This window comes from Aegilops tauschii, chromosome 5, assembly GCF_002575655.3.
Source record: "Aegilops tauschii subsp. strangulata cultivar AL8/78 chromosome 5, Aet v6.0, whole genome shotgun sequence".
Taxonomy (NCBI): domain Eukaryota; kingdom Viridiplantae; phylum Streptophyta; class Magnoliopsida; order Poales; family Poaceae; genus Aegilops; species Aegilops tauschii.
The window spans coordinates 390,761,430-390,833,518 of record NC_053039.3 but is presented as its reverse complement, the minus strand read 5'-3'; the positions used below and the strand labels follow the sequence as shown (position 1 = coordinate 390,833,518).

The 72,089-nt window shown below is 45.1% G+C and overlaps 1 protein-coding gene and 1 pseudogene across 2 annotated transcripts; one reads left to right on the top strand and one right to left on the bottom strand.

Annotated features, from left to right (window-relative positions):
- The first annotated feature begins 29,785 nt into the window (after positions 1 to 29,785).
- LOC109773715 (protein PIN-LIKES 3) lies at positions 29,786 to 34,764 on the top strand. 2 transcript variants are annotated; one of them, XM_020332425.4, is made up of 11 exons: positions 29,786 to 29,984; positions 30,638 to 30,776; positions 30,945 to 31,024; positions 31,267 to 31,391; positions 32,683 to 32,804; positions 32,918 to 33,130; positions 33,389 to 33,481; positions 33,586 to 33,686; positions 33,834 to 33,886; positions 33,985 to 34,173; positions 34,268 to 34,764. In XM_020332425.4, the coding sequence occupies exons 2-11, from the start codon at positions 30,642 to 30,644 to the stop codon at positions 34,390 to 34,392; spliced, it is 1,236 nt and encodes a 411-aa protein (XP_020188014.1). In that variant the 5' UTR covers positions 29,786 to 29,984; positions 30,638 to 30,641; the 3' UTR covers positions 34,393 to 34,764. The 2 variants fall into 2 exon arrangements, with proteins under 2 accessions (XP_020188014.1, XP_045084936.1); XM_045229001.2 differs by lacking the exons at positions 29,786 to 29,984; positions 30,638 to 30,776 and having other exon boundaries at positions 30,959 to 31,073.
- Positions 34,765 to 39,499: 4,735 nt separating this feature from the next.
- On the bottom strand, positions 39,500 to 59,767 carry LOC109773724 (protein neprosin-like; annotated as a pseudogene).
- Positions 59,768 to 72,089: the final 12,322 nt, after the last annotated feature.

Here is a 72,089-nt window from a genome sequence, read left to right as displayed (position 1 = left end):
ACGATGATTTTCCACTTCACTCTGAAATTCTTTGAACTTTTCAAATGTTTCAGACTATGTTTCATTAAGTAGATATACCCATATTTGCTTAAATCATCTGTGAAGGTGAGAAAATAACGATACCCGCCGCGAGCCTCAACATTCATCGGACCACATACATCTGTATGTATGATTTCCAACAAATCTGTTGCTCGCTCCATAGTTCCGGAGAACGGCGTTTTAGTCATCTTGCCCATGAGGCACGGTTCGCAAGTACCAAGTGATTCATAATCAAGTGGTTCCAAAAGTCCATCAGTATGGAGTTTCTTCATGAGCTTTACACCAATATGACCTAAACGGAAGTGCCACAAATAAGTTGCACTATCATTATCAACTCTGCATCTTTTGGCTTCAATATTATGAATATGTGTATCACTACTATCGAGATTCAACAAAAATAGACCACTCTTCAAGGGTGCATGACCATAAAACATATTACTCATATAAATAGAACAACCATTATTCTCTGATTTAAATGAATAACCGTCTCGCATCAAACAAGATCCAGATATAATGCTCATGCTTAACGCTGGCACCAAATAACAATTATTCAGGTCTAAAACTAATCCCGAAGGTAGATGTAGAGGTAGTGTGCCGACCGCGATCACATCGACTTTGGAACCATTTCTCACGCGCATCGTCGCCTCGTCCTTAGCCAATCTTCGCTCAATCCGTAGTCCCTGTTTCGAGTTGCAAATATTAGCAACAGAACCAGTATCAAATACCCAGGTGCTACTGCGAGCATTAGTAAGGTACACATCAATAACATGTATATCACATATACCTTTGTTCACCTTGCCATCCTTCTTATCCGCCAAATACTTGGGGTAGTTCCGCTTCCAGTGACCAGTTTGTTTGCAGTAGAAGCACTCAGTCTCAGGCTTAGGTCCCGACTTGGGTTTCTTCTCCTGAGCAGCAACTTGCTTGCTGTTCTTCTTGAAGTTCCCCTTCTTCTTCCCTTTGCCTTTTTCTTGAAACTGGTGGTCTTGTTGACCATCAACACTTGATGCTCCTTTTTGATTTCTACCTCCGCAGCCTTTAGCATTGCGAAGAGCTCAGGAATCGTCGTATCCATCCCTTGCATGTTATAGTTCATCACGAAGCTCTTGTAGCTTGGTGGCAGTGATTGAAGAATTCTGTCAGTGACGCTATCATCCGGAAGATTAACTCCCAGTTGAATCAAGTGATTGTTATACCCAGACATTCTGAGTATATGCTCACTGACAGAACTATTCTCCTCCATCTTGCAGCTATAGAACTTATTGGAGACTTCATATCTCTCAATCCGGATATTTGCTTAAAATATTAACTTCAACTCCTGGAACATCTCATATGCTCCATGACGTTCAAAATGTCGTTGAAGTCCCGGTTCTAAGCCGTAAATCATGGCACACTGAACTATCGAGTAGTCATCATCTTTGCTCTGCCAGACGTTCATAACATCTGGTGTTGCTCCTGCAGCAGGTCTGGCACCTAGCGGTGCTTCCAGGACATAATTCTTTCGTGTAGCAATGATGATAATCCTCAAGTTACGGACCCAGTCCGTGTAATTGCTACCATCATCTTTCAACTTTGCTTTCTCAAGGAACGCATTAAATTGAACGGAACAACAGCACGGGCCATCTATCTACAATCAACATAGACAAGCAAAATACTATCAGGTACTAAGTTCATGATAAATTTAAGTTCAATTAATCATATTACTTAAGAACTCCCACTTAGATAGACATCCCTCTAATCATATAAGTGATCACGTGATCCAAATCAACTAAACCATGTCCGATCATCACGTGAGATGGAGTAGTTTTAAATGGTGAACATCACTATGTTGATCATATCTACTATATGATTCACGCTTAACCTTTCGGTCTCAGTGTTCCGAGGCCATATCTGCATATGCTAGGCTCGTCAAGTTTAACCTGAGTATTCCGCTGTGCAACTGTTTTGCACCCGTTGTATTTGAACGTAGAGCCTATCACACCCGATCATCACGTGGTGTCTCAGCACGAAGAACTTTCGCAACGGTGCATACTCAGGGAGAACACTTATACCTTGAAATTTAGTGAGAGATCATCTTATAATGCTACCGTCAATCAAAGCAAGATAAGATGCATAAAAGATAAACATCACATGCAATCAATATAAGTGATATGATATGGCCATCATCATCTTGTGCTTGTGATCTCCATCTCCGAAGCACCGTCATGATCACCATCGTCACCGGCGCGACACCTTGATCTTCATCGTAGCATCGTTGTCGTCTTGCCAACTTATGCTTCTACGACTATCGCTACCGCTTAGTGATAAAGTAAAGCATTACAGGGCGGTTGCATTGCATACAATAAAGCGACAACCATATGGCTCCTGCCAGTTGCCGATAACTCCGTTACAAAACATGATCATCTCATACAATAAAATTTAGCATCATTCCTTGACCATATCACATCACAACATGCCCTGCAAAAACAAGTTAGACGTCCTCTACTTTGTTGTTGCAAATTTTACGTGGCTGCTATGGGCTGAGCAAGAACCGTTCATACCTACGCATCAAAACCACAACGATAGTTCGTCAAGTTAGTGCTGTTTTAACCTTCTCAAGGACCGGGCGTAGCCACACTCGGTTCAACTAAAGTTGGAGAAATTGACACCCGCCAGCCACCTGTGTGCAAAGCACGTCGGTAGAACCAGTCTCGCATAAGCGTACGCGTAATGTCGGTCCGGGCCGCTTCATCCAACAATACCACCGAACCAAAGTATGACATGCTGGTAAGCAGTATGACTTGTATCGCCCACAAGTCACTTGTGTTCTACTCGTGCATATAACATCTAGGCATAAAACCTGGCTCGGATGCCACTGTTGAGGAACGTAGTTATTTCAAAAAATTTCCTACGCACACACAGGATCATGGTGATGCATAGCAACGAGGGGGGAGAGTGTTGTCCACGTACCCTCGTAGACCAAAAGCGGAAGCGTTAGCACAATGCGGTTGATGTAGTCGTACGTCTTCACGATCCGACCGATCCAAGTACCGAACGTACGGCACCTCCGAGTTCAGCACACGTTCAGCTCGATGACGTCCCGCGAACTCCGATCCAGCAGAGCTTCACGAGAGAGTTTCGTCAGCACGACGGCGTGGTGACGGTGATGATGTTGCTACTGATGCAGGGCTTCGCCTAAGCACCACTACGATATGACCGAGGTGGAATATGGTGGAGGGGGCACCACACACGGCTGGAATAGATCAACAGATCAACTTGTGTGTCTAGAGGTGCCTCCCTGCCCCCGTATATAAAGGAGCAAGAGGAGGAGGCGGCTGGCCAGGAGGAGGGCGCGCCAGGGAGGAGTCCTACTCCCATCGGGAGTAGGACTCCCTGTTTTCCTAGTTGGAGTAGGAGGGGAAAAGGAAGGGAAGGAGAGAGGGGGAAGGAAAGGGGGCGCCGCCCCCCCTCCTTGTCCAATTCGGACTAGAGGGGGAGGGGGCGCGCGGCCAGCCCTAGCCGCCCCTCCTCTTCTCCACTAAGGTCCAATAGGCCCATTACTTTCCCGGGGGGGGGGGGGGGTCCGGTAACCCCCGGTACTCCGGTAAAATCCCGATTTCACCCGGAACACTTCCGACATCCAAATATAGGCTTCCAATATATCAATCTTTATGTCTCGACCATTTCGAGACTCCTCTTCATGTCCGTGATCATATCCGGGACTCCGAACTACCTTCGGTACATCAAAACACAAAACTCATAATACCGATCGTCATCTAACTTTAAGCGTGCAGTCCCTACGGGTTCGAGAACTATGTAGACATGACCGAGACACGTCTCCGGTCAATAACCAATAGCGGAACCTGGATGCTCATATTGGCTCCTACATATTCTACGAAGATCTTTATCGGACAAACCGCATAACAACATACGTTGTTCCCTTTGTCATCGGTATGTTACTTGCCCAAGATTCGATCGTCGGTATCTCAATACCTAGTTCAATCTCGTTACCGGCAAGTCTCTTTACTCGTTATGTAATACATCATCCCGCAACTAACTTATTAGTCACATTGCTTGCAAGGCTTATAGTGATGTGCATTACCGAGAGGGCCCAGAGACACCTCTCCGACAATCGGAGTGACAAATCCTAATCTCGAAATACGCCAACCCAACAAGTACCTTTGGAGACACCTGTAGAGCACCTTTATAATCACCCAGTTACGCTGTGACGTTTGGTAGCACACAAAGTGTTCCTCCAGTAAACGGGAGTTGCATAATCTCATAGTCATAGGAACATGTATAAGTCATGAAGAAAGCAATAGTAGAATACTAAATGATCAAGTGCTAAGCTAACGGAATGGGTCAAGTCAATCACATCATTCTCCTAATGATGTAGTCCCGTTAATCAAATGACAACTCATGTCTATGGCTAGGAAACATAATCATCTTTGATCAACGAGCTAGTCAAGTAGAGGCATACTAGTGACACTCTGTTTGTCTATGTATTCACACAAGTATTATGTTTCCGGTTAGTACAATTCTAGCATGAATAATAAACATTTATCATGATATAAGGAAATAAATAATAACTTTATTATTGCCTCTAGGGCATATTTCCTTCAGTATGCCGATCTCACAGAGAAAGTACCTGACCGGGTATAATTCCAACCGATGAAATCCTCGCCCATCTGAACATTTAGTGGTATTCTAAGAATTCTTTCAACATCCATAGGAGAGAACACATCACGTATAAGATTCTCATCCCATTGTCCAGTATGCGGATCAATTAAGTCTTCAACTTTTAACAACATGGTTCCTCCTCTCGGAGAGATAACTCGTCGTGATGGACTTGAAGGAATCCATGGATCTTGCCAAATGTTCACTTTGGAACCCGTTCCAATACGCCACATACACCCCCTCTAAAAGGTTTGTATGCCTGCAACAATACTTTGCCACGTATAGGACGAGCCCTTCTTAGGACCTGCTTTTAGAACATCACCATGAGGATAATATTTTGCACTCAGAACTTGCGCGCACAAAGAATCAGGGTTCTGGATTAGTCGCCAACATTGCTTTGCTAACATAGCAAGATTAAAGCTGTGAAGGTCCCTAAAGCCCAATTCCCCCTTTTTCTTTGGAATGCACAACTTCCACCATGCAAACTAATGCATTTTCCTTTTCTCCTCATTGTCTCCCCACCAAAAACTAGAAATTTCATCTGTGATAGCCTTGCAAACTCCCTTTGGCAATTTAAAAACAGACATAGCGTATGATGGAATTGCTTGTGCTACTGATTTCACTAGGATCTCTTTACCTTGCATGGATAGGGTTTTTTCTTTCCATCCTTTCAGCCTCTGGCAAACTCTATCAATCAAATGCTGGAAGCTATCACTTCTGTCCACACCCACCATTGTAGGGAGGCCCAGATAAGTATCTGATAGAGCCTCGATCACAATATTCAGCTCCCTGCAAATATGTTCCCTCACACCGACATCAGTATTCGGGCTGAAAAATATACTTGATTTTGCAGTACTTACTAACTGTCCAGAACTACCACAATAAACATCCAACACCTTCTTAAGAGTGCTTGCATTATGGGCATCTGCTTTCATCAGTACCAATGAGTCATCAGCAAATAATAGGTGTGAAATAGAAGGTGCACTGCAGCACACCTTAATCCCCTCCAGCCCTCTAGTTTCCTCCTCATTGGCTAACATGCTAGATAGGCCTTCCGAGCATAACAAAAATAAATAGGGAGACAAGGGGTCTCCCTGTCTCAGGCCCCTGGTGGATATAAATTCATCTGTCTCTGTATTATTAAAGCTCACTCTGTAGGTGACAGAAGACACACAGTCCATAATCAGTTGTACCCATTGCACATGAAATCCCATCTTAAGCATCATTTTCTCTAGGAAACGCCACTCAACACGATCATAGGCCTTATTCATACCAAGTTTAACAGCACAAAATCCAGTAGACCCATTGGTCCTTTTTTTTATTGCATGAAAGCACTCATACGCCACCAACACATTATCTGTGATCAACCTCCCAGGCACAAACGCGCTCTGTGTTGGGGAAATGACTTCTGGGAGTATTCTTTTCAATCTATTAGCAAGCATCTTTGATATAATCTTGTAAACAACATTACAAAGACTGATGGGACTGTATTGAGTGATTACCTCCGGGCTCTCAACCTTTGGGAGAAGCACAATATTTGTTGAATTCCAACCCGAGGGGATTTTTCGGTTGTTAATTGCATCAAGAACCTCATCAGTTAGCTCTCCCCCTAATATATGCCAGAATCGCTTGAAAAAAACAGCATGGAGGCCATCCGGGCCGGGTGCCTTCATATCGCCTATTTGGAATAGTGCTTTACGCACCTCCTCCCTGGTGTACTCTGCAATAAGCATATTATTCATGTCGTTGGTAACAAGGGTCTTTACAGAATTAAGCAAGGAGGGATCAATCTCCTCTACCTCGGAAGAAAATAGCTTACTAAAAGAGCCACCAATCAATGGTTTTAAATCTTCATTGCCTTCTACCCATCCATTCGCATGATTCTTTAGCTTCTTTATTAGATTCCGCCTTCTCCTAGTAGATGCAAACTGATGGAAATATGTTGTATTCGGTCACCACGTCTCAGCCAGCTAACTTTACCTCTTTGGGCCCAATAAATTTCATCTTGTTCAAGTAGGTTTTCAATGAATAATGCAAGCTCTTTCTGCTTCATCCGCACTTCAACAGTCAGCGGGCTTCGCATTAGATCATCTAGCTCACGCTGTGCCTTGCGAAGCCGGGCCCTAGGTTCTTTCAAAACATGTCTGTCCCAAGTATGCAGCTCTTGATGTACTGCAGCCAACTTCACGCTCGTCTGGGTAGGTAGACCGAGCAGCGAAGCTTTTTGCCATGCAGTTTTTACTATCTCTTCTACTGTCTCCTCAGACAACCAACGAGCTTCGAATTTTCTCCCATAAGTAGGTTTATTCTCTGCAACTCCTACTAGATAATTAGTATCTAGGCAGATCGGTCTATGATCAGACTTGCCCATCTCAAGGTTACTCAGACCAGCAAATGGATGAATAAGCATCCACCTCGCACATGTTACATCTCTGTCCAATCTCTCTCTAAGGCCACCATGGAACCAGGTATATTTGTCACCAACATATCCCATATCCTCAAGAGAGCAATCTGACAATGCATCCTGAAAAGCTTGCATGCGTGACTGTTGCCTTGGGGCACCCCCATCCTTTTCAGACGAGATAAGAATCTCGTTAAAGTCACCAATAACAGCCCAAGGCAGCCGAGACTGCTCATGTAGGTCCCTAAGGAGATGATAAGTGCGTGCCTTAAGGTCCCAATTAGGCTCTCCATAAAATCCGGTTAGTCTCCATTCCTCCCCGTTCTCTTCAACCACAGTATTTCTTGTGAACCTTTATAATATATTTGGATCATTTAAAATTTGTAAAAACAAAAAGGGTGTTCGACCGTTGTTTGTAGAAAGTCACATGTTTGGTTTGGAAAAATTAGTGATAGTGGATGTGAGGTTAAGGGGCATGAGGTCAGCTTTGAACCCGGTGATTACGTATACCTACGAGTATCTCCTATGCGAGGCCTACAACGGTTCAAAATTAAGGGGAAGCTAGCCCCAAGATTTATTGGACCATTCTGTGTGATTGCGCGAAGAGGCACAGTAGCCTACCAGCTAGACCTACCCAAGGAGCTGTCAGACGTCCACGACGTGTTCCACGTCTCACAGTTGAGGAAATGTGTGAGTAACCCGGAAAAGCATGTATCTCATGAGAGCATTGATGTGCAACCAGATCTCACGTACAGAGAAGGACCAGTAAAGATATTGGAAGAGTCTGAAAGGAGGACCCGACAGAAAACAACTAAAATTTTCAAGGTTCAGTGGAGCAACCACTCTGAGGATGAAGCTACATGGGAAAGGGAAGACTTTCTTCAGGCAGAATACCCACATCTATTTGAGGATCAGCATAAATCTCGGGGACGAGATTTTTCCTAAGGGGGTAGGTGTTGTGACACCCAAAATTTTATTTGGCTTTTTCAAACTTTTATTTGATTTGAGGGATGTTATTTAAAATTTTCTGAAGTACTCTCCCTCTCAAAATAATTTTCTTTTGTGACAAATATTTTGTTTGGATTCACCCAAGACTTGATTGATTGGTCTTGGAGGTTTTTTATCTCATGTTGGCTCAAGGGTTTTTCATTTGGAAAAATTTCTTTTAAAAATAGCCCTATGGCATTTGGAGTGTTTATCTCCTCCTTTCAAAAATCCCTCTTGCCATGACCCAAGTGGAAATCCCCTCCCAAAAGCCTTTCCCCATCTATGGATCATGATATACTTCAAATCCAGCAGTTTGAACCTCCCCATAATTTCTCTTTCATTTATTTCTCATCAAAAATATTTTCTGCCCTCTATTCTAGCTCTTGGAGATTTACAAAGGAGCTACCCTTTCTACTTTGAGTTCTGCCTCCAAACCATTTTCCCTAGCTAGTCCTTAGGGCCCTCAACCAAGATCCATGAAGATCCACCGGTCTCCAGTTCAAATATTTCAAATTGTACTTGCTGCAAGTTTGGACCTTATTTGCCAAATTTGATGAAATTCATTTGAATTCTCCTCCTAAAAATCTGAGAAAAATCAGGCAGCCTCTGGGTGCATTGAGAGGTCACCTCACCAAGTCCCAGCTCCAGAAAAAAAATTCTTCATGCCAAATCATTTCGTCGAACACCTTCAGAGCACTGTTCCTGTCAAGTTCAGTCTTCAGAGCAACAGTTTCAGTAAACTACTGTCATTTTCTTCAGAGCCCGATGTCGATCTCGCCAGTACCGTGGTGGCGCCTTGCTCCCTGTCCCCTCCTTCTCATCCCTGCGCCTCATGATCTCCTGGAGCTTAGCGGGCGTCGGCGACGAGCAGGCGGAGGTGCGCCACCCCGTGAGCGACGGCAGCGGCGGCTTTGCGGCTGCCAGAGAGAGGCGCAGCATGAACGGCGCCGCCCAGCGCCGCCCAAGCCACCCGAGGCCGCCGCGTGGCCCTCCACTCCCCCGTGCGCGCTGCCACCCTTCGTCGTGAACTGCTAGGCGCGGAGCGCGCTCTCTGCCGCCGCCGTGCCCGTACGGCCGCCCCGTCGAGGATCGGCGCATTACGCCAAGCCCGACCGAGGTTTAGCGGAGGAACGGCACCAGTGAACCTCCCTGATGTTGCCTGGCCACTTAAACTCCCTGCCCAACCACTGCCTCGCCGTAATCGCTCGCCGGAGCAATCCCGTTCACGGCCACCCCCTCGGATCGCCTATAAATAGAGGCCCCGAGCTCGAACTCGAACCCACACCACCTCTACACATCCCCAATACCACGCCAAGCCATTGGAAGAGCCCCGAGGGAGCCTTCTTCCCCAACTCCGGCCGCCTCGACCCGCCACGGGACCCAGCTCGATTCGCTCCCGTGCGTGCACCCCGAACCCCCATCTCTTGCCAGTAGCTTCCTTATGCATCCACTCTGCTGACCCGCGCTTCAATTTGGAGTTTGCAGCACCCACCGGAGTTCTCCACCATCGCCCGAACCACCGTCCGCCAGAGAAAGTGTCGCCGTCGACGTGGTGCTCTCCGACGGCCAAGTCCACCACCCACCGAGGCGGAAGAACACACTGAACCTCTTGGTACCCTCCGATCTCCCTGCCTCGCCGTGGTTCGACGCCGGCGACCACCGCAGCCTTCGGGCGCCGGCGAAGTTTAAACCTGACGGGTGGACCCCCCCCGTCAGCCTCTCTTCTTTCTCCCCCTCGAACCGTTTTCTGTTGGCGCCTTCGGGCAAATACGCTTTCTCCTTGGGCTGGCGCCTTTTATTCCGAACCGTTTTCTGTTTTCTCAGTTAAGTCCCTGGTTCTTTTCTGTTTCATCACAGATTAGTCCCTGGACTAAAACCCTTATAACTTTTTAATAAAAGATGATTTTTGATTGATTCTTTTTCTGACAATCTTGTATTTTTGTCTAGTTTTTTATAGTATTTATTTGGAAAAAATTTGGAACAATTTTTATGCACGCGATGATTTTTACGTTAGTGTACGTTTTCGCTATACCGTAGGTTCCGGAGGAGGTGACGGAGCCGCGAACTTCGCCGAGCTAGACTCCGACTTCTCCGAACCAGGCAAGCATGTTTGAACGTTCGATATGTAGGTGTTTTGCATGTTTGCTTGAATGGTTTTTGCATGGCATATGAGCATCGGTGAGTATCTCGTTGCATGTAAGGCAACTATCCGTGTGCTCCGAAGTTACTGTGATCTCTGATGAGAGATGACCTGATCATGTGGTGACATGAAAGGTAGTGAGGTGGTATTGTTGTAGCAAGCCAGCCTTACGTCATCCGTTAAACTCCGACGTTAACGTGGACTGAGTCACGTTACCGTTCTTCCCCTTTCGTGCTGCCACATGTTTTCTGCAAAGAATACGGTTTAGTAAGTTGGTAACCTCTTTCCGTGTACACACCAGATAGAGGGGCCGGGATGAGGGTTCCATGGCCCTGGATTAAAGCCAGTCATCCGGTCAGGGGGCATGGGTGTTTCCGGTTGGGACCGAGAGGGGGGCACCCCTTAGAGCGCGCGTATATAAATTTGATCCCATGCTACGCGAAGTTGTAGCCTCCCCGTCTCAAGGTTTTTCTTGAACGTTGCCGAGGGTGATTCCTGGCTTCGGAATGTTGAATGGGTGTGTACTGGTTAGATGTGTTTCTCCTAAAACACCGTAAACGGAACTAGTCCCTTATGACTACTGAAATCCGTTGGCTGTGGTTAAAGTACAAACTCTGCAGAGTCAAATCCTTCCGAGTCATCGTGTCCGTGATCAAGGACCATGGCCAGTATATCCATATCTATGTCAGTCCTCGTGGTAAATCCCCGGTGAACAAGCTGAAGTGGTATACCCGTTTGAATTGTTATTCCTGTGGATGGACTAACCTTTATTTTATCTCGTACTTGAATGTTCCCGTGAAATGAATTAAATTCATGAGCTACTGAATTAATAAGTTGTGAAATATAAGCCCTTTATGTGATGTCGCTCAGACGTCCGACTGTGGCACTCTTGTTATTTACTTTTGATATAAGCCCTTTATGTGATGTCGCTCAGACGTCCGACCGTGGCACTCTTGTTATTTATTTTTGATATAATCCCTTTATGTGATGTCGCTCAGACGTCCGACTGTGGCATGTCCGTTATTTACTTTTGATATAAGCCCTTTATGTGATGTCGCTCAGACGTCCGACTGTGGCATTCTTGTCATTTACTTTCATTATAAGCCCTTTATGTGATGTCGCTCAGACGTCCGACTGTGGCATGCACTGTCTTTTATATTCTATTATAAGCCCTTTATGAGGTGTCGCCTTGACGCCCAACTGTGGCATTGTTATTTCATTTGTACCCTTCCGAGGAGTCATTCAGACACTTGATTGGCCTTCAGTTTTACGTTGGGATTTCGGGAGGACTACCGCCCGACTTCCTTTTTATTTCTCATGCACAGTTATATTATTATCTGAGTGCGCATTATTAATCTGTTCATATGCATCATGTTTACATTTGTTATATCTTATGTCCGAACTGTCTTGCGAGTACTTTCATAGTACTCACCTGGCTTGTTGATTTGGCCAGATGTTGACGAAGGCGATCTCATGGATGAAGAGTTTGATAGTGAGTCCGACGCCTAGAGGAGTCCCAGTCAGTCCCGTGCGATCCTGGATATTGGTCACTTGTATTATATTTCGCTTCCGCCACCCACAATAAGTATCCTCGAGCCTCACTCCGACGCTCGAAGAGTTGTTAGATTCAGGAGTCATGTCACCCACTTCGCTGTGACATTTTCACCACCACTTTTATCGTGAGTTAGTAGTTATGCCACCCTATCCGCCTTTATGTATTATTGGCATGCTTGTAATAAATTGTTGAGCAGTCTCCGCTCAACCTTGTATTATATTCAGTACTCCTGGTTTTTCTTCTGTGATCAAGATTTTGTCTACCAGTGAGAAGAATTCTTCTCTACTGGTCCGTAAAAGGGATCGATTTCTCAATAAATATTTTTATTGGAAAACCGGTCGTGACATCATGCCATTAAATACCTACCTCTCAAGCTTAATGGGCCAGCTCGGTACTGGCTAAACAGTTTGCCAGAAAATTCTATTAGCAACTGGGAATATTTGGAAGACGCCTTTCGAGACAACTTCCAAGGAACATATGTCTGGCCACTAGATACCGATGACTTAAGTCATATTGTCCAGGAGCCCGGCGAGTCAGCCAGGGAGCTCTGGACTAGGTTCTTAGTCAAAAAGAACCAAATTGTCGACTGTCCGGATGCAGAAGCCCTCGCGGCCTTCAAACATAGCTTCCGGGATGAATGGCTAGCACGTCACCTCGGCCAGGAAGGACCCAAATCCATGACAGCCCTTACCGCTCTAATGACTCGCTTTTGTGCGGGAGAAGACAACTGGCTCACTCGTAAAATCAACAATGCCAACGACCCGGGCACTTCCAAAATCCGAGACGGCAACGGTAAGCCACAACGAACTGAACACAACAGTCACAATAATACTGAAAGATTACGCGAAACAGCGGTCAGCGTCGGATTTCACAATCCGAAACCCAGTCAACGGAAGAAGCCACTAAAGGCAAACCAAGATGGACCATCCACCCTCGACAGGATATTGGACCGACCTTGTCAGATTCACGGTCACCCTGATAAGCCAGCTAATCATACCAACAGAAACTGTTGGGTCCTCAAGCAGGCAGGCAAGCTTAACGCCGATCACAAGGGGAGGAGGCCACCAGGTGATAAAGACGACAGAGCGGCTCGCCAGCCAAATGATACGTCTCCGTCGTATCTAAAATTTTTGATTGTTCCATGCCAATATTATACAACTTTCATATACTTTTGGCAACTTTTTATACTATTTTTGGGACTAACATATTGATCTAGTGCCCAGTGCCAGTTCCTGTTTGTTGCATGTTTTGGTTTCGCAGAATATCCATATCAAATGGAATCCAAACGGGATAAAAATAGACAGAGCTTATTTTTGGAATATTTGGAAAATTCTGGAAGAAAAATCCACGCGAGGCGGTGCCCGAGGTGGCCACGAGGCAGGGGGCGCGCCCCTGACCCTCGTGGGCCACCCGTAAGGGGGTTGATGCCCTTCTTTGTCCGCAAGAAAGCTAATTTTTGGTAAAAAATCACGGCGAAGGTTTCAGTCCAATCGGAGTTACGGATCTCCATATATACATGAAACGGTGAAAGGGCAGCAGATGAGAACGCAGAAATAGAGAGAAACAGAGAGATAGATCCAATCTCGGAGGGGCTCTCGCCCCTCCCACGCCATGGAGGCCAAGGACCAGAGGGGAAACCCTTCTCCCATCTAGGGAGGAGGTCAAGGAAGAAGAAGACGAAGGGGCCCCCTCTCCCCTTCTCTCCCGGTGGCGCCGGAACTCTGCCGTGGCCATCATCATCACCGCAATCTTCACCAACAACTTCACCGCCATCATCACCAACTCTTCCCCCCTCTATGCAGCGGTGTAACCTCTCTCTTACTCGCTGTAATCTCTACTTAAACATGGTGCTCAACACTATATATTATTTCCCAATGATGTATGGCTATCCTATGATGTTTGAGGAGATTCGTTTTGTCCTATGGGCTATTTGATGATCAAGACTGGTTTGAGTTGCATGTTTTATTATTGGTGCTGTCCTATGGTGCTCTCCGTGTCGCGCAAGCGTGAGGGATTCCCGCTGTAGCGTTTGCAATATGTTCATGATTTGCTTATGGTGGGTGGCGTGAGTGACAGAAGCACATACCCGAGTAAGTAGGTTGTTTGCGTATGGGATAAAGGGGACTTGATACTTTAATGCTATGGTTGGGTTTTACCTTAATAATCTTTAGTAGTTGCGGATGCTTGCTAGAGTTCCAATCATAAGTGCATATGATCCAAGTAGAGAAAGTATGTTAGCTTATGCCTCTCCCTCAAATAAAATTGGAATAATGATTACCGGTCTAGTTATCGATTGCCTAGGGACAAATAACTTTCTCGTGACAAAAAGCTCTTTACTAAAACTAACTTAGTTGTGTCTTCATCTAAACAACCCCTAGCTTTTATTTACGTGCTCTTTATATTCTTGCAAACCTATCCAAAAACACCTACAAAGTACTTCTAGTTTCATACTTGTTCTAGGTAAAGCGAACGTCAAGCGTGCGTAGAGTTGTATCGGTGGTCGATAGAACTTGAGGGAATATTTGTTCTACCTTTAGCTCCTCGTTGGGTTCGACACTCTTACTTATAGAAAACTGTTGCGATCCCCTATACGCGTGGGTTATCAAGACCTTTTTCTGGCGCCGTTGCCGGGGAGCAATAGCGTGGGGTGAATATTCTCGTGTGTGCTTGTTTGTTTTATCACTAAGTAATTTTTATTTGATGTTCTTAGTTGTTCTCTATCTTTTGTTATGGATATGGAACACGAAATACCCAAAAAAAAGGTGTACTTGCTGCTCATGGAGATGGGGAACCTCCTAAAACCCTCAATGCTGGTTATGTGAAAGATATTATGTACTACTTTGATAATCCTGAGAAAACCCCATTCAACTATGTAATGGGAGTAACGTTGGATCAACGTGAATACTTTAGGGATTATCGCTTGACTCAAAAAGGGAAACTATTATGGGATCAAATTCATATATTGAAGTGGTATGCTAGGCAACTATGCTTGAGTTATGATTATACTTGTTGCTCTAGGATGAAGGCTCCACACCTTCCCTTTTCATGCAAATTTAATGATAATAAAACCTTTGCTTCTTATGCTAATGGTATATATATGATTACTATGATGTGGAACAAATAGAAGAATTTGTTGCTTTTATGGGTGCTTATGAAATTGAATCTATGTTTAAAGAGTTTGAAGATTTTGATGATGCTGGTTATAGACCTGAAAATTTAGCTATCCTCAAATATTGCTATGAGAATTATGAATACAATTCCGATATTAATGCACTTATTGAGAAAGTCTCCGCTGTCCAAGAAGAGACTAATATTTTGTAGGAATCTATGGAAGAAGAAGTTGATGAAACTGTGAGCTCATTGGATGAAAAAGATGAGGAGGAGAGCGAAGAACAAAAGGAGGAAGAGCGGATTAGCTACCCGTGCCCACCTTCTAATGAGAGTAACCCTCCAACTCATACATTGTTTAATTTCCTTCGTGCTTACCGAAGGATAATTGCTATGATCTCGTTGATTCTCTTGAAATATCCCTTTTTGATGATGCTTGCTATGCTTGTGGCCAAGATGTCAATATGAATTATGCTTATGGATATGAACTTGCTATAGTTCCTTATGTTAAACATGAAATTGTTGCTATTGCACCCACACATGATAGTCCTATTATCTTTTTGAATTCTCCAAACTACACTATATCGGAGAAGTTTGCACTTATTAAGGATTACATTGATGGGTTGCCTTTTACCGTTGCACATGATGATTTTGATAGGTATAATATGCATGTGATTGCTGCTCCTACTTGCAATTATTATGAGAGAGGAACTATATCTCCACCTCTCTATGTTTCCAACATGATAAAATTGCAAGAAACTGTTTATACTATGCATTGGCCTTTACTAGGTGTGCATGAATTGTTATTTTATGACATGCCGATGCATAGGAAGAGAGTTAGACTTCGTCATTGCGTGATATATGTTACTTTGTGCTCACTACTAAATTACAAATCAGTGTTAATTAAAATTGGCTTTGATATACCTTGGGATCTGGGTGGATCCATTATTTGAGCACTATATGCCTAGCTTAATGGCTTTAAAGAAAGCGCTGCCAGGGAGACAACCCGGAAGTTTTAGAGAGTCATTTATTTCTGTTGAGTGCTTTCATATAGTTTAAAAACAACAAAAATAAAGAGTGGAACCCAAAACTTTTTCAAAAAGGAAAGTGAAAGTGAGAAAGACAAGCATTGTTGAAGTGGGAGAGCTCCTTGAACTTTGTTCATGCTCACGGAAACTTTGTGAATCTTGATTACATAAAATTTTCAACAAAAATAATTATCCCCTTGTACAATTCCATTGTATTATAAAAATAATGTGCCAACCTTTAGGATGTTTACAATGCTTGTTGGTTTGTACGGTGCAGGACAGAAACTTTAGCTGTAGTGCGCGATTTTTAATTTTTTACTGGAACGTCAAATGGTTCTGATTCTTTTTGAACTGTCTTTCTATACAAATTATTTATTTTTCCTAATTTTGGAAGAATTTTTCAAGTATCATAAGTATGGTGAATGTTCAGATTATTACAGACTGTTCTGTTTTAGACAGATTCTGTTTTTGATGCATAGTTTGCTTGTTTTGATGAAACTATCAATTTATATCAGTGGATTAAGCCATGAAAAAGCTATATTACAGTAGACACAATGCAAAAATAAAATATGAATTTGTTTGCAACAGTACTTAGAGTGGTGATTTGCTTTATTATACTAACGGATCTTACTGAGTTTTCTGTTGAAGTTTTGTGTGGATGAAGTGTTCGATGATCGAGAAGGTTTCGATGTGAGAAGAAGGAAGAGAGGCAAGAGCTCAAGCTTGGGGATGCCCGAGGCACCCCAAGTAAATATTCAAGGAGACTCAAGTGTCTAAGCTTGGGGATGCCCCGGAAGGCATCCTCTCTTTCTTCAACAAGTATCGGTATGTTTTCGGATTCGTTTCGTTCATGCGATATGTGTAAATCTTGGAGCGTCTTTTGCATTTAGTTTTCTTTTTTCTTTTATGCACCATGCTGGTATGAGATATTCCTTGGTTGATTTATAGAATGCTCTTTGCACTTCACTTATATCTTTTGAGTATGGCTTTATAGAATGCTTCATGTGCTTCACTTATATCATTTGAAGTTTGGATTGCCTGTTTCTCTTCACTTAGACAACCGCCATTTGTAGAATGCTCTTTTGCTTCACTTATATTTGTTAGAGAGTGGGCATATCTTTTGTAGAAAGAATTAAAACTCTCTTGCTTCACTTATATCTATTTAGAGAGATGACAGGAACTGGTCATTCACATGGTTAGTCATAAAATCCTACATAAAACTTGTAGATCACTGAATATGATATGTTTGATTCCTTGCAATAGTTTTGCGATATAAAGATGGTGATATTAGAGTCATGCTAGTGGGTAGTTGTGGATTGTAGAAATACTTGTGTTGAGGTTTGTGATTCCCGTAGCATGCACGTATGGTGAACCGTTATGTAATGAAGTCGGAGCATGATTTATTTATTGATTGTCTTCCTTATGAGTGGCGGTCAGGGACGAGCGATGGTCTTTTCCTACCAATCTATCCCCCTAGGGGCATGCGTAGTAGTGCTTTGCTTAGAGGGCTAATAAACTTTTGCAATAAGTATATGAGTTCTTTATGACTAATGTGAGTCCATGGATTATACGCACTCTCACCCTTCCATCATTGCTAGCCTCTTCGGTACCGTGCATTGCCCTTTCTCACCTCGAGAGTTGGTGCAAACTTCGCCGGTGCATCCAAACCCCGTGATACGATACGCTCTGTCACACATAAACCTCATTATATCTTGCTCAAAACAGCCACCATACCTACCTATCCTGACATTTTCATAGCCATTCCGAGATATATTGCCATGCAACTTCCATCATCATCATATACATGACTTGAGCATTTATTGTCATATTGCTTTGCATGATCGTAAGATAGCTAGCATGATGTTTTCATGGCTTGTCCCTTTTTTGATGTCATTGCTACGCTACATCATTGCACATCCCGGTACACCGCCGGAGGCATTCATATAGAGTCATATCTTTGTTCTAGTATCGAGTTGTAATATTGAGTTGTAAGTAAATAATAGTGTGATGATCATCATTATTAGAGAATTGCCCCATTCAAAAAAAAAAGAGGCCAAAGAAGCCTAAATAAAAAAAGGGGGCCAAAGAAGCCCGCAAAAAAAGAAGAAAAAGGGGCAATGTTACTATCCTTTTACCACACTTGTGCTTCAAAGTAGCACCATGTTCTTCATATAGAGAGTTTCTTGAGTTATCACTTTCATATACTAGTGGGAATTTTCATTATAGAACTTGGCTTGTATATTCCAACGATGGGCTTCCTCAAATGCCCTAGGTCTTCATGAGCAAGCAAGTTGGATGCACACCCACTTAGTTTCAGTTTGAGCTTTCATATACTTATAGCTCTAGTGCATCTGTTGCGTGGCAATCCCTACTCTTCTCATTGACATCAATTGATGGGCATCTCCATAGCCTGTTGATTAACCGCATCGATGTGAGACTTTCTCCTTTTTGTCTTCTCCACATAACCCCCATCATCATATTCTATTCCACCTATAGTGCTATGTCCATGGCTTGTGCTTATGTATTGCGTGAGGGTTGAAAAAGCTGAAGCGCGTTAAAAAGTATGAACCAATTGCTCGGCTTGTCATCGGGGTTGTGCATGATGTGAATATTTTGTGTGGTGAAGATGGAACATAGCCAGACTATATGATTTTGTAGGGATAACTTTCTTTGGCCATGTTATTTTGAGAAGACATGATTGCTTTATTAGTAGGCTTGAAGTATTATTGTTTTTATGTCAAATGATAGACTATTGCTTTGAATCACTCGTGTCTTGATATTCATGCCATGATTAGACATATGATCAAGATTATGCTAGGTAGCATTCCACATCAAAAATTATTTTTTTATCATTTACCTACTCGAGGACGAGCATGAATTAAGCTTGGGGATGCTGATACGTCTCCGTCGTATCTATAATTTTTGATTGTTCCATGCCAATATTATACAACTTTCATATACTTTTGGCAACTTTTTATACTATTTTGGGGACTAACATATTGATCCAGTGCCCAGTGCCAGTTCCTGTTTGTTGCATGTTTTTGGTTTCGGAGAATATCCATATCAAACGGAATCCAAACGGGATAAAAACAGACGGAGCTTATTTTTGGAATATTTGGAAAATTCCGGAAGAAAAATCCACGCGAGACGGTGCCCGAGGTGGCCACGAGGCAGGGGGCGCCTGCCCCCCTGGGCGCGCCCCTGACCCTCGTGGGCCACCCGTAAGGCAGTTGATGCCCTTCTTCGGCCGCAAGAAAGCTAATTTTTGGTAAAAAAATCACGGCGAAGGTTTCAGTCCAATTGGAGTTACGGATCTCCATATATACACAAAACGGTGAAAGGGTAGCAGATGAGAATGCAGAAACAGAGAGATAGATCCAATCTCGGAGGGGTTCTCGCCCCTCCCACGCCATGGAGGCCAAGTACCAGAGGGGAAACCCTTCTCCCATCTAGGGAGGAGGTCAAGGAAGAAGAAGACGAAGGGGCCCCCTCTCCCCTTCTCTTCCGGTGGCGCCGGAACGCTGCCGTGGCCATCATCATCACCGCAATCTTCACCAACAACTTCACGGCCATCATCACCAACTCTTCCCTCCTCTATGCAGCGGTGTAACCTCTCTCTTACCCGCTGTAATCTCTACTTAAACATGGTGCTCAACACTATATATTATTTCCCAATGATGTATGGCTATCCTATGATGTTTGAGTAGATCCGTTTTGTCCTATGGGCTATTTGATGATCAAGATTGGTTTGAGTTGCATGTTTTATTATTGGTGCTGTCCTATGGTGCTCTCCGTGTCGCACAAGCATGAGGGATTCCCGCTGTAGGGTTTGCAATATGTTCATGATTTGCTTATGGTGGGTGGCGTGAGTGACAGAAGCACAAACCCGAGTAAGTAGGTTGTTTGCGTATGGGATAAAGGGGACTTGATACTTTAATGCTATGGTTGGGTTTTACCTTAATGATCTTTAGTAGTTGCGGATGCTTGCTAGAGTTCCAATCATATGTGCATATGATCCAAGTAGAGAAAGTATGTTAGCTTATGCCTCTCCCTCAAATAAAATTGCAATAATGATTACCGGTCTAGTTATCGATTGCCTAGGGACAAATAACTTTCTCGTGACAAAAAGCTCTTTACTAAAACTAACTTAGTTGTGTCTTCATCTAAACAGCCCCTAGCTTTTATTTACGTGATCTTTATATTCTTGCAAACCTATCCAAAAACACCTACAAAGTACTTCTAGTTTCATACTTGTTCTAGGTAAAGCAAACGTCAAGCGTGCGTAGAGTTGTATCGGTGGTCGATAGAACTTGAGGGAATATTTGTTCTACCTTTAGCTCCTCGTTGGGTTCGACACTCTTACTTATAGAAAACTGTTGCGATCCCCTATACTTGTGGGTTATCACCGAACACTAGGGGCCAGAAACAGTTTCCCTCGGAAGTTCGATCACTCCCGGAACGGAAATAGCAGTTCGGTTTCCGCCACCCACCTAACATACTGGCAAGATTTACACCACGCGTACATCACTACGCACTCAAGATACCATGGGCATTGGCGGAAGCACAATACGGACAACCCTGCAAGCATTCCCGTAACGTTTTAATCTGTTTTTCTTATTTTTCTGTATCATCTCTTAAGAACAGGTGACCAATAGGACAGCATCTACAACGGACTCTATCAGAGTTCGGATCCTTACACTCACCTAAGGGGCTACTTCCGTTAAGGATTCCCCTCCCCGAGGACGGGCGGCGCAGACGTGCGATAGGAGGTCCAAAATAACTTTTTGTAGACCGCACTCTTTATTCCGAGCCTGTACTATGCCCTTTTTCCTCTGTTCCCGACCCCGAGCATGTCAAATAGCCGGGTTTGTGGTTTCTTATATATATATATATATATATATACATAAAATTATCATTGGCATATTGCTCCGCTCCCGGTAAACCTCGTCCGAACTAATCTTTCATACTCTTTCAACAATGAGTACGGCCCCAACGGCTGCTTTACAGATGTACCTCGGCATACCCTGCCAGGGGCTCGGTATGGGAACGAATGAGTTGCCAACAAAAGTCCGAACAGCTCTATAGCGTACTTCAACGTTGCAAGTTTGGCCTTATATGCATCAGCTCCGAATCATTGTCTTGGGTCAATAGTTGGGTTGCCCAGCTCCTGTGCTTGCTACCCTACGTTCTGCTCTATTGGCTAGGGTAGTAAAGGGAGAACTACTGCGATTGTGCCCTGGTCTAAACCGGATGAGCACCTCAGTAGAGAAAGCCAAAAACTGACTGTCATGATGCGGCGAGAGCTGGTCAACCACTTGACGACTTCTTGGAATCCTTAACGATTCTCCGTGTCACACGAGGGACTATTTCAGATCAAATATGTAAGGCACTATACGCCGCATACATACCAGGGGCTATGTCGTAGTCGCACCATAAAACTCCTATGGCTAAGTGAAAGTGTTAACGCCTTATAGTCCGATTGCCTGGTTCGCTGCATTATCACCTCCTTCACGGACCAAGATGTTAGATAAAGAGTGATTAAATGCTTTTTCGAACACCCCCATACTTCCTACGAGGGGGCTGAAGCCAACGACTGGAAAACTTTCAGATTATATTAAAACGGCCGCACAGGAGGAATTCGAGCTTTGAGCAAAAATATAAAATAGATCAATTATAAAATTGTCTTTTACAATTCTAATACACCTCACTCGAACATTATGTTCTTCGAGCATTGACCCTCTATCAGGCGGGCGGATTCCAGGACGTCTTCAAAATAATGCTCCGGCTCACTACGGTCCTTGCCCTTGGGCGGACTCTTCGCCCCAACATCGACGGCCTTCATCTTACCCCAGAACGTCTTGACTCGAGCAAAGGCCATCCGTGCACCTTCAATGCACGCTGATCGCTTCGCATCATTGATATGCGGCACCGCATTAACAAGACGCCGCACCAGGCCAAAGTAGCTCTTTGGAACAGGCTCATTCGGCCACAACCGGATTATGACGTTCTTCATGGCGTCGCCGGATATCCTATGAAGCTCGGCCCATTGGGACATCTGTTCATTCAGCAACAGAGGGCGCTTTGATGCGCCAAATTATGACCATAAAAGCTTCTCCGTGGCATACCCCTCTCGTGCTTGGTAAAATTGCGCCGCATCGAAAGAACTCTTCGGCAAGTCCAAAAATTCAGCCGGAGAACTCCAGACCTGGTTCAGCTGAGCATAGTCCGGATCGCCAAACTTAGTCTGAAGCAAAAAGGGCTTACCGTCCGCTATATCCTTAGCCTGCCGAATCTCTTCACGAGCTACCCTAGATTCAGACCGAGCTTCACTCGCATCTCGTACGGCCTTATCAAGTTTAGCCATTTTGGCTTTATTCTCCTTCGCAAGGTATTCACAGCGGCTGGCAGTATTCTTTAATTCAAGCGCCAGTGCGGATATTTTCTCCTCATTTTGGCGCCGAGCTGCTTGTTCGGCTCTTATCTCAGTCGATGCCTTCTCGGCAGCCGCATCACTACACCGCGCCTGCTCCTTGGCCCGGGCTAGCTCCGCCCGAAGAGCTTCAACGGCGGCAGCACCATCTGCACTCATGCACATTTCATATAAAACTCTTTTCGGCGTCAGGCCTAAATAACAAACACATTGGTGTAAGGAATGCTCGAAATACATACCTTGCGAGTCGTCAAGACGCCTGTTGATCAATGCAATGTCATCTTCCGCAATATCCAGCTTTCGCTGCAGTTCAGCCACTTTCGTATTTCGGGTAGCCGCAGGAGGAGAGACCGCCTGTATTCCAAGTTAAATCAAGGTTAGTACCTGAGCACATCTTTTTGATCCTCCGATCGCTTCCTTCGGAAGGCAACCCGAGTCTCAGGGGCTACTGCATATACAACAGGTGCATTCTGTCAATATTATTCAATTGGCAAAACTACATCACAAACCTCAAAACCTCTTAGAAGGCTCGAGAAGGCCTCGTTCAATCCGCTCTTCGCGGATAGAACCCTTTCGACCACCGTAACCATCAAGGCACGATGCTCCTCTGAAATGGACGCTTGTCGCAGCATGTCCGTCAGCATTTCCGGCGCTCCGGGGTCTTCGGAAACCGCCACCGAAGTACGGCATTCCTTCGAAGGAATCTATTTACTCGCCTCTAGAATCGTCTCCGGCTGTAAACCGGACGGTTCGGGGCCGTCATTCTTGATTCCCGAACCCTGAGTGACAGAGGCACCACCTTCGGGTAACGCCTTCTTCGTTTCCTGCACTACTTGACGATCGGGAGGAGCCCTTCGGGACAACACCTCGGTATCATCCCCCCTGTTGGGCGAGGAGGCCAGAGAAGACGTGTCACTCTCCATCATCTTCGGAAGAAGGTCTCCCGAGGAGGAGGACGATTGAGAAACACCAGGCGTTAACCTGCGTGGATGTACATATGTCGCATGATTACTTCACTAATAGGAAAAGAATGAGGTACGTTTAAAAGTGCCCTAGCTTCACTTATGGTTTGGCCAGAGGTTCGTCCTCGTCACAAAGCCCTACGGCAGCATCGCTCGCCCGGCCCGAGCCCCCCGACGATGGCATTTTTCCTCTCTTGGAAGGCTTCCCCTCCTGATCTTCGGAAGCGGCCCTCTTTTTGCCATGGAGGGCTTCCTCTGCACCTTTGCCCTTAGACAAAGGGGTTTCGGTTTCCCCGAACACAGCGTCTAATTCATCCTCAGGGCGGGTATCACCTCTGGGCTCCCTGCTCTCGCCCCCCTCTGCGGACACCTGGTACGGTGTCGGAATCAGCATTCTCGTCAGCAGGGCGGTCGCAGAGTCTTCGGGAAGGGGCGCCGGACACCAGATTAACACCGCTTTCTTTATCCAGTCCTGTATAGGGACGGATTGTTCAGTATCTTGTCAAGAGATGCTTGAATGGAAGGTGTTCGGAGATATAATACTTACCGCAGTGTCCGGATGATTGTAGTCAAGGCCAACGTCTTCGGTGGTGTCCGGCCATTGCTCTCTTTCCCCGAAATACAATTTCCATATTCCTTCGTGCGTGGTGCCGAAGAAGTGTTGAAGAGTCCGCCGCCCTTCTGGACTAAACTCCCACATACGGAGAGGCCGCCGCTGACATGGCAGGGTCCGGCGGACTAGCATTACTTGGAAGAGGTTGACAAGATCGATGCCCTTCTCGGTAAGGCTTCGGATGCGACTTTGCAGCGTCTGCACTTCATTGACGGATCCCCAGCCCAATCCCTTATTGATCCATGAAGCAAGCTGAATTGGAGGGCCGGGTCGGAACGCAGGCGTAGCCGCTCACTTGGAGCCTCACGGCTCGTTGATGTAAAACCACCCCTGCTGCCATAGGTCGGAAGACTTGGCGAAAGATCCTTCAAACCAAACCGCGCTGGCAAGCCTGCCTATTATGACGCTGCCACACTCTGCCTGCTCCTCCTCTATCACCCGCGGCCTCACGTCAAAGGTCTTGAGCCACAAACCAAAGTGCGGAGGAGTCCGGAGGAAGGCCTCACACGTGATGATCAATGTCGAGATGAGGAGAATAGAGTCCGGGGCCAGATCGTGAAAATCTAGCCCATAGTAGAACATGAGCCCCCGGACGAAGGGGTTAAGCACGAGCCCTAACCCGTGGAGGAAGTGGGACACAAATATTACCCTCTCGCCGGATTTGGGGGTAGGAATAACTTGCCCCTTTGCAGGAAGCCGATGAAGGATTTCTGGGGTCAGATACCTCGCCGCGCGGAGCTTTGCGATATCCTCCTCTGTGACAGAAGAAGCCACCCATCGGCCTGGATGGCTGGATCCGGACATGATTGGGGCTGGTGGAGATTGGAACCCGAGGGTTAGAACTCGAGGTGGAAGGGGTTGAGGAAGAAACAAGCGCAAAAGAAAAAGACGAGACTGGGTCCCTATATAAAGACCCCAAATACTGAGCGTCTCCACCTGGGTCTCGAAACTTACCTATCCCCAAAGAGTTGTGCCCAGGGGACGGTTGGGCTACCCACGCCTGCATTAATGAAAATCCCGTGAATAAAGGGGACACAATCTCTGCCTTGACAAGACGTGCCAGTAAAACCGCGCCCCGAGACGTGGGGCGACGTGCTAGCCAACGGTTGCAAATAGTAACCGGGCAGGCGTGATACGATGTCATAAACAGTTATCAGCAAATTGGACTAATGGAATATTGTATTCTTTGCAATTATATGCACGGGTCCGGATATACTCACTACATCCGAAGACTATTCTGGAGTTCGGAAGGAGGGAACCCGCCTTGCAATGCCGAAGACAAATCTGCGCGCCGGACTCCTCGTCATTGAAGCCAGGTTTAGGGGCTACTGAGGGAGTCCTGGACTAAGGGGTCCTCGGGCGTCCGGCCTATTATCCTTTGGGCCGGACTGATGGGTTGTGAAGACATGAAAACTGAAGACTGTACCTGTTTCTGGATTGGACTCTACTTGGCGTGGAAGACAAGCTTGGCAACCGACTATGTAGATTCCCTCTGATGTAACCGACTCCATGTAAACCTAGATCTCTCCGGTGTCTATATAAACCGGAGAGCGTAGTCCGGATAGAGATATGGACATTACCATAGTCATACAGGCTAGACTTCTAGGGTTTAGCCATTACGATCTCGTGGTAGATCAACTCTTGTAACACTCATATTCATCAAGATCAATCAAGCAGGAAGTAGGGTATTACCTCCATAGAGAGGGCCCGAACCTGGGTAAACATCGTGTCCCCCGTCTCCTGTTACCATCGACCCTAGACGCACAGTTCGGGACCCCCTACCCAAGATCCGCCGGTTTTGACATCGACAAAAGGTTCCCTCAAATTCTCACTACTAGTTGCTAAACGCACAATCAATGGTGGGGGTTAGCGAATTTCATCTTCCTCGTTTTCAATAAGCATAGTATGAAATTCGTCGTGGTGGTTTCTGTAAAAAATAAAAGGCATGGTACTTATATTTGTCTTGAAGAAGCACAGTATGAAACCTGTTATGGTATGATAGGTCGAAGTTTCAAGAAATGCTAAATCAAATTCTACATGGTATTATGGATGTATACTAAACGTGTGCAAAGTTTGATGGTGAAATAGGTTAGCGTGTGAGCTACACAAAAAAAGACTGATGTGTGGATTTTTAGTGTGAACAGTGTGTGTACTGTTCATTCTTTAAAAATCATGAAAAGGTGTGATTTGATCAAACTTTACATTGTTTGACTCAATGCTTGGATGTTGCATGGATGACTTCAATCAATTTTAAATGGACTTGAGTCTTATTTTGTGATGATCCCTCTCGGATCATTGTGGGACATGACACACGATCAAAGCTAGTGTACTGCATTAGAGTTAATGTTGATCAAATATCTGCACCATGTGGATGTGATAATTAGATTTTATCAAGTGCAGTGTCGATATTTGCATCAGCTTATTGTATGAATTGGATTTCTATTACTTAATACAAGACTACTAGTTTTTAAAAATAGCCACTCGTGCCTACCAAATAGCATATTTGTAGACAGGGGTTTGGGGATGAGTGGGGCTGGGAAATGAAGGGGAATTGAGGGGATCAGAGATGTGAGGGGGGCTTCTTAGGGCTTGTTCGGTTGGAAGGAAGGGGTTTGGAGTAGATTAAATCCCGCAAAATAAATCCCCTACAGGTTAAAATCCCCCTCAATCCCCTCCAATCCTCTTCAAGAGAGGTTTAACTCAACAATGCCTTAGGCCCTGAAATCCCCTTGTATCAAACAAGGCCTTATGACAGTTTCATAATCCCCGTCACCCATAGGCTTTAGAGAGAAAGTAGTCCTTGAAGCGGCTAATGTCAAGGCCACAAGGGGATTGCTGGCAGTCGGCATGCCCCAATTATTGGTGCATTATTTTCTTGCTTGGGAATACATCACAACATGCAACAAGCAGCCCGCCTCTACATTTGTTTGTATTTTTTGTTGGACCAAGTCTCTCCACATGGAGATGTGTTGGCAACCTAACTCCAGCCCATAAGTCTATCACAATGTGAGTCGTTGATCTCAATTGCATCCAATGATCGTGATTGATTCCTGGTGAAGGAGGAAGAAGAAAACCCTAGCCACTTCACCTTTGTATGGTGGTGGTTGGTTGGCTGCACTATGAGATTGTGTGTAAGAGAGAGCACACAAAGAACAGCTCAACATGTGAGAAGAGAGGGAGAAAAGGAGAGGTGATTTTATCTAGAATTGCTACATGTGACTAGACAATGTTCAAGCTAGTGATTGAAAGCTTATACGTATTTGGATTGGCAGAAAAATTTGATGGGCTCGTTTACTTTGAGTATGTCGACGTGGATAGCTATTTTAAGAATTGAATCAGTGAAGCATCTGATTTGAGAGTGGTTCTTGTCAGTTCAGACTACTGCAGTTTCAACACAATAGTTTTGGGAGACGGACATATTGGGTAGGGGTCGCTCGGTGGTTGCCGACAGAACGACCACTACCGTCGTGCCGTTGCCGTCGCTCCTCTATCGGGGCTGGCTTAACCTTGTCAATGACAGCTCAGAAGTCTTCATGCATGTATCCTAAGGACCAACACCTAGAGTCGCAGTTGTCGTCGTTGAACCCTTGAATAGATCCGAAGCAACTGACACCAAACGCGCGTGCTTGATGAGTAGTAAAATTGAAAAAAAAAGTCAAAGCATGTGTGAAGTTTCTTTTATGTCACAAGTTTTAATTGTGTGTAAATTTTCATGATAAAATGACATTCAAGGTGCTGTAAAAAAGGTCGGATATCAAAAGTTACTCCCTCCGTTCTAAAATAAGTGTCTCAACTTTAGTATTATAACTTTATACTAAAGTTAGTATAAATTTAAAACACTTAGTTTAAGATAGAGAGTATTTTTTAAAGCTTTATAGAGCAGAACAGTTTCCTGACACACTACAGAAGCACAGAGGACATGCTGAAAGTTTAGAAAAACGTTGAAAACCCACGAGACCTAGCAAAAGTGTGTGCGGCGACATTCAGACCATGATCATCGTTTCTTCCAAGAAACATTCAGACTTTGGTGAACGTGTGAAGATGAGGGATATGCAGTTCGGATTCCCCAATGATTCGCCGATGGCCCCCATACTGCGATGCGAGGAGGGAGCACGTACGACCCGTCGACACATCACCTCTTTTTTTTTTCTTGCGGGGGATCGACACATCACCTCTGCATCCGGCAGCTTAGGACTGAGCCCAACTCCACCGCACGACCCTAAATCTATATCCATTTTGTCCGGATTCGGATTTTGTCCGTATGAGGTAGAAATAGGGAGAACAAACGCCCGATAGAGGCCGGACAAACTCGCTGCACCCAACATTGCTACCCCATTTTCACTCCATTTCACCAGCTGTCTGTCCTCGTCATTTCTTCGAACACCTACCAGGCATAGCGAACTTGACGCTGCCGCGGCCGCTCCTGCTCATGCACGCCCTCGCTCCCGTCGCGACCGCATGCCCGCCGTCGCGCCCGACGCCTCACCGTGCTTGTGCCCTCGCTCCCGCCGCGCCCGCGCGCACGCCTCGCCGCATCTGCCGTGTCCGACCGTGCCCTGCCGCGACCCGCCGCGTCTGTCCGGCAGCTCGTCGCTCCTGCGGCCGCCTCTCCTCACCGACTCCCGCCGAGCGCCCGCGTGGGGCGCCGCGGCCACGGATTGCTAGCGCAGGCGGCCATGTAGGATCTCCACACCGTGGGACACGGCTGACCCCCCGTCGACGCGCCAACAAACGCGGCACGCCCACGCGCCGGTCAGCTCCCACGCGAGGTGGGCAGAGCAGAGAGAGGGCATGCAGGGGGCGAGGAGCGCCTGCGCGGCGGGCCGGGCTCGGCGACGGAGGTGGCTCCATGGGGGGCTGCTACTCCGCCTACGCCTGCTCGCGGAAGCTGTGCGGCCGCCTCGGCAACCTCTCCTTCGTCCTCCCTCGCCTGCTCCCGCCGAGCGCCGCCGCTCCTGGTCCGGCGGAAGTGGGGCCGCGTGCTCGGCGCCGCCGCGCGCAGGGAGTGGGAGGCGGAACTGGCGGCCAGAGCGCCCGCAGCTCCGTGCTCTCGTGTCCGCGGCGCCATGCGTCGTGGTGGTGGGTGCGCGTGGTGGGCTGGTACAGAAAAGGAGAGAGTGACAGGTGGGGTCGAGGGCGGACACAGACGGACGACGAGGACACGAAGATGTCCGCTTTCGGTCCGCTTTGGCTCCAAACCGAGAGCAATTTTGGTCTGGAAATGGGGCAAAAGCGGACACAAACCGAACGAAACGTCCGTATGCTCCCATGCGTTGGATTGTCTATTTTATCCTAAATGGACACAAACAGACGATTTGGGTCACGCGCTGGAGTTGGCCTGAGGTGCGGCGATGGCGTTGGCGCGCGCGCTCGAAGTCTGAAAAGACACTCACCTCTGAAGTTTCTGATCGCTGCATCAACACGGCACGCAGTGCCCATCCGACGCGAGGTTTTGAAGATCGCCGCGCCAACACGGACCGACCCACGCCGCGCCGGCATGGCCGGTTACAGCGCACTTTGGCACGGCCACATCCCCATAAGGGCACGATTTTTTCTGTGCCAAACAGATGGTGACTGACTGCAATGGCCGTCGGTTGAAGCCGAGAGGAGCGTTGAAGGTAAGCTGGCCGATCCAACGGCCTTCGGCGAGGGAGCATGACTTGACTTCTAGGAGCAGTGGTGAGTGAGTGGGTGCGCGCGTGTGTGGTGTTACGTTTGCACGTGGTCCGTCTTTTTAGTGCAAAAAACAAATGGCATGCATGCATGCCATGCACCGGTCCGGTCCGGCCTCTACTGGTTTGGCCCGGCCCCCGTGTCCCAGACCGGCCGGCGCGGCGCACACCCCCACGCTCGGGCCACGGGACCAATCATCAAAAGATCGAGAGAAGCAAAAGGCGCCCACGGAACCAACCAAAGCCGCCCCGCCCGCCCGCCACGACCAAGCAGCAAGCAGAGAGGGAGAGAGATCGGCTCCGGCCGCGCGCGCTCTCCTCGGCTCGTCGTCGTCCCCCCTAATTCCTCTTCTTCCCGTCAGAGGCGGCGGCGGCACCGCCACCGCCGACAAGGTACGTCCACGGCACCGCATGCGCACCACGCCGCCTCATCCATCCGAATCTCGGCCCCGATACGCGCAAAAGAGCACCGCATCCGCATGGGCTACTCGTTTTGATCTCGCGCTTTTCGGGGACCTCGGATGCATGCATCCACGCACTGTAGTTGATGTTGATCCACACCGTGGGGTTGGGTTGGGGGCTACTCTGGTAGCAGTGGGCAGTGGCACCGTCCAAGCATCCCCAACTTCACCACAGAGTTTTGATGCATTTTCTTTCCATTTCATCTCATGTTTTTCCTGCGGTTTTTTTTGTTTTTTTATGGGAACCTGACTTGGTTTGTTGCAGCCTCCCATGATGAGGAAAATATTTATCCTTCTTAGAATTGTATATAAACTTTCTTATTCCTAGTTACTCTCTCTGTCCCATAATATAAGAACGTTTTTGACACTAGTGTAGTATCAAAAACGTTTCTTATATTATGGGACGGAGGGAGTATATCTTTTTTCATGAACTCTTCCGCTCCTGTCCGGTGCATATTTTCTTTTCTTTTCTTTTCTATCTATCCTCTGTTGTTTGTTCAGGCGCCATTTACCGCATTTCTGCTTGGTATGGCAAAAAAGGAAAAACCTCAACGGAGTGCTTATAATGGCATTTCTTGGTGCCAGAATAATGGGGCTCCTGGAGCTCTTCATCACGGCATGCATGCCCGTCCTCAACATGCTCCTGGTTACTGGTGTTGGATCATTCTTGGCAACGGACTCCGTTGGGATACTGGGGAAAGAAGCAAGGAAACACCTAAACTATGTGAGTGCTGCTAGTGATTCTCACCTAACAACGAATCGATTCAGAAAACTTTGTGTTTTCTATCATGTCCCTGTCATATTCGGTTTATTTTACTTTTTCTTGCGAAAGATATTCCGTTTATTTTACTAACCCGTCCACTTCTTTCCTGAACCAATTTTGTTCCTGCAGGTAGTATTTTATGTATTCAATCCAGCTCTTATCGCAACCTATCTGGCCAAAACGATCACCATGGAAAGCATGGCCAGATTGTGAGACACACGCTTCTTCATTTAACCTGTTGGGCAATCTTCATTGATTGTCAGTATCATGCATAATGAACTCTTTTTTCCTCAGTAAATAAATAAATAGATATTCCCTCCGATCCATACTGTGCTAAATCAGCGACAATTAATATGGATTGGAGGGAGTAACTCTTTTTAGAAAATAATTTTGATTGTGCTATTAGATGAGGAGAAGTAAACCTTTTGGCTATTTATGATCCATGATACAGGTGGTTCATGCCGGTGAATGTGTTCTTCACTTTCATCTTCGGGTTGATCTTCGGTTGGATCGTCATAAAAGTCACCGGGGCTCCCCTGAAGTTAAGGGGCCTCATTTTGGGTTGCTGTTCTGCTGGTACCTCTATCTTTTCATCTGAATCGTCAGAAAAACAGTAAATTCGCTCTCTATTTTAGACAAACTTCGTACAGTGCTTTCACACGTTTATTTCGCGGTACAGTGCACGTATTTATTTTACGGTAGGCTGGGCCTGGACAGATGCACTGCATTTACCTTGAATGAAAAGCTCACTGCTCCGTGAAGGAGTGCTGTTCCGATGCTTTTGGTTCAGACTAGTTCAGCATGCAAAAAAATCTTCTCAAAATCTTATGACTGAAATATGGAAAATAAACATCAGATTTTCGATCCACCTATTCTCTTAAATCCTAGTGTCAGAAGTCAGTCCAAATATGCTAGTAAAAATACACAAATACTAGACAGCAACAAGGTATAGTGTTGCTGTACAAAAAGCCATCAGCTACTGAATTTGTAACACCTGTAGAATCTCAAGTGGGCCAGTACTGATTCAGAAGATCTTGGAAGTGCAGCAAAAGCACAGCACGCAGTTAGTCCCTCTCAGTCCTTCTCATAATCTAACCTTATCTCCAGCTGGTACAGATAAGGTGTACTTCCCAGCATGCAAAAGGTGTAGCCATAGTACTGATTGACTGGCTGATAACCACATCTACCCACCTTTCACCATTCCATGAAGCAAAGATGGAGTGTTAGACAGTGATTCAAAGATCCTGGTAATATATATCGGAAAATCTACCGCACAACCATGATAAGGGTTAAGACCTGCTCTGTCCAGTTTTTTCTCCTATAAATCCTAGTATTAGAAGCCAATCACCAGATTATCAGTTATCACTAGGGTATCACTATTAAGCACATTGTTCATCACCAAGGCAGTAACCATTGGCAAGCAAAAATCTCAAGTGGTCCGGTACTGATTCCGAAGATCTTCAAAATGCAACAGAACCACCCACGTGCCTCTGTGCATTGATCGATGCAGGGGCCGGGCCGGGGTACACCCCCTTTCCGAAGAAAAGAAAAGCACCCACGCAGTTAGCGTCTAAGTCAGACTAAGGGTTTTTCTCATAATGTTCCAGCTACCACTGATAAGGTGTACTTCCCAGCAGGGAAGGGGGTGTAGCCATAGTACTGAGTGAATGACTGATAACCACATCTACAAACCTGCTAAGAAATTTCAATTATTGGTTAGATAGATATTTGGAGTTACCTTGGTGAACTGATCGAAGTTGGGCAGCTCCACCTTGAGTAGAAGTGTACAATTCCTCCTCGTTTTGTTTCTTTTTTCTACGCCAATAGTTCGTCGAAAATCTTTGTTTGACTTGGTTGGTGGATACAGGCAATCTGGGCAACATTTTCCTCATCATCATACCAGCTCTCTGCAAAGAGAAGGGGAGCCCGTTCGGCGCACCTGATGTTTGTCAGACTTATGGACTAGCGTATTCGTCACTCTCATTGGCTGTAAGACTATTACACACTCTGTTTTTTCAGTACATTTGTCCACATCAGGCAATCCTGTTTGCCAAGGAAAACAGAACACCATGTCACTTTCGGTTATGATTGATTTTCTGCAGATTGGTGCCGTCTTTCTGTGGACGGGCGCATATAACATCATTCGTGCAAATTCAAATGTCACTGAAGGAGATGGCAGCTCGCCTATAACTCAAACAAAAGTCTTGGTTTCAGGAGGAACCAGATGTGCAGATTCAGAAGATAATCATTCGATCTCGAGTGATCGTGTCGACGAATGTGCTCTCCCATTGATATCAAATCCAACCAAAACGAAGGTTTCCATCATTGCTGGAATTTTTTTCTTCTCTGCACAAGTTTTAATACCCCACCATAGCCTACTTCCTTCACCTGCAAATCACCATACGCCGACAAAGCACTCCAATAATTATCCCCCTATTTTGACAAAAAGGAATTTCACTAAGGAAACCCATGATCCAGCTAATCTAGGCGCCTACTACAGCTTAATGAATACACCGTAGGAGTTTTGCCGACTTTCTGCAATAAACAATTTGGATTTGTGTGTGTGTATATAGGTCCCATTGTTGGAGAGAGCAAAAGGAATTATATCGTCGGTTTCTGGAGCAATTGATCTGAGCAAGTTATTTGCCCCTTCAACTATTGGGGTGGTATGCTAGTTTCAGAAACTACCAATTGTGCTTCTATATGGGGCAATCTTACATTGCAATAGACTATTAAAATATAAGCATGACTGATTTGTATCCTTTCGTAGATTGTCGGGTTTATAATTGGAGGAACACCTCTTATTAGAAATGCTCTGATCGGCGACGATGCCCCTCTTCGTGTCCTTCGTGAGTCCGGTGAACTAATTGGGTAACACATCGGCCTTCTTTCTTTTATCTTGTATAAACATAATTCATGCTGCTGTAACTTGTAAACATTGATATTGTTGGTCATGCAGATGAGTTCTATTGTTTCATTCCACATATGTAACCATTTTTTGTCTGTTTTCCTTCACAGCGGAGCAGCCGTTCCATCCGTCACGTTGATCATGGGAGGGAACCTCATCACAGGTAACCTCACCCTGCCCACACTGAAACAACAGCATGCCAATGACCCCTCAAGAAACACTTGAACCTTAGACTGAAACACGGAGCACTAATTCCTGCAGGGTTACGCGGAACGGCGAGTGTCCCGCCGTCGGTGATCGCCGGCGTCGTGCTTGTCAGGTTTGTGCTGCTGCCTCTGGTGGGCACCGCGCTGGTGAAGGCCGCGGTCCGCTACGGCGTCATCCGGCCAGACCCGCTGTACCAGTTCGTCCTCCTGCTGCAGTACGCCGTCCCGCCCGCCATGAACATCGGTCAGACATCTGTTGGTGGCATAGCATGCAGTTCTCGTTTTCCCCGATTGCTTGACTGATGATTGGCGCGTGCGGCTGTCATCATCATCTGCAGGGACGATCACGCAGCTGTTCGGCGTGGGGGAGAGCGAGTGCTCGGTGATCTTCGTGTGGGTGTACGCGCTCGCCTCGGTGGCCGTCACCATGTGGTCCGCGTTTTTCATGTGGACGCTCTCGTGACCGAGTCTCTCCCGCGCCGCGTACGTACGACGGAGTACAATGGAAGGCCGGCGAGGCGAGCTAAGAGCTGTATCCGTTCCGTCATGTCTCAAGTGTTACGGTGAACGGTGGCCGCCAGGCATCGCCGGCGGGCTCGAGTGGGCGAGGCGACCGACGGCTTGGAGAGTGTCATTAGGTGGGGCAGAGATCGCCTGGCCCATGGAGAAGCATGTCCGGTACTATGTAGACATTAGGAGTGTGTTTGGTTTGAGAACGAAGTGGAACGAAATATCATGGTTCCATTCCACCAGAATGGGTCCGTTCCATCCTTTTGTTCGGTAGAAGCAAGTCCAAGGAGTGAAATGATTACATATTGGTGTTTGGTTTGAGAGATGGAGTGAAATGGAATTTGATTTCTCACCCTCCTAGGCTTGATTTGATATCTTGCTCGAGGAGTGTGGCTTCAGGGTTAGATCTTGCATTGATCTCGGTAAAAAAATCTCACGCTCGCCCTAGACCTGATCTGACATCGGGCCTGGGAAAGCGGCTCATGTTGCTCCTGAGCTTGGAGTGAGACCAAGCCCGAGAAGCTCAGCTCGGCGCGAAGATTCGTAGTGTACTCCATGTTGTCAAATCTTACGATCCGGCTTTCGAGCAAAGGACTCGACCTAGCCGAGGTGGCCAGTCGAGTTGGCAACAAGGGTGACACCGCCGAAAATGAACATCTGCCCAGGTGAGAAATCATCTGGTAGGACCTGCATGAATCACCACTGTCAAAGCTAAATCTAGCAGATCCCTCGATAGGGTATCCTAAGCTAGATGTCTTCGTACAATGGTAACAGGGACACAGGGTTTTACCCAGCTTCAGGCTCTCCCGAGGAGATAATACTCTACGTGTTGCTTGTGTTTTCTTGCATTGGGTGTGTATAAAGGACAAACCACCGAGAGATTGTAACATTGTCTATCTACGAGCCTAGACCCCTGTTTATATAGCGTACTGGGGACCCTAGGTTTACATGGATCCTAGTCGGTTAGGTATTAGGAGTCAGAATCCTCCATAAACCCAGCGTCTTGTCTTGTACTTCAAGCCTTCTCAATCTTTCTGTGATACGCCATGGGCCTCCCAAAGTGGCCCGGGACGAAACTGACAAGGGGTCCTCAACCTAGCCCACCAGGCCGGGAGTCGACGTGGTGAGAGACCCCATAGCCGGGACACCGTCATACCCCGAAAAAGGGACGAGTGTAAGAGAACGCAACATCAGCATTGTCATTGACATCATGTTTTGCAGATAATTTTGAGAAAACGTCTTCAAATGGTTCGTTGGCTTCTTGGTTGCAGTTGGGATAATATACTTTGTTTTGGTGGATGATCAACACCATCGACTGTTTATTCGGCGTATATTTCGAGCTGAGCCATTCAGCTACCCTTTGAGCTTGACGCTTCCCTGACGTTCGTACAAAGCTGGCGAATGCTTGGGCTGCCGAAGAACATTCGCACGACTCGAACAACCACCAGATGCTTGTTATGTGCATCGCCTTCTAATCAGCTCATGATCCGGGTATCGCCTGTGCGAACGAGCGCCTGTTGTATGTCTGTCTGGCCTTCTTCAATGCTGGTTGGTGGAGTTTGTGTGCGGTTGGGTTTACTTGGAGCACCTTCTTCGAGACTGGGTAGGGCAATTATCATTTCTCCATACAATCATATTCAATTGGTCCAATTTATGCACGGCAAGAAAGCAACAGAAATATTTCACCTGACTTTCCGGCTGCATTTGATTTAAAATTTTGAAAACATAGTAGAAATAATAGACAACTCATATTATCCAAGGGGCACCTTCCTTTCTGGAAACTCATCTCAAAAGAATATCTAGCTTAGGCCTACCTGGTCTGGGGTAATTTGGGAATGGGCAACCAACCGGGAAGCCACCGTTTACGAAAATTAACACGTCTTGTGCACAGAAACTAACAATAGACCGTAAAAACTGCAACGGGAACACACACACACACACACAAAATCAACTATAGTGCACACACAAAAAGCAGAAAAGCATCCACAAATAAATCAAGCGAGCAAACCTTGACACAGTAAGCGCGAATGACGAGGATGTACATTCCAGCCAACCGTGTGTTCCCGGACACTACCAACGCAGGGAGCGGCAGAACGCAGGGCAAGGGCAACAGGCAGGAGACGAGGGGGCCCAGGCATGATTGTGTGTTGGAAACGACCCGCTCAAACGTTATTCGCCCTCAAGGCTGAGGGGTGCACACCAGGCTACCGGGCGAGATGTATCCTCCAAACCTGGTCGGTTATATTCGCCGCACCTTCTTCATAGACTGGGTAGGATAGTTACCACTTTGCCGTACAATCATATTCAATTTATGCGGGAAAAAAATAGCAAAAATAGTGTGCCTTACTTTCCGGGCATTTTATGTTTACGCCAAGGGTGCAGTGGGTCATCTATTTTCTAATCAGTGCATGATCCGGGCACAACTTGTGATGTATGATCAGGGGCGGAGTCAGGATTTGAGTATAAGGGGGGCAAAGAGGCCAATACCAAGCAATCGTATATAAAACATATATAAAAGGCGATTATAGACGTCTTTTAGATATATCACCAGCATCAAATTGCAATGACATATATTTCATAATTCAAAAGAAAATGACACTTTTATTAGTATAAATATAATTCTAGATATAACTTTATAAATTGTAGTAAGCAATGTAACAATAACATTACCTAGTAATTTGCATAGTCTAGTTGTATGTTGGATATACCTTCAGATTTGAGTGCGGCGAATCTGCACCCGGGCTCAGCTGCACCCGCACTCACGAAAAAAATCAAAACAAATACAAAAAAATTCCAAAAATTCCAAAAGAAATTTGTATGGTAGATAATTAGATGCGTGAGGTTCGCTGCAAAATTCAACTCGTTTGGACATTTGAGCAAGTCTGTGCAAAAAAGACAAAATCGGGGTCTGTGAAAAAGTTTACTGTTCACAAACTATTTTGACCCGATTTGTCTTTTTTGCCGAGGCCTACTCAGATATCCAAATGAGTTGAAATTTGGAGCGGACCTCACGCATCAAATTATCTACCACACAATTTTTTTTGGATTTTTTTGAATTTTTCTAGTATTTTTTTTAAATTTTTTGCTGACCAGGTGCAGCTGAGCCCGGGCTCCAGGATGAATTATCCTTCAGATTTGGTCTTGCTATGACAATATGAGCTGTGGGACTGAATAGTATAGGATTTGATACTGACCGAGAAGCAACAACTGCTTCATTGGGATGAGCCGGTGATGACGGTTGAAGGAGACGCAAGAACAAAAGGGTAGAGCTTCCTTATGTGGCTGATGGCAACGCCCTAGCGCGCACAGGCGATCGATCCCAAAATCAAAATAGAAATACTAACAATCAGACGAAGGTTTAGATTCAGAAAAAAGAAATTACTGCTAATAGCTAGTATTATTGATATATACTACTAGTCTACTACCTGCTTGTATCCATAGGCTGGCCTCCCGGTGCCTAGCTGTATAGTGTCATGGTGTCATGGTGAGCGACGGCGGCGGGGGCGGCCGTCTACAGTCAGGCGCACGTAGAACGTAAAGAGGATCGATTGATTGATCTGATCGATAGCATTAGGGATAGGACCTGGCCTCGACTAGCAAAACAATTACACGCATGAGGCAGGCCATGATCGTACATGGGCTACTGGGCTTATTTGATGCGTACTAATTACAGGATAAATCAGCTGGGCCATCCTTAATCAAATCATTAATGGGCCATTAGCACACGTAATACACTGCGTATACCAGAAATTTTCAGGGGGGGGCGAGCGATTGGGGGGTGTCCGCCCCCCCCCCCCCCCCCCCCCCCCCCCCGCCTCCGCCCCTGCGTATGACCATCTAAACTTTTTTTAATGTGGCGTGCTCGTATTAGAAAGGGTGTAACAGGTCATCATTGTAGGTGAGGGTGTAGTAGGCAGTAATAGTCCCATTTAACCTCACGGTTATTTTCACAATTCAAAAATGAAGAAAAGCCGGAGCATGAAGAAGAAAAATAAGGGTCCATTCACCTGTTCAAGCAAATAACTTATGTGTCGCCAAAGAAAGCCATAGTATCATCGTTATCTGTCATTAGTCAAAAGCAATATGAACATAATCATCTGCATACAATTCAGGACAACATCCTTCAAATCGCTCACCTAACTTTTTGGTTGCATTTGATTTTTGCAATTTTACAGATCATTCATAAAACATGCTATTCATAGGATGCGTGGCTTCTTGGTTGCAATTTGTCTTTGCGCCAAGGGTGCAACGGGTCATCTGGTTTCATAGAAGACGATGGTCAGTAGACTATTTTTGAGTGATAACATGGTTGCATGTGTATCTAGCTCTGGTGTCAAGCTAGTTGTCACAGCCCTAGAATTGCTTGTAACTAGTTGCATTAAAGCATTCATGCATCATGTTAAATTTCAGTGAAACTTGAAATGGGGATGACCAAACCCTAGCACCAAATTAATTCAAACAGGATCAACCTAAAATAATTCTCAATGATTCCAAAGTGCCCTTCAAAAATGTTCATGATTTATGGGTTGTGGAAAGGGTAAATGTTTGACCTTTGGATAGAAAATGTCTTCGATGATACTTTGGCGAAAGGTATTATAGATCCTACGCTTTTGGTCATCAGTTCTCCAACTAACTTTTTGAGAGACTACTTGACGATGGTACTATACATCCTTGTGGGACATTGTTTTTTGCCTCATATTTATGGACAACAAAAGGAAACAAAACAAGTGGATGGGGGTCTTGTAGTTGCTTAGATACCAGTAAATAGTTTGCAAAATTTTCAAGTTCAATTTTTCTAAATTTTTTACCTCCCCACCCAGTGGTAGAGTCTACAAATCCTCAAAAGGTGTTTTACTTTGTCGTTATTGATAAGCTTCCTCTTGACGATATTTTCTAAAATAGCATTACCAAGATATTTAGCCTTATTTTTGGTGGCTAATTTTAGTTGCACTCTATTTACCATTTAAGTTGCTAACAAAAAGATGCTCTCTTATTCTACTTGGAAGTTATTAAATATATATAATTTAGTTATCCAATGGTTGTATTTTATCTTCCAATAGTTTGAAGTTTGATTAACACATACGTATGTAGCCAAAACCCAATTATCCAAAAAACAAACTTGAGACTAAATTGGGATAGCTGACCTCAGCACCAAATGAGATGGGCATGCAAAAATAAACAAGTGAGGAACGTTGTTTGGCCATTAAGAACATTATTATTTATGACATGCGAAACACACATTTGCTTTCAACCAACACAACCACTTGGTCCACCATAGTGAAAATGGTACCCCTTGTTGATACCAGGAAGGAAATCAGTTTCTGTGTAACAATCCGGCTTGTCAACTAAAGGGGTCATATTAACTGTAATTGGTTCGAAAGCGCGACCTTTGGAGTCGTAGTTCTTAACATGCTTGAAGTACGCAGTTGTCTTGTCGTCATCCTTCTCATCATGAAAGTGACCACTACCCATTGGAGGACCATGAGTACTATTTAAGTAATTGACAAATCCGGTCAATGCTTGTATACGCGGTGTTCCGGAACAAAGTTGCACTGGAAAATAACCCAAGAACGACGGGGTTTGCAAATCGTGACGGTACACCACCCAATCTCCGGATTTGGGATCCTGTAGTCGATGAGAGATGATGTCCATTTTCGTGCAAATGGAAAGTAGAAACATGTTGTAGTTAGCAAGAATCTCGCCTGAAGTAAAAAAAAATAGTTCCTTAACTTGTTCTTATAGTAGTAAAGCACCATACCATATTATTGTGGAGGCATTTATGTGAATTAACCCATAACCATATTTTGCATTCATAAAATCAAACACTATTGATTTTAGTTGTCGGAGAAAATAGCAGCACACTATTAGCCACCCATGTATGTTCATGTTGGAAATATGCCCTAGAGGCAATAATAAAATGGTTATTATTATATTTCCTTGTTCATGATAATTGTCTATTGTTCATGCTATAATTGTGTTATCCGGAAATCGTAATACATGTGTGAATACATAGACCACAACATGTCCCTAGTGAGCCTCTAGTTGACTAGCTCGTTGATCAACAGATAGTCATGGTTTCCTGACTATGGACATTGGATGTCATTGATAACGGGATCACATCATTAGGAGAATGATGTGATGGACAAGACCCAATCCTAAGCATAGCACAAGATCGTGTAGTTCGTTTGCTAGAGCTTTTCCAAATGTCAAGTATCATTTCCTTAGACCATGAGATTGTGCAACTCCCGGATACCATAGGAGTGCTTTGGGTGTGCCAAACGTCACAACGTAACTGGGTGGCTATAAAGGTGCACTACGGGTATCTCCGAAAGTGTCTGTTGGGTTGGCACGAATCGAGACTGGGATTTGTCACTCCGTATGACGGAGAGGTATCTCTGGGCCCACTCGGTAATGCATCATCATAATGAGCTCAATGTGACCAAGTGTTTGGTCATGGGATCATGCATTACGGTACGAGTAAAGTGACTTGCCGGTAACGAGATTGAAGAAGGTATTGGGATACCGACGATCGAATCTCGGGCAAGTAACATACCGATTGACAAAGGGAATTGTACACGGGATTGATTGAATCCTCGACATCGTGGTTCATCCGATGAGATCATCGTGGAACATGTGGGAGCCAACATGGGTATCCAGATCCCGCTGTTGGTTATTGACCGGAGAGTCGTCTCGGTCATGTCTGCATGTCTCCCGAACCCGTAGGGTCTACACACTTAAGGTTCGGTGACGCTAGGGTTGTAGAGATATTAGTATGCGGAAATCCGAAAGTTGTGCGGAGTCCCGGATGAGATCCCGGACGTCACGAGGAGTTCCGGAATGGTCCGGAGGTGAAGAATTGTATATGGGAAGTCCAGTTTCGGCCACCGGGAAAGTTTCGGGGGTCACCGGGACCACCGGAAGGGTCCCGGGGGGTCCACCGGGTGGGGCCACCTATCCCGGAGGGCCCCATGGGCTGAAGTGGGAGGGGAACCAGCCCCTGTTGGGCTGGTGCGCCCCCCTTGGGCCTCCCCCTGCGCCTAGGGTTGGAAACCCTAGGGGTGGGGGGCGCCCCACTTGGCTTGTGGGGCAAGCCACCCCCTTGGCCGCCGCCCCCCTTGGAGATTGGATCTCCTAGGGCCGGCGCCCCCCAGGGGCCCTATATAAAGAGGGGGGAGGGAGGGCAGCCGCACCCAAGCCCCTGGCGCCTCCCTCTCCCTCCCGTGACACCTCTCCCTCTCGCTGAGCTTGGCGAAGCCCTGCCGAGATCCCCGCTGCTTCCACCACCATGCCGTCGTGCTGCTAGATCTCCATCAACGTCTCCCTCCCCCTTGCTGGATCAAGAAGGAGGAGACGTCTTCCCCAACCGTATGTGTGTTGAACGCGGAGGTGCTGTCCGTTCGGCGCTCGGTCGTCGGTGATTTGGATCACGACGAGTACGACTCCATCAACCCCGTTCACTTGAACGCTTCCGCTCGCGATCTACAAGGGTATGTAGATGCACTCTTTTCCCTCTCGTTGCTAGAAGACTCCATAGATTGTTCTTGGTGATGCGTAGAATTTTTTTAATTTTTGCAACGATCTCCAATAGTGGTATCAGAGCTAGGTCTATGCGTAGTTTCTATGCACGAGTAGAACACAAACTTGTTGTGGGCGTAGATGTTGTCAATTTTCTTGCCACTACTAGTCTTATCTTGTTTCGGCGGCATCGTGGGATGAAGCGGTCCGGACCGACCTTACACGTACGCTTACGTGAGACAGGTTCCACCGACTGACATGCACTAGTTGCATAAGGTGGCTAGTGGGTGTCTGTCTCTCCCACTTTAGTCGAATCGGATTCGATGAAAAGGGTCCTTATGAAGGGTAAATAGAAGTTGGCATATCACGTTGTGGTTTTACGTAGGTAAGAAACGTTCTTGCTAGAAACCTATAGAAGCCACATAAAAACATGCAACAACAATTAGAAGACGTCTAACTTGTTTTTGCAGCATATGCCTTGTGATGTGATATGGCCAAAAGGATGTGATGAATGAAATATATGTGATGTATGAGATTGATCATGTTCTTGTAATAGGAATCACGACTTGCATGTCGATGAGTATGACAACCGGCAGGAGCCATAGGAGTTGTCTTAATTTATTTATGACCTGCGTGTCAACATATAACGTCATGTAAATTACTTTACTTTATTGCTAAACCGTTAGCCATAGTAGTAGAAGTAATAAATGACGAGACAACTTCATGAAGACACGATGATGGAGATCATGGTGTCATGCCGGTAACGACGATGATCATGGCGCCCCGAAGATGGAGATCAAAAGGAGCAAAATGATATTGGCCATATCATGTCACTATTTCATTGCATGTGATGTTTATCATGTTTTACATCTTATTTGCTTAGAACGACGGTAGCTTAAATAAGATGATCCCTCGCAATAATTTCAAGAAAGTGTTCCCCCTAACTGTGCACCGTTGCGAAGGTTCGTTGTTTCGAAGCACCACGTGATGATCGGGTGTGATAGATTCTAACGTTCGAATACAACGGGTGTAAGCCAGATTTACACACGCAATACACTTAGGTTGACTTGACGAGCCTAGCATGTACAGACATGGCCTCGGAACACGGAAGACCAAAAGGTCGAGCATGAGTCGTATAGAAGATACGATCAACATGAAGATGTTCACCGATGTTGACTAGTCCGTCTCACGTGATGATCGGACACGACCTAGTTGACTCGGATCATGTTGTTGGAAATATGCCCTAGAGGCAATAATAAATTGGTTATTATTATATTTCCTTGTTCATGATAATCATTTATTATCCATGCTAGAATTGTATTGATAGGAAACTCAGATACATGTGTGGATACATAGACAACACCATGTCCCTAGTAAGCCTCTAGTTGACTAGCTCGTTGATCAATAGATGGTTACGGTTTCCTAACCATGGACATTGGATGTCGTTGATAACGGGATCACATCATTAGGAGAATGATATGATGGACAAGACCCAATCCTAAGCCTAGCACAAGATCGTGTAGTTCGTTTGCTCAGAGCTTTTCTAATGTCAAGTATCATTTCCTTAGACCATGAGATTGTGCAACTCCGGATACCGTAGGAATGCTTTGGGTGTACCAAACGTCACAACGTAACTGGGTGGCTATAAAGGTGCACTACAGGTATCTCCGAAAGTGTCTGTTGGGTTGGCACGAATCGAGACTGGGATTTGTCACTCCGTGTAAACGGAGAGGTATCTCTGGGCCCACTCGGTAGGACATCATCATAATGTGCACAATGTGACCAAGGAGTTGATCACGGGATGATGTGAGTTACGGAACGAGTAAAGAGACTTGCCGGTAACGAGATTGAACAAGGTATCGGGATACCGACGATCGAATCTCGGGCAAGTAACATACCGATAGACAAAGGGAATTGAATACGGGATTGATTGAATCCCCGACATCGTGGTTCATCTGATGAGATCATCGTGGAACATGTGGGAGCCAACATGGGTATCCAGATCCCGCTATTGGTTATTGACCGGAGAACGTCTCGGTCATGTCTGCATGGTTCCCGAACCCGTAGGGTCTACACACTTAAGGTTCGATGACGCTAGGGTTATAGGGAAAGTATGTACGTGGTTACCGAATGTTGTTCGGAGTCCCGGATGAGATCCCAGACGTCACGAGGAGTTCCGGAATGGTCCGGAGGTAAAGATTTATATATGGGAAGTCCTGTTTTGGTCACCGGAAAAGTTTCGGGTGCTATCGGTAATGTACCGGGACCACCGGGAGGGTCCCGGGGGTCCACCGGGTGGGGCCACGTGCCCCAGAGGGCTGCGTGGGCCAAGTGTGGGAGGGGACCAGCCCCAGGTGGGCTGGTGCGCCCCCCCCACAAGAGGCCCAGGGCGCAGGAAAGGGGGGAAGGGGGAAACCCTAGGCACAGATGGGCCTAAGGCCCATCTAGTGGGGCGCCCCCCTTCTCTCCCCCCCCTTGGCCGCCCCCAAGCCCCATCTAGGGCTGGCCGCACCCCTTGGGGGGGGAACCCTAGATGGGGGCGCAGCCCTCCCCCTCCCCTATATATATTGGGGTTTTGGGGCTGCCATACACATGAGAACGTCTCTCTTTCGGCGCAGCCCTACCCCTCTCCCTCCTCCTCCTCTCCCGCGGTGCTTGGCGAAGCCCTGCGGGATTGCCACGCTCCTCCATCACCACCATGCCGTTGTGCTGCTTCTAGACGGAGTCTTCCCCAACCTCTCCCTCTCTCCTTGCTGGATCAAGGCGTGGGAGACGTCACCGGGCTGCACGTGTGTTGAACGCGGAGGCACCGTTCTTCGGTGCTTAGATCGGAATCAACCGCGATCTGAATCGCTGCGAGTACGACTCCTTCATCCGCGTTCTTGCAACGCTTCCGCATCGCGATCTACAATGGTATGTAGATGCACTCCCCTTCCCCTCGTTGCTAGATTACTCCATAGATTGATCTTGGTGATGCGTAGAAAATTTTGAATTTCTGCTACGTTCTCCAACAGTGGCATCATGAGCTAGGTCTATGCGTAGTTTCTATGCACGAGTAGAACACAAAGTAGTTGTGGGCGTAGATGTTGCCAATTCTTCTTGCCGCTACTAGTCTTATCTTGTTTCGGCGGCATTGTGGGATGAAGCGGCCCGGACCGACCTTACACGTACGCTTACGTGAGACAGGTTCCACCGACTGACATGCACTAGTTGCATAAGGTGGCTAGTGGGTGTCTGTCTCTCCCACTTTAGTCGGAACGGATTCGATGAAAAGGGTCCTTATGAAGGGTAAATAGAAATTGGCATATCACATTGTGGTTTTACGTAGGTAAGAAACGTTCTTGCTAGAAACCTATACAAGCCACGTAAAAACTTGCAACAACAATTAGAGGACGTCTAACTTGTTTTTGCAGCATGTGCTATGTGATGTGATATGGCCAGAAGATGTGATGAATGATATATGTGATGTATGAGATTGATCATATTCTTGTAATAGGAATCACGACTTGCATGTCGATGAGTATGACAACCGGCAGGAGCCATAGGAGTTGTCTTTATTTTTTGTATGACCTGCGTGTCATTGAATAACGCCATGTAAATTACTTTACTTTATTGCTAAGCGCGTTAGCCATAGAAGTAGAAGTAATCATTGGCGTGACAACTTCATGAAGACACAATGATGGAGATCATGATGATGGAGATCATGGTGTCATGCCGGTGACAAAGATGATCATGGTGCCCCGAAGATGGAGATCAAAGGAGCAAAATGATATTGGCCATATCATGTCACTATTTGATTGCATGTGATGTTTATCATGTTATGCATCTTATTTGCTTAGAACGACGGTAGCATAAATAAGATGATCCCTCACTAAAATTTCAAGAGAAGTGTTCCCCCTAACTGTGCACCGTTGCGAAGGTTCGTTGTTTCGAAGCACCACGTGATGATCGGGTGTGATAGATTCTAACGTTCGAATACAACGGGTGTTGACGAGCCTAGCATGTACAGACATGGCCTCGGAACACATGCGAAACACTTAGATTGACTTGACGAGCCTAGCATGTACAGACATGGCCACGGAACACAAGAGACCGAAAGGTCGAGCATGAGTCGTATAGAAGATACGATCAACATGGAGATGTTCACCGATGATGACTAGTCCGTCTCACGTGATGATCGGACACGGCCTAGTTTGACTCGGATCATGTATCACTTAGATGACTAGAGGGATGTCTATCTGAGTGGGAGTTCATAATCAGATGAACTTCATTATCATGAACATAGTCAAAAAGGTCTTTGCAAATTATGTCATAGCTTGCGCTTTAGTTCTACTGGTTAAGATATGTTCCTAGAGAAAATTTAGTTGAAAGTTGGTAGTAGCAATTATGCGGACTGGGTCCGTAAACTGAGGATTGTCCTCATTGCTGCACAGAAGGCTTATGTCCTTAATGCACCACTCGGTGTGCTGAACCTCAGCGTCATCTGTAGATGTTGCGAAACATCTGACATACACGTTTTGATGACTACGTGATAGTTCAGTGAGTAATGCTAACGGTTTAGAATTGTGGCACCAAAGACGGGTTTTTGAAACGTCGCAGAACATATGAGATGTTCCGAAGACTGAAATTGGGATTTCGGACTAGTGCCCACGTCAAGAGGTATGAGACCTCTGACAAGTTTCTTAAGCCTGCAGACTAAGGGAGAAAAGCTCAATCGTTGAGCATGTGCTCAGATTGTCTGAGTGCCACAATCGCTTGAATCGAGTGGGAGTTAATCTTCTAGATGAGATAGTGATGGTTCTCCATAATCACTGCCACCAAGCTATTAGAGCTTCGTGATGAACTATAAATATCAAGGATAGATGATGATCCTTGAGCAACTCGCGATGTTTGACACCGCGAAAGTAGAAATCAAGAAGGAGCATCAATTGTTGATGGTTAGTAAAACCACTAGTTTCTAGAAGGGCAAGGGCAAAAGGGATACTTCATGAAACAACAAATCGTTTGCTACTCTAGTGAAGAATCCCAAGGTTGAACCCAAACCCGAGACTAAGTGCTTCTGTAATGAGGGGAACGGTCACTGAAGCAGTACTACCCTAGATACTTGGTAGATGAGAAGGCAGGCAAGGTCGACAGAAGTATATTGGATATACATTATATGAATGTGTACTTTACTAGTACTCCTAGCAGCACCAGGGTATTAGATACCGGTTCGGTTGCTAAGTGTTAGTAACTCAAAATAAAAGCTGCGGAATAAACGGAGACTGGCTAAAGGTGAGATGACGATGTGTGTTGGAAGTGTTTCCGAGGTTGATGTGATCAAGCATCGCATGCTCCCTCTACTATCGAGATTTGGTGTTTGCGTTGAGCATGATTGGATTATGTTTATCGCAATACGGTTATTCATTTAAGGAGAATAATGGTTACTTTGTTTATTTGAATAATACCTTCAATGGTCTTGCACCTAAAATGAATCTCGATCGCAGTGATACACATGTTCGTGCCAAAAGATATAAAATAGTAATGATAGTACCACATACTTGTGGAACTGCCATTTGAGTCATACTGGTATAGAACACATGAAGAAGCTCCATGTAGATGGATCTCTGGACTCAGTCATTTTTTAAAAGATTGAGACATGCAAACCATGTCTATTGGTATATATGCATGAAGAAACTCCATGCAGATGGATCGTTTGGACTCACTTGATTTTGAATCACTTGAGACATGCAAATCATACCACATGGGCAAGATGACTATAAGGCCTCGTTTTCAGTAAGATGGAACAAGAGAGCAACTTATTGGAAGTAATACATTTTGATGTATGCTGTCCAATGAGTGCTGAGGCATGCAGTGGATATCGTTATGTTCTTACTTCACAGATGGTTTGAGTAGATGCTGAGTGTATTTACTTGATGAAACACAAGTCTGAATTATTGAAAGGTTCAAGTAATTTCAGAGTGAAGTTGAAGATCGTTGTGACAAGAGGATAAAATGTCTGTGATATGATCATAGAGATGAGTATCTGAGTTACGAGTTTGGCACACAATTAAGACATTGTGGAAAGTGTTTCATAATTAATACCGCCTGGAACACCATAGTGTGATGGTGTGTCCGAACATCATAACTACACCCTATTGGATATGGTGCATGCCATGATGTCTCTTATCGAATTACCACTATCGTTTATGGGTTAGGCATTAGAGACAACTGCATTCACTTTAAATAGGGCACCACGCAATTCCGTTGAGATGACACCGTTTAGAGAAACCTAAGTTGTCGTTTCTTAAAAGTTTGGGGCTGCGATGCTTATGTGAAAAAGTTTCAGGCTGATAAGCTCGAACCCAAAGCGGATAAATGCATCTTCATAGAAAACCCAAAACAGTTGGGTATACCTCCTATTTCAGATCTGGAAGCAAAAGTAATTGCTTCTAGAAACGGGTCCTTTCTCGAGGAAAAGTTTCTCTCGAAAGAATTGAGTGGGAGGATGGTGGAGACTTGATAAGGTTATTGAACCGTCACTTCAACTAGTGTGTAGCAGGGCACAGGAAGTTGTTCCTGTGGCACCTACACCAATTGAAGTGGAAGCTTATGATGGTGATCATGAAACTTCGGATCAAGTCACTACCAAACCTCATAGGACGACGAGGATGCGTAATACTTCAGAGTAGTACGTGATCCTGTCTTGGAAGTCATGTTGTTGGACAACGATGAACCTATGAGCTATGGAGAAGCGATGGTGGGCCCATATTCCGACAAATGGTTAGAAGCCATGAAATCCGAGATAAATGGATCTTTAAGAAGAAGACGAACATGGACGGTAAGGTTGCCGTCTATGAAGCTCGACTTGTGGCAAAGAGTATTTTCACAAGTTCAAGGAGTTGACTACGATGAGATTTTCTCATCCGTAGCGACGCTTAAGTCCGTCGGAATCATGTTAGCATTAGCTGCATTTATGAAATCTGGCAGATGGATGTCAAAACAAGTTTCCTTACCAGTTTTCGTAAGGAAAGGTTGTATGTGATACAATCAGAAAGGTTTTGTCGATCCTAAGGATGCTAAAAGGTATGCTAGCTCCAGCGATCCTTCCATGGACTAGAGCAAGCATCTCGGAGTCAGAATATAAGCTTTGATGGAGCGATCAAAGTTTTTGGGTTTATACAAAGTTTGTTAGAAACTTGTATTTACAATAAAGTGAGTGGGAGCGCTACAACATTTCTGATAAGTATATGTGAATGACATATTGTTGATCTGAAATGATGTAAAATTTCTGGAAAGCATAAAGGGTTGTTTGAAAGGAGTTTTTCAAAGGAAGACCTGGATAAAGCTGCTTTCATATTGGGCATCAAGATCTATAGAGATAGATCAAGACGCCTGATGATACTTTCAAAGAACGCACACCTTGACATGATTTTGAAAGAGTTCAAAATAGATCAGCAAAGAAGGAGTTCTTGGCTGTGTTACAAGGTGTGAGCATTGAGTAAGACTCAAGACCTGACCACAGCAGAAGAGAGAGAAAGGACGAAGGTCGTCCCCTATGCTTTAGACGTAGGCTCTATAGTATGCTATGCTGTGTACCGCACATGTAGTGTGCCTTGCCATGAGTTGGTCAAGGGGTACAATAGTGATCCGGGAATGGATCACATGACATCGGTCGAACTTATCCTTAGTATCTAGTGGACTAAGGAATTTTCTCGATTATGGAGGTGAAATGGAGTTCGTCGTAAAGGGTTACGTCGATGCGAACTTTGACACTAATCCGGATGGCTCTGAGTAGTAAACCGGATTCGTATAGTAGAGCAATTATTTGAAATGGCTTCAAGTAGCGCGTGGTAGCATCCACAAGATGACATAGATATTCTTAAAGCACACACGGATCTGAAAGGTTCAGACCCGTTGACTAATAACCTCTCTCACAAGCATAACATGATCAAACCAGAACTCATTGAGTGTTAATCACAAGGTGATGTGAACTAGACTGTTGACTCTAGTAAACTCTTGGGTGTTGGTCACATGGTGATGTGACCTATGAGTGTTAATCACATGGTGATGTGGACTAGATTATTGACTCTAGTGCAAGTGGGAGACTGTTGGAAATATGCCCTAGAGGCAATAATAAATTGGTTATTATTATATTTCCTTGTTCATGATAATCGTTTATTATCCATGCTAGAATTGTATTGATAGGAAACTCAGATACATGTGTGGATACATAGACAACACCATGTCCCTAGTAAGCCTCTAGTTGACTAGCTCGTTGATCAATAGATGGTTACGGTTTCCTAACCATGGACATTGGATGTCGTTGATAACGGGATCACATCATTAGGAGAATGATGTGATGGACAAGACCCAATCCTAAGCCTAGCACAAGATCGTGTAGTTCGTTTGCTCAGAGCTTTTCTAATGTCAAGTATCATTTCCTTAGACCATGAGATTGTGCAACTCCCGGATACCGTAGGAATGCTTTGGGTGTACCAAACGTCACAACGTAACTGGGTGGCTATAAAGGTGCACTACAGGTATCTCCGAAAGTGTCTGTTGGGTTGGCACGAATCGAGACTGGGATTTGTCACTCCGTGTAAACGGAGAGGTATCTCTGGGCCCACTCGGTAGGACATCATCATAATGTGCACAATGTGACCAAGGAGTTGATCACGGGATGATGTGAGTTACGGAACGAGTAAAGAGACTTGCCGGTAACGAGATTGAACAAGGTATCGGGATACCGACGATCGAATCTCGGGCAAGTAACATACCGATAGACAAAGGGAATTGAATACGGGATTGATTGAATCCCCAACATCGTGGTTCATCCGATGAGATCATCGTGGAACATGTGGGAGCCAAGATGGGTATCCAGATCCCGCTGTTGGTTATTGACCGGAGAACGTCTCGGTCATGTCTGCATGGTTCCCGAACCCGTAGGGTCTACACACTTAAGGTTCGATGACGCTAGGGTTATAGGGAAAGTATGTACGTGGTTACCGAATGTTGTTCGGAGTCCCGGATGAGATCCTGGACGTCACGAGGAGTTCCGGAATGGTCCGGAGGTAAAGATTTATATATGGGAAGTCCTGTTTTGGTCACCGGAAAAGTTTCGGGTGCTATCGGTAATGTACCGGGACCACCGGGAGGGTCCCGGGGGTCCACCGGGTGGGGCCACGTGCCCCAGAGGGCTGCGTGGGCCAAGTGTGGGAGGGGACCAGCCCCAGGTGGGCTGGTGCACCCCCCCCCCCCACAAGAGGCCCAGGGCGCAGGAAAGGGGGGAAGGGGGAAACCCTAGGCACAGATGGGCCTAAGGCCCATCTAGTGGGGCGCCCCCCTTCTCTCCCCCCCCTTGGCCGCCCCCAAGCCCCATCTAGGGCTGGCCGCACCCCTTGGGGGGGAACCCTAGATGGGGGCGCAGCCCTCCCCCTCCCCTATATATATTGGGGTTTTGGGGCTGCCATACACATGAGAACGTCTCTCTTTCGGCGCAGCCCTACCCCTCTCCCTCCTCCTCCTCTCCCGCGGTGCTTGGCGAAGCCCTGCGGGATTGCCACGCTCCTCCATCACCACCATGCCGTTGTGCTGCTGCTAGACGGAGTCTTCCCCAACCTCTCCCTCTCTCCTTGCTGGATCAAGGCGTGGGAGACGTCACCGGGCTGCACGTGTGTTGAACGCGGAGGCACCGTTCTTCGGTGCTTAGATCGGAATCAACCGCGATCTGAATCGCTGCGAGTACGACTCCTTCATCCGCGTTCTTGCAACGCTTCCGCATCGCGATCTACAATGGTATGTAGATGCACTCCCCTTCCCCTCGTTGCTAGATTACTCCATAGATTGATCTTGGTGATGCGTAGAAAATTTTGAATTTCTGCTATGTTCTCCAACACATGTTTCACTTAGATGACTAGAGGGATGTCTATCTGAGTGGGAGTTCATTGAATAATTTGATTAGATGAACTTAATTATCATGAACTTAGTCTAAAATCTTTACAATATGTCTTGTAGATCAAATGGCCCACATAATGTTGCCCTCAACTTCAACGCGTTCCTAGAGAAAACCAAGCTGAAAGATGATGGCAGCAACTATACGGACTGGGTCCGGAACCTGAGGATCATCCTCATAGCTGCCAAGAAAGATTATGTCCTAGAAGCACCGCTAGGTGACGCACCCATCCCAGAGAACCAAGACGTTATGAACGCTTGGCAGCAGCGTGCTGCTGATTACTCCCTCGTTCAGTGCGGCATGCTTTACAGCTTAGAACCGGGGCTCCAAAAGCGTTTTGAGCAACACGGAGCATATGAGATGTTTGAAGAGCTAAAAATGGTTTTCCAAGCTCATGCCCGGGTCGAGAGATATGAAGTCTCCGACAAGTTCTTCAGTTGTAAGATGGAGGAAAATAGTTCCGTCAGTGAGCACATACTCAAAATGTCTGGGTTACACAACCGCTTGACTCAGCTGGGAGTTAATCTCCCGGATGACGCGGTCATTGACAGAATCCTTCAGTCGCTTCCACCGAGCTACAAGAGCTTTGTGATGAACTTCAATATGCAGGGGATGGAAAAGACCATTCCTGAGGTATATTCAATGCTGAAATCAGGGGAGGTGGAGATCAAAAAGGAACATCAAGTGTTGATGGTGAATAAAACCACTAAGTTCAAGAAAGGCAAGGGTAAGAAGAACTTCAAGAAGGACGGCAAGGGAGTTGCCGGGAAGAAGCCAAAGAATGGACCCAAGCCTGAGACTGAGTGCTTTTATTGCAAGGGAAGTGGTCACTGGAAGCGGAACTGCCCCAAGTACTTAGCAGACAAGAAGGCCGGCAACACCAAAGGTATATGTGATATACATGTTATTGATGTGTACCTTACCAGCACTCGTAGTAGCTCCTGGGTATTTGATACCGTTGCGGTTGCTCATATTTGTAACTCAAAGCAGGAGCTGCGGAATAAATGGAGACTGGCAAAGGACGAGGTGACGATGCGCGTCGGGAATGGTTCCAAGGTCGATGTGATCGCCGTCGGCACGCTACCTCTACATTTACCTACGGGATTAGTTTTAAACCTCAATAATTGTTATTTAGTGCCAGCTTTGAGCATGAACATTCTATCTGGATCTCGTTTAATGCGAGATGGCTACTCATTTAAATCCGAGAATAATGGTTGTTCTATTTATATGAGAGATATGTTTTATGGTCATGCCCCGCTAGTCAATGGTTTATTCTTAATGAATCTCGAACGTGATGTTACACATATTCATAGTGTGAATACCAAAAGATGTAAAGTTGATAACGATAGTCCCACATACTTGGGCACTGCCGCCTTGGTCACATTGGTGTCAAGCGCATGAAGAAGCTCCATGCTGATGGACTTTTAGAGTCTCTCGATTATGAATCATTTGACACATGCGAACCATGCCTCATGGGAAAAATGACCAAGACTCCGTTCTCCGGAACAATGGAGCGAGCAACCAACTTATTAGAAATCATACATACTGATGTGTGCGGTCCAATGAGTGTTGAGGCTCGCGGAGGCTATCATTATGTTCTCACTCTCACTGATGACTTGAGTAGATATGGGTATGTCTACCTAATGAAACACAAGTCTGAGACCTTTGAAAAGTTCAAGGAATTTCAGAGTGAGGTTGAGAATCAACGTGACAGGAAAATAAAATTCTTATGATCAGATCGTGGAGGGGAATATTTGAGTCACGAATTTGGCACACACTTAAGGAAATGTGGAATAGTTTCACAACTCACGCCGCCTGGAACACCTCAGCGAAATGGTGTGTCCGAACGTCGTAATCGCACTCTATTGGATATGGTGCGATCTATGATGTCTCTTACCGATCTACCGCTCTCATTTTGGGGCTATGCTTTAGAGACTGCCGCATTCACTTTAAATAGGGCTCCGTCGAAATCCGTTGAGACGACACCGTATGAATTATGGTTTGGGAAGAAACCTAAGCTGTCGTTTCTAAAAGTTTGGGGATGCGATGCTTATGTCAAGAAACTTCAACCTGAAAAGCTCGAACCCAAGTCGGAAAAATGCGTCTTCATAGGATACCCTAAGGAAACCATTGGGTATACCTTCTACCTCAGATCCGAAGGCAAGATCTCTGTTGCCAAGAACGGGTCCTTTCTGGAAAAAGAGTTTCTCTCGAAAGAAGTAAGTGGGAGGAAAGTGGAACTTGATGAAGTACTACCTCTTGAACCGGAAAGTAGCGCAGCTCAGGAAGATGTTCCTGTGGTGCCTGCACTGACTAGAGAGGAAGCTAATGATGATGATCAAGGTACTTCGGATCAAGTTACTACTGAACTTCCAGGTCCACGAGGACACGTTCCACACCAGAGTGGTATGGCAACCCTGTCCTGGAAATCATGTTGTTAGAAAACGGCGAACCTTCAAACTATGAAGAAGCAATGGCGGGCCCAGATTCCGAAAAATGGCTAGAAGCCATGAAATCCGAGATAGGATCCATGCATGAAAACGAAGTATGGACTTTGACTGACTTGCCCGATGATCGGCGAGCCATAGAAAATAAATGGATCTTTAAGAAGAAGACAGACGCAGATGGTAATGTGACCATCTATAAGGCTCGACTTGTCGCTAAGGGTTATCGACAAGTTCAAGCGGTTGACTACGATGATACTTTGTCCTCCGTAGCGAAGCTGAAGTCCGTTCGAATCATGTTAGCAATTGCCACATTCTATGATTATGAGATATGGCAAATGGACGTCAAAATGGCATTCCTTAACGGCTTTCTTAAGGAAGAATTGTATATGATGCAGCCGGAAGGTTTTGTCGATCCTAAGAATGCTAACAAGGTATGCAAGCTCCAGCGCTCCATCTATGGGCTGGTGCAAGCATCTCGGAGTTGGAACATTCGATTTGATGAGATGATCAAAGCATTTGGGTTTACACAGACTTATGGAGAAGCCTGTGTTTACAAGAAAGTGAGTGGGAGCTCTGTAGCATTTCTCATATTATATGTGGATGACATACTGTTGATGGGAAATGATATAGAATTCTTGGGAAGCATAAAGGCCTACTTGAACAAGTGTTTTTCAATGAAGGACCTTGGAGAAGCTGCTTATATATTAGGCATCAAGATCTATAGAGATAGATCAAGACGCCTCATTGGTCTTTCACAAAGTACGTACCTTGACAAGATATTGAAGAAGTTCAATATGGATCAGTCCAAGAAGGGGTTCTTGCCTGTATTGCAAGGTGTGCAATTGAGCACGGCTCAATGCCCGACCACGGCAGAAGATAGAGAAAAGATGAGTGTCGTCCCCTATGCCTCGGCCATAGGGTCTATTATGTATGCCATTTTGTGTACCAGACCTGATGTAAACCTTGCCGTAAGTTTGGTAGGAAGGTACCAAAGTAATCCCGGCATGGAACACTGGACAGCGGTTAAGAATATCCTGAAGTACCTGAAGAGGACTAAGGATATGTTTCTCGTTTATGGAGGTGACGAAGAGCTCGTCGTAAAGGGTTACGTCGATGCTAGCTTCGACACAGATCTGGATGACTCTAAGTCACAAACCGGATACGTGTATATTTTGAATGGTGGGGCAGTAAGCTGGTGCAGTTGCAAGCAAAGCGTTGTGGTGGGATCTACATGTGAAGTGGAATACATGGCGGCCTTAGAGGCAGCACAAGAAGCAATCTGGGTGAAGGAGTTCATTACCGACCTAGGAGTTATTCCCAATGCGTCGGGCCCGATGACTCTCTTCTGTGACAACACTGGAGCTATTGCCCTTGCCAAGGAGCCCAGGTTTCACAGGAAGACCAGGCATATCAAGCGTCGCTTCAACTTCATTCGTGAAAATGTTCAAAATGGAGACATGGATATTTGTAAAGTACATACGGACCTGAATGTAGCAGATCCATTGACTAAACCTCTCCCTAGAGCAAAACATGATCAACACCAGAACTCTATGGGTGTTCGATTCATCACTGCGTAACTAGATTATTGACTCTAGTGCAAGTGGGAGACTGTTGGAAATATGCCCTAGAGGCAATAATAAAATGGTTATTATTATATTTCCTTGTTCATGATAATTGTCTATTGTTCATGCTATAATTGTGTTATCCGGAAATCGTAATACATGTGTGAATACATAGACCACAACATGTCCCTAGTGAGCCTCTAGTTGACTAGCTCGTTGATCAACAGATAGTCATGGTTTCCTGACTATGGACATTGGATGTCATTGATAACGGGATCACACCATTAGGAGAATGATGTGATGGACAAGACCCAATCCTAAGCATAGCACAAGATCGTGTAGTTTGTTTGCTAGAGCTTTTCCAAATGTCAAGTATCATTTCCTTAGACCATGAGATTGTGCAACTCCCGGATACCATAGGAGTGCTTTGGGTGTGCCAAACGTCACAACGTAACTGGGTGGCTATAAAGGTGCACTACGGGTATCTCCGAAAGTGTCTGTTGGGTTGGCACGAATCGAGACTGGGATTTGTCACTCCGTATGACGGAGAGGTATCTCTGGGCCCACTCGGTAATGCATCATCATAATGAGCTCAATGTGACCAAGTGTTTGGTCACGGGATCATGCATTACGGTACGAGTAAAGTGACTTGCCGGTAACGAGATTGAAGAAGGTATTGGGATACCGACGATCGAATCTCGGGCAAGTAACGTACCGATTGACAAAGGGAATTGTACACGAGATTGATTGAATCCTCGACATCGTGGTTCATCCGATGAGATCATCGTGGAACATGTGGGAGCCAACATGGGTATCCAGATCCCGCTGTTGGTTATTGACCGGAGAGTCGTCTCGGTCATGTCTGCATGTCTCCCGAACCCGTAGGGTCTACACACTTAAGGTTCGGTGACGCTAGGGTTGTAGAGATATTAGTATGCGGAAATCCGAAAGTTGTTCGGAGTCCCGGATGAGATCCCGGATGTCACGAGGAGTTCCAGAATGGTCCGGAGGTGAAGAATTGTATATAGGAAGTCCAGTTTCGGCCACCGGGAAAGTTTCGGGGGTCACCGGTATTGTACCGGGTGGGGCCACCTATCCCGGAGGGCCCCATGGGCTGAAGTGGGAGGGGAACCAGCCCCTGTTGGGCTGGTGCGCCCCCCTGGGGCCTCCCCCTGCGCCTAGGGTTGGAAACCCTAGGGGTGGGGGGCGCCCCACTTGGCTTGGGGGGCAAGCCACCCCCTTGGCCGCCGCCCCCCTTGGAGATTGGATCTCCTAGGGCCGGCCCCCCCCAGGGGCCCTATATAAAGAGGGGGGAGGAAGGGCAGCCGCACCCAAGCCCCTGGCGCCTCCCTCTCCCTCCCGTGACACCTCTCCCTCTCGCTGAGCTTGGCGAAGCCCTGCCGAGATCCCCGCTGCTTCCACCACCACGCCGTCGTGCTGCTGGATCTCCATCAACCTCTCCCTCCCCCTTGCTGGATCAAGAAGGAGGAGACATCTTCCCCAACCGTACGTGTGTTGAACGCGGAGGTGCCGTCCGTTCGGCGCTCGGTCATCGGTGATTTGGATCACGATGAGTACGACTCCATCAACCCCATTCACTTGAACGCTTCCGCTCGCGATCTACAAGGGTATGTAGATGCACTCTTTTCCCTCTCGTTGCTAGAAGACTCCATAGATTGTTCTTGGTGATGCGTAGAAATTTTTTAATTTCTGCAACGATCTCCAACAGTTCAAATGTAATCATGTATCGGTATGTTCAGATTTAATCATGTACTGGTATATTAGTATTTAAACCGGGATAAAGGGTGCACCTTATTAAGACTAAGCCTAACGTAGTGGTCATACTCGCCATAACTTGATGGGGAGTAACCGCTTGCCAAGGCACTAGTGCAGCTCCACTTGCAGGAACAAATCCTTTGCACCGCAAGTTGTAGCAGCCCGCTGATTTAAAGTCCTTCTGGAAAATGGTTGAAGAAAACTTTAGTCTTGTTGATGTACAAATACCTACACTTAGATTGATACCTATATGTTTTATTAAACGTTTAAGTTTACACTTACCGTCCAATATGTGAAGAAACGGACATCTCTGTTATGATACAAAGAAGGGGATACCTACAAGCCAAAGCATAATTTGAAGTATCAGTTTATTGGGTAGTCCTGGTCGAGTTACGATGATGAGTGTTATGTTTATACATGAAACCCGGCTTCAATTAAGTTGTAGTGTCCTCCATCTTGACAATAAATTTGTATGGATGCTCCGGAGTCTTGAGAGTATTCTTGATTTGGTGAACCCCATATACTAATTTCAGCTCGAAGGCCATAGAATCCTCCTAGTCTAGTGCGCCACATAGCATACTATGAATAATAAGGTGTATATCAAATTAGTGAATACTAAAAAATATTGTACAGTGCAAACAAGATTAGCATAACGAATGTGAGTGCATTTTCTTGGAGTTGGTATGAGGTCTTATGGCGTGGATATCCTCGTGCTCATTTGGATGCTATCTAGATTTTCCTGACATCGTGTCCAGTAGGTTACTCCTGATTTGGCTTGCCTGACATGGTGTAAGGTCAGTGCAACGGGAACTCTTGGTGGCGGTGCACTACTTTTTTTTTGGAACTCATGGTCGGTCGGATGGTGTGGCTCGGGTGCTTTTCAAGGATGTAAGTGCCTTCTCTCCTCTTTGTGGAGGAATAAAGTTGGATCTGACTATCACATATAGAGGTGCATGGTATTCTGCCATATTTTTGTCACGTCAAGTCACCACTAAACCATGTCCTAGGTTCCTTTTCAAGCTAGTTGGTTGTCGGTGTTTTCGTGGCATATTTTGTTTGTAGTGTCCATCACTTCATATCCAATATACATTGGGATCCAAGGTTAATTCATTTAGGTGTATGTCTTTGTATATGGTAGTTTTTCTTTTGAATGTTTGTATGGGAGACCCATACAGTATAAATATGAGCATCGGTATTTGAAACCTGGTGGGTGGAGTCGTACCCCCCCTCCCCCAACTCCACCACCGTACGAAGAGATGGTTCTCCTCGTGTTTGATATTCATCCGGTTTTCTCCTAATTAATTATTAAGGAAATATGTTCTTAATAAAATGCATACATTTTTCGTCTATAGAGAAATGGATTTTGAGTAAGCATACAAGATTGCTAAACCAGGTGTCGAGATAAATGATTTTTGAAATATGCACCTTGTCTCCCTCACTAATGACCAAAATTTAGCTTCACCGGCTAGGACTTAGGTAGGTCATCATGCATGTGGATTTCTATTGTTGTTTCTCTGGCATTTAAGTACATGCGCTTGCTTGGCTTCGAAAAAACCCTGAGAGAGAGGGAAGGAGAGAGAGGGAAGGAGAGGGGGGAGAGAGAGAGAGTACATGAGAAATAATATTGCCTCCTCCATCTTGATTTTTTACAAACGGAAAAGGCATATGCCTGAAAAGAGTGGTGTTCTGTAAAAAAATGTTAGTTCTTCGCTAGTAGCATAATTGTTGCGTCAAGCTCATAGACTACAAGTATTTCTTTTGACACCAAATGTCCTAATTGATAATCTGGCACATGATTAATAGAGAATAGTACCAACTCGCTACAAATAATATTGATCATCAGGATCAAATCATCAAGTAGGATAGGGTGAATAAATAAGGAACATAACAAGACTATGCATCGAAGGCTAAAACTACACTTTATTTACCTTCTTATTCATTTGTAAATTGCCACCTACATCTGTCGATTGAGCCAAAGTGATGCAGTAAGGCGTGAACGAAAAGCACAAAAAGATTGATGTAACAACATAACCACAACCCATGGGTACAAGGAAATGTGTTATTTTAGTGAAACTCGAAATCGAGTGCTTCCTTATTTAGATGGATGTTATGTGAAGAATGTGATATATATACATATATAGAGAGAGAGTATATCCACATTTTGTATAAAATCTTTAGACTACATATGCAGATTCACTCAACATTTAATGAAAGATATTGGGTGGTCTATCTTCTTTTGATATGGATATAGATCAATTGTCCCATGAATCTTCACTAATAATGTGTTGCATTACATTTGTTTCATGATCAAGGAGTCGGCGGAACTAGCAACAACTTGGATACAACGTTTTTGATAGGAAACCACTTATGTAAATCAAGCATTATTTTGATTTTTTAATGTAGCTACTAACTCAGATTTCAACCTTCCAAATCATGAAATTATTTGGACTATCTAATGTAGCAAATAACTTGTAATCTTAATGACTGATGATATAATTTTTCCTTTTTTCGAGGATAGTTTGTTTCAAAATGTTGGTTTGATCATTCTAATAAAAGAAATAAATATGTGTGCCAACAAGATGAGAAGTTCCTCCAAAAAACAAGATGCAAAATTGCTTCCGTGATTCTTGTAGAACTTCACGCACTAGTCGGTTCATCCAAAATCTCAAGCTGATGAAGAAAGATGGACTATGAATTTATACGTCAACACACTCCCCCTCACGTGTTGTAACACCCCAAAATTTTGACCTTATTTTATTAATTAAAATTTTGCCAGGAAATTTAATTTTTATTTTCTGGATTTATCTTTTGATTTCAGAACCTCTCTTTTCTTTGATATTGTGGAGTTTTTCCCCCAAGTGAGAACTTTCCAAAACTATTATTGGACTTGTATACCCTCTCAAGAAAACATTTCTTTTATCAGTGGAATTATTTATATAATTATTATTTTTTTCTGAGCCTTATTTCTTTTGAAATGATTTTTATAAGTTTTAGAGGCTCCTTTGCACTACAACCCTTTTATAGATTCATTTAAAAATTTCACCAAAATTTGGGGATGACATTTGGTGTTCCTAAATCACTTTTATGCAAAAACCTCTCTTAATCAATTGTGAATTTTGAGCTTTACCCCAGGTTTTCAAATCTGGTCCAGATTGTGAATTGCACTACAACCTATTTAAATATTTCTTTAAAATTTCCACCAAAATTTGGAGATGTTAGTAGGAGTATATAATTCAACTATATGCATTAACCCACTGGTGTTCTTTGAAAAATTTGAGCAAAACATCCTCTTTTGCTCTCTGGCCTAGTTTGGTATTTTCTACTGCAACCATATTTTAACTTGCCCTTTTTCCCTTGATTCTTTCTCCTGCTTATAGTCCTCCCTGCAAAACCCTTAAGTCCAGGAGAATGGACCCATTGGAGTATTTTTGGTCCATGAAACTATGCCCTTTACTTTCTGTCCAGAATTGGTTTTCTCAAAAACTTGCACTAACAAGTTTTTGTTTTTGACAAGCTAACCTTACCACCCTCACCTACATCTAAAGAGACTTTGATCTGGAGACTTTGGCCAGCAGAAGAGATGCCTAGATGCGCTTGGCATTTCATCAAGCAGGTTAAGGGCATGGCCAGTTTTGGCATGCTTTTAGACTTGCATTAGGAAGTTGCTCTAATGGCCTTACCAGCATGTCTATTAGCTCTCACCTAATCATCAGCCTAGTTCTGTTTAGTTACAGGGGCATCAGAGAGGCCTAGAATGCCTTGGCATTTTGCCGAACGCCTGGCGTGCATGCTCTGGACGCGCCCAGAGCGCACATTTTGCACGCGCGCGCACCGAGCCGCCGCGTCTCGCTGTCGCCCTCCCCGCGCCCGTGCTGACCCTTGGCCACTCGCAGCCATCGCACCCGACCCCTCCCTCGCCGCAGAGCCGCCCCGGCCACTGCCTGGCACCCCACAGAGCCACCGTCAGGTCGGCCATGGCGGCTAGCTGACGGCCGCAGCAGGCCCCGGCCGTGGCAGCACCGCCCGAGCCACCCCAGCGCGCCAGCTGCCCTTTGGAACAGCTCGAGCTCATCCGCGAGCTCGTTTGCTAGCGCACGTCGCCGCCACGTCGCCCTGCAGCTACAGAACGGCGGTTCACCGTCGATCCTATCCACGGCCGCCGTCGGAACCGACCTCAACCGCTATAAAAGGGACCCCGAGCTCCTCAAAGACCCCAGGCAACCTCAAGCCATCGCCCTAGGGCTCCCTTAGCCGGCAATCGATGGGGAGAGGCCTTCTTCCTCGTCTCCGGCCGTTTCGGTCGCCGCCACACTCCGGTGCCGTGCGTCGTGAGCTGAGCCTCCCCTACCCTTCCAGCACCGCCATTAGACTCTCCTAGACCGTGCGGAGCCACCCAACGCCTCAGCCTCGACCGGAAACCACCGGAGCCCAAACCCCCCAATTGCCCCCGAAACGCCGTCCGCCGCGAAGCTCGCCGCCGGTGACTCCCTGCGTCCCCGCCAGCCTTTCGACCACGGGGAGGACCACCCTGGACTGGCGGATCCATCCCTGCCCTCGGGGCCCCGTGGGGAGCCGCCGTTCGCCGATGTCGATCGCTGGAGCCCCGCCTCTGCTCAGACAGAGGAGGAAGGAGGCGGGCGACTGGTCAAACCTGACCAGTGGGCCCCCTGGACCCACTGTCAGTGACCACGGGCCGGTCCACGCTGGCGTAAGTGGAGGCATAAAACTCAAAGTACGTCTCCTGCGTGTATCTATTCGAAACGTTTTTCCTCTTTTTCTGTTTTATTTTAAAAACAGAGTTTTGACTAAACTTTGACTGGCTATAACTTTTTAAATATAAGTCCAAAGGACTTGATTCTTTTTTTGTTGTTTCTCAAATTCTGTCTAGTTTATTTTCATATTTATTTGAAAATTTTCCAGACACCTTTTTTGTATTGTTTTAAAATTATGTGTTAATTTAAATTTACTCAAAATAGGAATTTGGAGAGAGAAGAAAACTTTCAAAAAGTTTTTGGGATGCACCCTGCCTCTCCACAACTTGAAGGCAAGCATTCTGAACCCTGGCATAATATTATATGTGTTGTTTGATACGATTACAACACCACCTTAACACAAAGTATTCATTATTTTATGTGATGATATGATCATACTCATGAGTGCATAATGAATGTTCCTTGCTGTTGGAATTTGATATGCTTGTGATAGTAATCACCCTTGTATGCCTTTCATGCCTACCGAAAGGAATCCGGGAAAGCCTCTGTCTTGGGTAGACACGAGCTTGTCTCCAGTCTGCGTCGAGACGGTTGTGTCCGGTATGGCATAGTAAGGTATGATGAGTGGGGATTCTGTCTGTTGGTTGAAACACATTTGCTATGCTAATCATGCAGGGAATACTTAAACCTCCTGAGTCGGCCGTAGATCGAGTCTTGTTCCAGTAACCCCCATACTTGTTTCGTACTACCACTTGTCCCTGCCATAGGTAGGGTACGGCTCAGTAAGTTGTCAACCCCTTACCTAGCACACACCGTACAGAGAGGCCATGGTGGAAGATACCGGAGGCATCCGGTAGGCATGCCACCTGGTCCGGGGGCATGGGTGTTTCGGTTGTAGCCGAAGGGGTAGCTCCCCTAGTTTGCGCGCGGTATAAATTTTGTGATCCCATGCTAAGTCGAGGTTGTAGCCTCCCCACTTAGAGTTTCGCTTAACGGGTGTCGTGGGTGATTCCATACACCGGTAAGTTAGGCTGGTGTGTGCGGTTAGGTGTGTTTTCAATTAAAAGACCGTAGACGGAATTAGTCCCGATGGACTAAAGAAATCCGTTACCCGTGGGTAAAGAGTACACCCTCTACAGAGATTATACATCTATTCAAATAGCCGTGTCCATGGGTAAGGACTACAGTCTGGGATGGGTCAAGTGTCGGTCTTCGGAGGAAAAATTGCTAAACCAGAACATGGATCATGACTTGTGACTCATGATGATTATGATCGCTATTATTATGGACTAACCATTTACATTATTTGAATTATTGAGTATCCCTGGGACGGCTCTACCTCCTGGATATTCACTGTGATCATTCTCTTATAAGCCCTTTATGTGGCGTCGCTCAGACGCCCGACTGTGGCATGCTTGTTATTTAAATTATTTATAAGCGCTTTATGTGGTGTCGCTCAGACGCCCGACTGTGGCATGCTTGTTATTTAAATTATTTATAAGCCCTTTATGTGGTGTCGCTCAGACGCCCGACTGTGGCATGCTTGTTATTTAAATTATTTATAAGCCCTTTATGTGGTGTCGCACAGACGCCCGACTGTGGCATGCTTGTTATTTCTATTATTTATAATCCCTTTATGTGGTGTCGCATAGACGCCCGACTATGGCATGCTTGTTATTTCTTTTATTTATAAGCCCTTTATGTGGTGTCGCTCAGACGCCCGACTGAGGCATGATTTATCTTATTATCCTTTCGAGGCTTCGCTTCAGACACCCGATCGGTGCATTCTATTTCTACTCTCTGATTGCATACTCATGTTTTATATAAACAACCTGCTTGCGTGCATCATGGATTTTTATTTCGTGACTGACGTTATGATCATAGAATATTTCGGAGCATGATTATCCCTTGTTATATTATACCAGTGTTCATAATGTTTGCGAGTACATTCAAAAGTACTCACTGGCTTGTCCCTGGCTATTGTCTTGGCCAGATTTCGTGCAAGGAGAGGAGCGTTGCGATGACAGCCCCGGAACCCATGCAAAGATGATAGCAGCCTCGCGAAGATAGGAGTTATCCTGGTCAGCTGTTCCTGTGGGAAATGGAGTCCCATAGACGCAGATGAACCACAAACCGCTTCCGCCATCAACCACTAGAAACCAATTGTTGTACTCATAGGCCACAATGGTCTTGTACTACATATCTTGTACTTTGCTTGGAATTTCTGTATCAAGTTGGTGCCTCATCAGCTAACAGAAATCCTGGGGCTGGTGAGCACAAGGATCATTTTCTGGGAAAATATATCCCGAAAACCCGGTCCTGACACGTGTGGCTCTCGGTTCCGATACCATGTAAACTGCATGCACCAATCAGTTCACCCAAAAGCTCAAGCTGATGGAGAAAGATGGGCTTTGCATTTATACGTCAACAATTCTGATCCATGCCTAGTTTTATTTAGGGGAATCTGATCTAGGCCTAGTAAGGACACAAGATCTTGGCCCCAGCACTGGGCCGTTGCTCACGCCTGCGCTAGGTCAGCTGAGCAAATAAAGTCCGGCCACGATACGAACAGCCTGTTAAGAGCATTTCCAATAGAAGATGCAAATTTGAAGATGTAAAATACATCTCCAAAAATGATTTTTGCATCTCCAAGAAAGGGGCAACTCCAACAGATGATGCAAAACGGAGATGTAAAATTGCAGCTCCAATAGGTGATGCAAAATGAAGATGTAAAAACTAGTGGGCGGCGGCTGAATCGGGGCGGCGCCGGTGCGGACGGCGGCGGTGCGGTGCGATTCGGGGCGACGAAGAAGGAACTTCAAAGGGGCGGCAGGGGTGGCGAATCGGTGCTGCCGCGGTGCAAATCGGGGCAGCGAAGTAGCGGCTGAAGGAAATATGCCCTAGAGGCAATAATAAAGTTGTTATTTATATTTCCTTATATCATGATAAATATTTATTATTCATGCTAAAATTGTATTAACCGGAAACTTAGTACATGTGTGAATACATAGACAAAATAGAGTGTCCCTGGTATGCCTCTACTTGACTAGCTCGTTAATTAAAGATGGTTAAGTTTCCTGACCATAGACATGTGTTGTCATTTGATGAACGGGATCACATCATTAGAGAATGATGTGATGGACAAGACCCATCCGTTAGCTTAGCATTATGATAGTTTAGTTTAATTGCTATTGCTTTCTTCAGGACTTATACATATTCCTATGACTATGAGATTATGCAACTCCCGAATACAGGAGGAACACCATGTGTGCTATCAAACGTCACAACGTAACTGGGTGATTATAAATATGCTCTACAGGTGTCTCCGAAGGTGTTTGTCGGGTTGGCATAGATCAAGATTAGGATTTGTCACTCCGTGTATCGGAGAGGTATCTCTGGGCCCTCTCGGTAATGCACATCACTATAAGCCTTGCAAGCAATGTGACTAATGAGTTAGTTATGGGATGATGCATTACGGAACGAGTAAAGAGACTTGCCGGTAATGAGATTGAACTAGGTATGATGATACCGACGATCGAATCTCGGGCAAGTAACATACCGATGACAAAGGGAATAACGTATGTTGTTATGCGGTTTGACCGATAAAGATATTCGTAGAATATGTAGGAGCCAATATGAGCATCCAGGTTCCACTATTTGTTATTGACCAGAGATGTGTCTCGGTCATGTCTACATAGTTCTCGAACCCGTAAGGTCCGCATGCTTAACGTTCGATGACGATTTGTATTATGAGTTATGTGTTTTGGTGACCGAAGTTTGTTCGGAGTCCCGGATGAGATCACGTACATGACGAGGAGTCTCAAAATGGTCGAGAGGTAAAGATTCATATATTGGAAGGTTATATTCGGACATCGAAATGGTTCCGAGTGATTCAGGTATTTTTCCGGAGTACCGAGGGGTTACCGGAACCCCCCGGGGAAGTGTTGGGCCAACATGGGCCTAAGGGAGAGAGAGGGAAGCCCGTGGGGGTTGCTACCTCTTGAGCACTGCGTTGGTTTTCCCTTGAAGAGGAAAGGGTGATGCAGCAAAGTAGCGTAAGTATTTCCCTCAGTTTTTGAGAACCAAGGTATCAATCCAGTAGGAGGCCACACACGAGTCCCTTGCACCTACACAAACAAATAAATCCTCGCAACCAACGCAATAAAGGGGTTGGCAATCCCTTCACGATCACTTACGAGAGTGAGATCTGATAGATATGATAAGATAATATTTTTGGTAATTTTTATGATAAAGATGCAAAGTAAAGAAAGTAAAATAAAAACGGCGCCAGAAATAACTTGTTGTCGGGAGATTAAATATGATGGAAAATAGACCCGGGGGCCATAGATTTCACTAGAGGCTTCTCTCGAGAGCATAAGTATTACGGTGGGTGAACAAATTACTGTTGAGCAATTGACAGAATTGAGCATAGTTATGAGAATATCTAGGTATGATCATGTATATAGGCATCACGTCCGAGACAAGTAGACCGACTCCTGCCTGCATCTACTACTATTACTCCACACATCGACCGCTATCCAGCATGCATCTAGAGTATTAAGTTCATAAGAACAGAGTAACGCTTTAAGCAAGATGACATGATGTAGAGGGATAAACTCATGAAATATGATATAAACCCCATCTTGTTATCCTCGATGGCAACAATACAATACGTGCCTTGCTGCCCCTACTGTCACTGGGAAAGGACACCGCAAGATTGAACGCAAAGCTAAGCACTTCTCCCATTGCAAGAAATATCAATCTAGTAGGCCAAACCAAACTGATAATTCGAAGAGACTTGCAAAGCTAACCAATCATACATAAAAGAATTCAGAGAAGATTCAAATATTGTTCATAGATAAACTTGATCATAAACCCACAATTCATCGGTCTCAACAAACACACCGCAAAAGAAGATTACATCGAATAGATCTCCACAAGAGAGGGGGAGAACATTGTATTGAGATCCAAAAAGAGAGAAGAAGCCATCTAGCTAATAACTATGGACCTGAAGGTCTGAGGTAAACTACTCACACATCATCGGAGAGGCTATGGTGTTGATGTAGAAGCCCTCCGTGATTGATGCCTCCTCTGGCGGAGCTCCGGAAAAGGCCCCAAGATGGGATCTCATGGGTACAGAAGGTTGCGGCGGTGGAATTAGGTTTTTGGCTTCGTATCTGGTAGTTTGGGGGTACGTAGGTATATATAGGAGGAAGAAGTACGTCGGTGGAGCAACATGGGGCCCACGAGGGTGGAGGGCGCGCCCCCCTACCTCGTGCCCTCCTGGTTGATGTCTTGACGTAGGGTCCAAGTCCTCTGGATCACGTTCGTTCCGAAAATCACGTTCCCGAAGGTTTCATTCCGTTTGGACTCCGTTTGATATTCTTTTACTGCGAAACTCTGAAATTGGCAAAAAAAACAGCAATTCTGGGCTGGGCCTCCGGTTAATAGGTTAGTCCCAAAAATAATATAAAAGTGTATAATAAAGCCCATTAATGTCCAAAACAGAATATAATATAGCATGGAACAATAAAAAATTATAGATACGTTGGAGACGTATCAAGCATCCCCAAGCGTAATTCCTGCTCGTCCTCAAGTAGGTAAATGATAAAAACAGAATTTTTGATGTGGAATGCTACTTGGCATAATTTCAATGTAATTCTTCTTAATTGTGGTAAGAATATTCAGATCCGAAAGATTCAAGACAAAATTTTAATATTGACATAAAAATAATAATACTTCAAGCATACTAACTAAGCAGTTATGTCTTCTCAAAATAACATGGCCAAAGAAAGTTATCCCTACAAAATCATATAGTCTGGCTATGCTCTATCTTCACCACACAAAGTATTTAAATCATGCACAACCCCGATGACAAGCCAAGCAGTTGTTTCATACTTTTGGTGTTCTCAAACTTTTTCAATCTTCACGCAATACATGAGCGTGAGCCATGGACATAGCACTATATGTGGAATAGAATGGTGGTTGTGGAGAAGACAAAAAAGGGAGATGATAGTCTCACATCAACTAGGTGTATCAACGGGCTATGGAGATGCCCATTAGTATATATCAATGTGAGTGAGTAGGGATTGCCATGCAACGGATGGACTTAGAACTATAAGTATATGAAAGCTCAACAAAAGGAACTAAGTGGGTGTGCATCCAACTCGCTTGCTCACGAAGACATAGGGCATTTTGAGGAAGCCCATCATTGGAATATACAAGCCAAGTTCTATAATGAAAAATTTCCCACTAGTATATGAAAGTGATATCATAGGAGACTTTCTATCATGAAGATCATGGTGCTACTTTGAAGCACAAGTGTGGTAAAAGGATAGTAGCATTGTCCCTTCTCTCTTTTTCTCGCATTATTTTTTTGGGGCCTTTTCTCTCTTTTTTTTATGGCGTTTTTTTCGTCCGGAGTCTCATCCCGACTTGTCGGGGAATCATAGTCTCCATCATCCTTTCCTCACTTGGTACAATGCTCTAAAAAATGATGATCATCACACTTTTATTTACTTACAACTCAATAATTACAACTCAATACTTAGAACAAAATATGACTCTATGTGAATGCCTCCGGCAGTGTACCGGGATATGCAATGAATCAAGAGTGACATGTATGAAAGAATTATGAACGGTGGCTTTGCCACAAATACGATGTCAACTGCATGATCATGCGAAGCAATATGACAATGATGGAGCGTGTCATAATAAACGAAACGGTGGTAAGTTGCATGGCAATATATCTCGGAATGGCTATGGAAATGCCATGATAGGTAGGTATGGTGGCTGTTTTGAGGAAGGTATATGGTGGGTGTACGATACCGGCGAAAAGTGCGCGGTATTAGAGAGGCTAGCAATAGTGGAAGGAGGAAAAGTGCGTATAATCCATGGACTCAACATTAGTCATAAAGAAATCATATACTTATTGCAAAAATCTACAAGTTATCGAAGCAAAGTATTACGCACATGCTCCTAGGGGGATAGATTGGTAGGAAAATACCATCGCTCGTCCCCGACTGCCACTCATAAGGAAGACAATCAATAAATAAATCATGCTCCGACTTCATCACATAACGGTTCACCATACGTGCATGCTACGGGAATCACAAACTTAACACAAGTATTTCTCAAATTCACAACTACTCAACTAGCATGACTCTAATATCACCATCTTCATATCTCAAAACAATTGTCTAGTATCAAACTTCTCATAGTATTCAACACACTCATAAGATTTTTTTTTACTAATCTTGAATGCCTATTATAATTAAAGAAAATTACCATGCTGTTTTGTAGGACTCTCAAAATAATCTAAGTGAAGCATGAGAGAACAATAGTTTCTATAAAACTAATCCACCACCGTGCTCTAAAAGATATAAGTGAAGTACTAGAGCAAAAACTATATAACTCAAAAGATATAAGTGAAGCACATAGAGTATTCTAACAATTTCCGAATCATGTGTGTCTCTCTCAAAAGGTGTGTACAGAAAAGATGATTGTGGTAAACTAAAAATCAAAGACTCAAATAATACAAGACGCTCCAAGCAAAAAACATATCATGTGGTGAATAAAAATATAGCTCCAAGTAAAGTTACCGATGGAAGTAGACGAAAGAGGGGATGCCTTCCGTGGCATCCCCAAGCTTTGGCTTTTTGGTGTCCTTAGATTATCTTGGGGTGCCATGGGAATCCTCAAGCTTAGGCTCTTGCCACTCCTTGTTCCATAATCCATCAAATCTTTTACCCAAAACTTGAAAACTTCACAACACAAAACTTAAGAGAAAATCTCGTGAGCTCCGTTAGCGAAAGAAAACAAAACACCACTTTAAGGTACTGTAATGAACTCATTATTTATTTATATTGGTGTTATACATACTGTATTCCAACTTCTCTATGGTTTATAAACTATTTTACTAGCCATAGATTCATCAAAATAAGCAAACAACACACAAAAACAGAATCTGTCAAAAACAGAACAGTCTGTAGTAATCTGTAACTAACGCAAACTTCTGGAACTCCAAAAATTCAGCAATAATAGGAAGACCTAGAAAATTTGTTTATTGATCAGCAGCAATTGGAATCAATATTTTATCACGTTCTGGTGATTTTTAACAATTATTTTCGTGAACAGAAAGTTTCTGCAATTTTCAGCAAGATCAAATAACTATCATCCAAGAAGATCCTATAGGTTAAACTTGGAACAAACACTAATTAAAACATAAAAAAACATCTAACCAGAGGCTAGAACAAATATTTATTCCTAAACAGAAGTAAAAAGCAAAAAACTAAAAATAAAATTGGGTTGCCTCCCAACAAGCGCTATCGTTTAACGCCCCTAGCTAGGCATAATAGCGAGGATAGATCTAGGTATTGCCATAATAATAGGATAGATCATTAAAACTCATTTCATATTCTCTACGTTCAGCAGCGAGTTTTCTTTGAGGCAAGCAAAAGTAATCAAAAGGGCTAAATTTAATGGGACAAAAGTCCCCAAGATCAACTTTAGGAGGTATAGGTTCCTCCTTCGGCCCTTCGTATTGCACAACCAATTCATCATTATAAGCATTCTTTTGACAGAACTTTGTGAGCCTATACTCGAGAGAGTATCCTAGCTCATTATTTTGAATAGCAAAATCATTATTAATTTCAGAAATTCTATCAACTAGAACATTGGTAGGAACCTTTTTTCTGAGGTTCTCATTAAAAGCAACATAGTCTAGAGATTGAAAACGCATTATTTCCTCTTGATCAAATAAGATAGTTTCTATGGAAGGATGGCCAGCGTCTACCCTATAATGCTCAAAGATTTCTTTGGCCTCTTTTATTATAAGTCTGAACTCATGAGCCAAAAAGATAGTAGCGGCACGCTTAACAGAAGAATGCTCAATATTAGAAAATTCTAGGAAAATCCTTTGTATGCAAGGGTGCATGTCCATAAATTGCCTTTCAAGTTCAACTACAAGAATGGCAATAGCGTCCGCAAGACTACTAGTTCTATGAAGAATAGAACTGCCCATAAAAGGCAAAGCACCGGCACAAGTAAAGAAATCTTGAATAACCCCTTTTCCAATAATATTAACACTACCAATTCGGATTTTTTTTGTATGCAAAACAGGGGGTTCTTCAGCAGGAGCATCAGAATTTTCCATATTATTACTATTGTCCAAATCGACAATAGTTTCCCCAATTTTAGACATAATGGCAGAAAGTGCAAGGAGCAAAAAGAAAGAGGGAGGCAAACGGAAAAGCGAGGGCGAATGAAACGGCAAGGGTGAAGTGGGGGAGAGGAAAATGAGAAGCAAATGGCAAATAATGTAATGCAGGAGATAAGGGTTTGTGATGGGTACTTGGTATGTTGACTTTTGCTTAGACTCCCTGGCAACGGCGCCAGAAATCCTTCTTGCTACCTCTTGAGCACTGCGTTGGTTTTCCCTTGAAGAGGAAAGGGTGATGCAGCAAAGTAGCGTAAGTATTTCCCTCAGTTTTTGAGAACCAAGGTATCAATCCAGTAGGAGGCCACACACGAGTCCCTTGCACCTACACAAACAAATAAATCCTCGCAACCAACGCAATAAAGGGGTTGTCAATCCCTTCACGGTCACTTACGAGAGTGAGATCTGATAGATATGATAAGATAATATTTTTGGTATTTTTTATGATAAAGATGCAAAGTAAAGAAAGTAAAATAAAAACGGCGCC

What these genes read in the sequence shown, in the direction of transcription:
- LOC109773715 (XM_020332425.4), top strand. Translation starts at nt 30,642, where the DNA reads ATGGGGCTCCTGGAGCTCTTCATCACGGCATGCATGCCCGTCCTCAAC. An exon ending in GAGTCCGGTGAACTAATTGG is followed by an intron (nt 33,687 to 33,833) that starts GTAACACATCGG and finishes TTTCCTTCACAG; the next exon opens with CGGAGCAGCCGTTCCATCCG. An exon ending in GGGAGGGAACCTCATCACAG is followed by an intron (nt 33,887 to 33,984) that starts GTAACCTCACCC and finishes TAATTCCTGCAG; the next exon opens with GGTTACGCGGAACGGCGAGT.